The sequence below is a fragment of the Pelodiscus sinensis genome, chromosome 6 (assembly GCF_052426305.1).
Source record: "Pelodiscus sinensis isolate ZL-2025 chromosome 6, ASM5242630v1, whole genome shotgun sequence".
NCBI lineage: Eukaryota > Metazoa > Chordata > Testudines > Trionychidae > Pelodiscus > Pelodiscus sinensis.
The window spans coordinates 24909334-24981422 of NC_143057.1; the positions used below are offsets into that span (position 1 = coordinate 24909334).

Sequence of the window (72089 nt, forward strand, 5' to 3'; positions counted from 1 at the left end):
GTGTAGACGAGCCCAGTATGTATCAGAAGAGCTAATTCAGTCCTCTATATTCCTCAAAGAGTTACTGATAGTCATTCTGGAAATAAATCAGTGAAACCAGTGGCATTTATAGCACAAGACTCTCATTCAAATAGATATTTGTGGGCAACTTCAGATGCCTATTAATTCCAGCATGACTTTTGTGGATTACAATGCACTGGCAGCATTACATTTTATGGCAGGAAATATCCATTGCCATTTTATTATGCAGTCACGGGCTGATAAAGAGGAAGGTTTCTCATTCTGGTACACTTAGTGATATCTCTTTGCTGTAAATTAAAACACCAATATTGAAAACCCTTATGCATATGTTTAGCTTTACTCATGTAAGAAACCCTGTTGTTCTGTAAGGAGATGACGCCTCCTAATGTCCCACTACAGTATTTATGGACTCAGGTCTCACAAATACCTAGAGAAACAACTTTTTTTTGAGGGAAACCCCCTCTGCCTTTGTTTGGGGCATCTTGATTAGTTTACAGGTTGACGATTTAAATAATCGCCGCTTCATTTAAATTTACATGGCTGCCGCGCTGAGCCGATCGGCTGTTTGTTGGCTCAGCACGGTAGTCTGGACGCGTGGGTGTCAACATCAAAGGTATTTGTCGACCACCCAGGTATGCCTCATCCCAGGAGTTACAACTGAAAATGATCTCACACAACTTAGTGCTGGACTCTTAAGCCTCATGCCACTCCCATTCCTTATGCTGGACATTTGGATACCCATCTTCCTGGAATTCCCTGACAAATGAGAAGCTTCTCATTCCAAGTTTAAATTCATACCAAACAATTATACTCTCAATTAAACACATTGACTTTCATTTTCTCCAGGACTTTCTGGCAACAATTTCTAGCCATTCCTGCTTAAGCCTCTACTCCTGGCATTTCTGCCTCTCAGACCCTAAGGAGAACCTGCAAAGAGCCTCTTTCTTGTCCTGCACTCCTCTTCATGCAAAATGCCTCTAACCACAACCCAATTGGGATTGATTGCTCCAAGTGAATTAGTCCCAGGTATACTCAACTGAGCTAAACTGGCCCCTTTCGGAGGAAGCTACTATGTCAGGGGACTAGTCCCTGTTCTTATCCGATGGAACATATTGAAATGTGTACATGAGTCAAGTTAATGGACTCTTTCTCTCCACTCATCTGAGGAAGTGGGTTTTGCCCATGAAAGCTCATAATTTTTTCTCTCTCTCTCTAAATGTTTATTAGTTTCTATGCTGCTACAGGGCTACTTTTTTTTTTTAAGTTACAGACTAACACAGCTCCCCCCTCTGAGACTTCTCTTGCATAGGTGTTAGCAGAATCTATGCCAAAGACTGGGAACCAGAAAGTGCAAACTCCTTCAGTTAAGATTATGCTTTCTGGCAATCAAGCCAGTTGCTCAAGAACATTAACTACAAACCATGGGTATCAGAATATGTTTTATTGTCAAACATAAAAATTGGTACTTTCAATCCCTGATGTCTGGTTTTGAAGATAAAAGCTCATTTCTTTCCCCTTTTTTAAAACTGTAAATATAGGATTATAAAACAAAACCCAAACCCACAGAAATAAATTAAGATAAAGAAAAGGAAAAAGCAAACACACCACCCAAAACGAGAAAATTTGGAAGCAAAAGCAAAATTCTAAAGTGAATTCAAAGTATGTTTTCCTTTTAAAAAGGATTTTTTTTCTTTTGCACACAAAATGAAATAAAATAGCAGCAAAGGAGGAAGATGAATACAAGTGCACACACGTCCCTCTGAACGTCCTTTATATTAACCAAAACAGTAGTATTCATCAGACTCCATTTGTGGATGCTTGAGCAGGGGTTGAGAGTCCTCTAGCACAGAAGTATCAGTGAACTGTTCTAAATCTGAAGGTGTATGGTGACCTGGTATGTCATCCACCAAAGTGTCCAGGTAACTCCCCACTGATATTCCATCCAGTCCATCACTACAGTCTTGTAAACTGTTACAGCTGCCCTGCAGGGAGGTCTCTTGACTTTCCAGCAAGCTGCAAAGGCTGCCACTCAAACTACTGCCTCTGCTGGTAATGGCTCCCTTCTCTTCAATCATCCATTTTATTGATTCAATGCTTTCGTTGATGATGAGCAGCTGGCGCATGAGCTTGACGTCAGTGGCTCGGAGATTAACCTACATGGTAAAACAATAACAAAAAAAATCAATGTTATTGTATTTTTAGACAAATGGGAGTGAAATCAATGTAAACAGTATCAGGCCGTGAAAAAGTAAATGCTAAGCAGATTTCATGCTTGAGAGCTGGATTTGATATGTTTAATAAAGCAGTAGAGAATGCTAACTTTTGAGAGATATTATTCCATGTCAGTATGCCACTATAACATACTAACTATCAGTACCTTGGCTATACAATAGAATATACCTTGGCTCCAGTCTGGTGGGGCCCCCGGTTAACTGGTAACTGGTAAGCAGTCACCCAGTGATGTTCCTACCATGTACATCCCTGAAGTTCATTATCTTTGCACATAGCCAGGCTAATCCCTATGATACTGGGTCTCTTCTGCACTTCCCTCTCTGCTCTTTTCTTGTTCACTCTGTACATGGAGGTGGCTTCCATTGTGTTGCTTATCCGTATGGCTGACACAGAAAAAGATGAATGGATATCCTTTGACCTGAAATCTGTTTGTCAACTCTGCCTTGGACACAGACTTATTTACCCAGCACATTAAATACAATCCATACATACATCTCACAACAATTATGAGGTCCAGTATGATCTAAGATTTTATTCAGAGACCTTACATGACACAATTAATGGATAAATACCACGGGATTGGAATCTTCAGTATAATGAATTTTCCAAGCCAACAAAGATTTGCAGTTTATAGAATACTGAACCATTGCCAGATGGAACCTATAGTCCTTTGATAGTGGACTCTTACAATTAAGGCTAAGTTAGACTCAGGATCTGTGGTCAGTCCTTGATTGTGCCACAAACTTCATCTGTCACCTCATAATTTAAGTAACTTGGCTATATATAAAATGCAGATGATTGAAAATTGTTTTACATGCTGTGGAGATATATTCCTTAATATCCACAAGGTGCTCAGATCTTACAGTGAATAGAACCATATAAGTAAATAGATAAATTAAAAGTTATTCATATATTATAAGGCCAGAAGTCCAACTTCTTGTATAAAGTCCTATAAACTTCCCCAAAATAATTCATGGAGCACAACTTTTGGAAAACTATCCAATCCTGAATTTAAAATTGCCAGTGGAGAATTTACACCAACTTTTGGTAAACAGTACAAATAGTTAGTTACTTTCATGGTTAAAAATGTATATCTTGTTTCTACTCTGAATTTGTCTAGCTTCAACTTCCCACCACTGAATCATGTTACACTTTTCACTGCTAGACTGAAAAAGTCATTATTAAATATTTGTTCTCAATGTAGGTACTTACAGACTATAATCAAGTTGCCCCTTACATTTCTCCTTGTTAAACTAAATACACTGAGCTCCTTGAATCTACTGATTCATGGTTTTGTATTCCTTTCTCATAGCTCTCCTCTGAACCCTCTTTAGTTCATCAACATCCTTCTTGAACTATGGATACCTGAACTGGAGAAAATATTCCAGAAGCAATTGTGCCACAGCCAAGTATATGCGTAAAATAACTCGTGTACTCCTACTCAAGACTCCCCTGTCCTATGCATCCAAAGACTGTATTAGCCCTTTTGGCTACTGCATTGCATTAGGAGCTCCTGTTCAGCTGATTATCCATCATAATTCCTAAAATCTTTTTCCGAGTCACTGTTTCCCAGGATAGAGTCACCCGTTGTGTAAGTATGGCCTACATTCTTTGTTTCTAGAAGCCACCTTGAATATTTTAAATAGAAAGGCCGGGTAAAAATATTTAAATAAATAAATAAATAAATAAATAAATTTTGCCATACTAAAATATATATTGTTTGGTACATGAATGCAAAGTGGGGTTTTCAGAAGCACTTCAGCACTGGCCTTACTCTGACATTTAGCCTTCAGCCTTTGGGACCAACTTCTGCAGGAGCAGAGTTAAGCTGAGGTGAATCCCAACCACTGGGTTTCTGTAGATATAGGTTTTGTATGTTAACAGCCATACGGGTCCTGAATTTTGGAAACATGCATATACAATGTGAATAATCCCACTGATTTCACATGAACTATTCATGTGGGAACCAGATCCATATTTGATAAAATATATTAGACACAGGAAACATGTGCAACTGATAAAATATTGTCTCAGGTGGGTAACCGAGTTAGTCTGTAACTATAAAAATAACTTTTAAAAACAATGAGTAGCCCTGTGGCACCTGAGGATACGTCTACACAGCAGGGCTACAGTTGAATTAAGCAACACATCTTCAGCTACATCAATTGCGTAGCTTAAGTCAAAATATCTTAATTCAACTATCGGCACTGTGTACACTCTTTCTTCGACTTCCCTTGCTCCTTGTGAAATGAGGTTTATCATGAGTCAGAGTAAGAAGTCCTCCAACTCAACATTATTTTGAAATAAAGGCGTGTAGTGTAGACGTGCAATATGTTATTTCGGAATAAAGTAGGTTAATTCTGAAATAACGCTGCTTGCAGACGTACCCTTAGAGATGAACAAATATATATTTCTATAGTATCATGAACTTTCATGGACAAAACCCTTTTCAGATGCAATGATCAAGATCATCTCATCTGAAAAAGTGGGTTTTGCCCATGAAAGCTCATGATACTATAGCTATATATATTTGTTAGTCTCTAAGGGTATGTCTACACTACAATGTTAGTTCGAACTAACGGACGTTAGTTCGAACTAACATTCATAGCCGCTACACTAGCGCTCCGCTAGTTCGAATTTGAATCGTACAAGCGGAGCGCTTAGTTCGAACTAGGAAAACCTCATTTTACGAGGATTAAGCCTACTTCGAACTTACTAGTTCGAATTAAGGGGTGTGTAGCCCCTTAATTCGAACTAGTGGGAGGCTAGCCCTCCCCAGGTTTCCCTGGTGGCCACTCTGGCCAACACCAGGGAAACTCTATGCCCCCCTCCCGGCCCCGGACCCCTGAAAGGGGCACAGGCTGGCTACGGTGCCCGTGCCAGGTGCAAGCCTGCCAGCACCCAGCCAGCAGACCCTGCACCTGGCACGGCACAGAGCCACCCACCCGATGTCCCCCAGCCCACCCCCTCTTCCCGGGACCAGGCTGGCGGCTCCCGGGAGCTTGCCCTGGACCGCAAGAGGCGGGCACCTTCCTGGGCTAGTGCGGAGATCATGGACCTCGTCCACGATCTCCGCACTAGGCACAGGAAAGTGGCCGTCTAGGGCAGGAGAGCTGCCAGCCTGGCCACCCAGGAGCAGGTGTGCATGAAAATCAAGGGGTTCCACTGAGACCCCCGACCCTGAGCCCTGAGCTTACAATGGCCGTCCTGGGTCAGACCAAAGGTCCATTTAGCCCAGTAGCCTGTCTGCCGACAGCGGCCAACCCTAGGGACCCTGGAGGGGATGGACCGAAGACAGTGACCAAGCCATTTGTCTCATGCCATCTCTCTCCAGCCTTCCACAAACTTTGGGCAGGGACACCACTCCTACCCCCTGGCTAAGACTACTCCATGGACCCAACCTCCATGACTTGATCTCACTTCCCTTTAAACTCTGTTCTAGTTGTAGCCTTCACCGCCTTCTGCAGCAAGGAGTTCCACAGGTTAACTATTTGCTTTGTGAAGAACAACTTTCTGTTACTAGTTTGAAGCCTGCTACCCATTCCTTTCCTTTGGTGTCCTCTAGTCCTTCTTTAGGGAAACTCATGAAGAACTTTTCTGTGTGCACCCTCTCCACCCAACCCCTGCTTTTAGAGACCTCTATCCTGTCCCTGCTCCATCTCCTCTTTTCTAAGCTGAACAGTCCCAGTCTCTGTAGCCTCTCTTCATCTGGGACCTGTTCCCAACCCCTGATCATGTTAGTTGCCCTCCCCTCTCCCAGCCTTTCTCTTCCCCTCTCCCACCTCCTTTTCCCAGTCTCCCCCAGTTTTGTTCAATAAAGACAGAGTCAATGTTGGAAGAAACGTTATCTTTATTTTGTACATCAATAAGAAGGGGGGCTAGGGAAGGGTAAGTGGAAGGAGGTGAGGGAGGAATGGGGTACGAGCCCCCGATGGGGAGGACTGGGCTGGCTCTGCGGGCTTCTGGGGGTGGAAGCTCTCCTGCAGCCCCCCGATTGCCCGCTCTTCCCAGATCGCAGCCTGTGGCAAGTGCAGCCGGGCTGATGGCAGAGTGGTGTGATGTGCCCAGTGTGGGTACTCCGGGCAATCCAAGCCAGGACTGCTTTGCAAGCGGGGCACCCCTTAGAACTGTCTGTCTGGGATGGGGGTCGGGACCCTTTAAGCGCAGCCCTCGGCTAGCCTGAGACAGCATCTCCACGCTCTAAGTCCTCCTCTGATGCCCTGCCGGCACTGCTTCCGGCTATCCTTAAGCCCTGTTCATGGTCCACTCAATGTGGACTTGCTAGTTCGAATTAGCAAAATGCTAATTCGAACTAGTTTTTAGTTCTAGACGCGTTAGTTCGAATTAGCTTAGTTCGAATTAACTAATTCGAACTAAGTTAGTTCGAATTAACGTTGTAGTGTAGACGTACCCTAAGGTATGTCTAGACTACATGACTCTTCTGACAGAGGCATGTCAATTAGACATACTGACATAGTCAATGAAGCGGGGATTTAAATATCCCTCGCTTCATTAGAATAAAAATGGCTGCCACATTGTGCTGGCTCAGCTGTTTGTCAGCACAGAGCAGCAGTCAAGACGGGGATCGGTCACCAAGGAAAGCCTTTGTTGACCGATCTCTGTCTTGACTGCTGCTTTGTGCCGACAAACAGCTGAGCTGGCACAATGCGGCAGCCATTTTATTCTAATGAAGCGGGGGATATTTAAATCCCTGCTTCATTGACTATGTTGGTATGTCTAATTTACATGCCTCTGTTGGCAAGAGGCATGTAGTCTAGACATACCCTAAGGGTGTATATATTGTATGTTTAGTCTCTAGGGTGCCAATGATAAAATACTGGTATTCTAAATTCAAATAAAGTAAAATGTATGCATTATTAGTACATTGATAATATTTTCTAAATATATAAATTATGTTTGTTACATTGAGTCTAAAATGGTTTACAATCTACATGTCTATAAATCTATATGTTTACAATGTTAAGAAATATTTAACTAATGAAAATTTACATTTTTATAAAATGTAAAAGTGTATTCTCTGTATGAATTAGTCATTTTTTGTGATGGTTAATTCTGAAATTATATATACTACTGTAAATGTCCATATTTAAAATAGAATTTAATTCAACTAAGAAATAAAAAAGAAAATGAATAAAATCTGTCATGCCATGCAATGGGCATTTTATTTTGTATGTGCAAGTCCATAATTTCTGAACGGGAATATTGCATCACCATTGTTAATCCACAATGGCATGGAAAGGAATCTATATTCTGAGGAACTGAGTGCTTTATCTGGTTTTGGCAAGGCTACCTTCTGGACATGATTTTTCCATAGAAATGTTTAATTGCAAATCTTTCAAAACATACTCAATTACATTATCTTGATAGAACCCCTCTTTCAATAAATCCTTGTTCTGTTAGTTTGCTAGGTAGTACAGCAGACATTTCAGAAGCTTCTCTAGCTCTTATATCCCTGAATTTTAGAAAGCCTGCTTAAGTCTCTCATGCACTTCTCCCTTCCCTCCCTGCCTTAAAATGACTTTTGCATTATTTTCATGGCAGCATCACAAACATTACTAAGTTAAGGGATCTGGGACTGTGCAAAGCAATATTGCCAATCACAACTTTAATCATGTTTTTCATCCATCATTATTTTTATATGAGGTTTTGAAATCAGAGATTCATGATATCCCATCCCTCCTCCCTAAGCAGTTTCCTTCACTCCCACCAATAAATCACATCAAGACATTTGCCTGGTCTCCTGGGCTGCTATTGTGACAATAGTAAATCACCCCCCACATATAATGCAAGACTTCAGCAGCTTGCTGAAACTCAGCAAATTTAGGAAACAGGAATTTCCCAAAAGGCTAGTTAAATTCAGCACACAATAACATTACCATGAAAAAAGTTGTAATAAAGAATGTAATAGCTACTTCTTGAAGTCAGTTACTGCCATAATTACATCCCCAGCTTCAGCACTTATGTAGAACAGCCTACTTAGTAGCAATTCTTTGCATTTTTGCTGACTTGCACTCTCTCCCTACACATCACAACTTACTCCCAATGGGCAGGTTGTACTTTTTCTCAAAGAAAACACAAAAGGAGGCCCACACACTACAGGTTGAAGCTGCTCTGCCCTAGGCGTCCCGGATTCAGCCGCTGGTCAGTTTTAGCAGCGACTGAATCGGGGAAGCTGGGGGTAGAGCAGCTCCAATGGTCCAGCTGCCCGGAGCACTTCCGGGTTCCTGATGGTGCTGGACCATCAGGAGTGCTGGACCATCGGATTTTTACTGTATATAGTTAGTGTCTAAGGTGCTACAGACTACTCTTTTGTTGGTTTCACACTAACATGGCTATCACTCTAAGACTTTCCTCAATAGCGTATATTTCATCAGATAACAGAGTTCTACCTATACCATTTTTACCACTTATATCTACTTTAGTCCAGACCTAATCTCATTAGTTTGCAATCATGTGGTTTTAGCCAATGTAACTGTAGAGGTAAACAAATAAATTGCAAGAAGATTCAATTAATGTGACTAAAGGAAATATAATCACATCGTGTTTGACAGCTCCATTTATTACAGCACTTTAATGGATGTGTTTCACAGAGACAAACTGCAGAGATTAGATTCATATCTAAAACTATTTAAAAATACTAGTTTAGTTTTAGTAGTTCATATCTAAAACTACTTTAGAACTACTTTACACAACTGCTCTTATGACTTAGCAGTGCACAGCACAGGCTGGGAAACATTCAGATGAGTTCAATATTCTGGCAAATGATTGTTGTCTTGTCCTCCTCCATACCATGTAACCAGGGCTACTGGCTGCCCAGTTATGGCCTATCATTTAATTTGACATTGTTTGTTTCAGAATGTTGTGTGTCTTCCTCTAACTCATTTAGCTGTTTTCATGCTCGCTGATGTTCACAGTTAGCTAGGAGAGCCTTTGATGAGCCTTAGCTGTGAACAATCTGGAGATGCCCCTCCTTTTTCAGTTTAACCCCCTCACATATAAGATTGTTCTGCCAAGAAAGGATTTTCTACAAGGACAATCTTTACTTTTAAAGAGTTTATAGTAGAAAACTATCATTTCTGATGGAAAGTGAGCTACAGTGAGAGTGAGGGATTGATTCTGATTGCAGTGTTTTAAAATCTAGGTCATGATGTCTAGAATTACTAGAAAAGGCCTTTGGCAACCACTAGTTGAGGCTTTGCTTTCTGAATGTGGCATACAACAAATTCCCTTCTATAAGTGGTATTATTAAATTGTTAAAATAGCTCTTTGATCTTTTAAAATATTCCACCATTCCTTTATTTTAGTTGAAGTGATGTGACCCACTTTTCCAAGGGCAGAGCTGCAGCTGTGTTAATGTTAGCTATATATGTACTTCAGGTAAAAATAAGGTATGTAACTTTAAATTTCACAAGACTCCCATAAATGGTGGTGATGAGCAAGGAAGTGCATCAAGTATATTAAATGAGACGAGCAAGGAAGTGTGACACGATGTTGCCCAAGAGCCAAATCCTCTATCCAGAGTCCATCCCGAGTAAATAGGATGAGTGTTGGGAAAGTTAGTGGGGATATAGGAAAGGAAACCCACCATTGGCCTAGAGCTGAATAGTACCAGTCACGTACCTTAAAACCAGCATAATTGGGAGGAGACATCCTACATTATCTGGATAGGAAAGGAAAAATAAGCCAAACATGTTGGCTGCTTAAAAGCCACTCAGAGGTCTGGAGTGTGAGAATCAGTTCTCGGGAGAAATATTAATAGGACACAGAAGCAATTTTCTTCCAGTCTGAGAAATACTGCCAATTCCAGTGACATTTCCCATTTGTTGTACAGAGAATTTGAAACCAGTACAGGCTGAACTCTCCAATCTGGCACTCTCTTGTCCAACATCATCCATGGTCCAGCATGATTTTAGCTAGCTGGATGTCCACGTATCATGGGTGTGGCCAGGTTTCACACAGTCCCATAAAGTTTGTTTACAGACACCAGTCCTTGCTCTCAGTGTTCTTTGCTGTTATTTAGGTCTAATTTACCCTTAAATGTCTTCTAAGAGTCCACACTAAGGGCAGGTCTACAAAAGAAATAACAAGGCGAGCGTCCACACAACGCAGACTGTTATTTTGAAATAATGGGCTTGTTATTGCGAAGTAATAATTCCTGCTTGCGAGGAGGACTAATGCTTATTTCAAAGTTGTTATTTCAAAATGGCATTAGTGTGGATGCTCCACTGCTACTTTGAAATAATTGGCCTGCAGGGGCCTCTCACACCTGCCCTTCTGGCCATTCTGGCCATACCCCTGACAACTCCACTGATTACCTTCTCTTGCAGACTTTAAAGCATCTGGAAGAAGGGAAAGGACTTGTGGCACCACATCAGCTCTTCCAGCCTCATGCCACACAGTACTCTTCTCTGCAGCCATGGCAGACCCCAGCACTCCCAGCAAGTCCCCATGGCTGCCAGCATGCCCACAGCCACCTCTGAAGCCACTGGCCATGGCAAAAGAGGGCACTAGCCTGGACTGGTGCAGAGATCCTGGATCTCATTGAGGTGTGGAGTGAGGAGACCATCATCCAGGATCTCTACACCAAGAAGCTCAGCACAGAAGTCTATGGCCTGATGGCTGCCAACTAGGCACAGAAAGGGCCCAGCTGCACCAGGTAGAGCTCTGGCAGGCCTACACAAAAGCCAGCGAACAAATTTCCCATTCTGGGGCGGCACCATGCACCTGCAGCTACTACTAGCAGTTTGATGCCATATTGGGAGGGGGACTGGTCACCTTCCGCTTCCCTTGTCTTCGACTCTTGCCAGGACATGCCTGTCGTCAGCTATTAGTTACTGTAGTATTTCTTTCATGTTTCCTTTCATGAAGTGTATAAAATATGTGAATCTCAACTTTCTTGCCCTAATTGTTCTATTTCCTCTCTTATCCATATTGAACAATTTTTTGGCACCAACTATGGATACCACTCCCTTTATTTTTTCTACAGGTTTAGTCTTGCTTTCCTTGGGATTTAATCTCAATATATCTGCCAAGCCTTAAAAAAAATGTTTTAACAATAAATCCACATAAAAAGTTACCTTCTTATGAGTTTTATGAGTCTTTCCCATTTCCTAGCAAAGCAATTAAGCATATTCTTTTTTTGTATTAATTTTCTCATTACAAAAATTCTCACATGGTATTAACTGAGTGTAGTTCAGTGAATTCATTAATTTGTTTTCTCTTCTGGGGAATGGAAGAAATCACCTATATATAAGCAATATGTAGACAGTGCCACGCTATTCAAAAGCATGTAGACTAACCAGCTGAAAGCAATCAAGTCCATCAATTGCAGTCTTTGGCAGACTATGTACATCACAAATCAAACTCTAAAGAAATGAATAAACTCATACTCGGACCCAATGTACATGACCATAATTCTTTTGCAGTCACTAGAGTTACGTGTATTTATAACAGTGATGAATTTAGCCAGGAAACCAGCATTCTTCATTTACAAAGTGACAATCACAAGCAGGGTACCAGATCCTGTACTTGTAGATGAATGGACTCTTATGAGCTATAGCTTAATATTTATTCTACAATACTTCAGATGCTTTTATCAGGAGAGGTTTCCCACAATGGTAAGTGCTTTATAAACACAGCCACCACATCCTGTAAAGCTTATGGCTTAGGACCTTTAAACTATTGTGATACAACCATTATTCTAAACTAATATCTCACAATGTAGTATAAGTAGTAGAGTCTGTTTTGCCCAACAGAACACAAGAGTGCTGCTGTTAATATCGCCTTGCATTTATATTCTACATTACATCTGATGACCTGAAACTATGTCAATAACTTAAAATAATTTAGCCTTACAACACCTGTGTGTGGCAGAGAAATTTTATTACACCTTTTATTACTTATAAAAAGGAGACATGGAGATGTTTAAGCATGGAAATTTGAAAGTTAGTCCCTTATGTTAGGGTCCCAAGTATATGAGCAACTTGATTTTCATAGGAGCCCCTGGAATTCCAGACCACTTGAGCACATCAGTGGTCTCATTAACCTGAATGAGATCTTGCTGAATTGAGGTCTCAGTCTTAATTTATGTGCCTAAATTCATACTCATGCACCAAAATCAGGGGTCTAGATTTTCAGGAGCACATTCCTTTTTAAAAGTATCAGCCCATTTATTTAGGTTCCAATATACAAATTTAGGTGCCTAACTTCTTACCCTTAAGTTTGAAAATCTCCCATGTGTGATCTTCCTAAGACCACACAGGAATTCTCTGCCAGAGCTACAAACAGAATGCTTCCTGACTCCTATCCCTGTGAAAATCACTCTTATCCCCATAAACTTAAATTAGTAGTGCTTTAGATAACTAATTTCTATACCATTTTGCATTTCTTTCTTCTTGGCTTCTGACCTGATCTATGCTATGTTGCGTGGTTAATAGTATTTTTATTTCCCATTCACCTTGAAGGGTTTTTAGATTTACAATGAATGCACTTTAGCACATTATCTGAAGGCTGTAGTTCATGTGAATTACATTTTAGTGAAAGACAGGTAGGAGTGGGAACTGCCAGTCTCTTGGTCATTCTATATTTAAGTCACATTTATAATGACTCATATTTAAACTATTCTGGCAAATAAGAGAAGTGCATAATCCTTGCATTTTTATTACTTTCTTTTCACTTAGCAAGAGTGATTGTGGTGAAAAAATAACTTAAGAAAACACTGAGAGAAAAAAAGTGAGTTAGCAGCTTCCATTTCTTGCCTTTTAATACCACTTTTCTTTCAATCCTCCAAAATACCCAAAATATTTTTAGTTGATTTTCCCAACATATATTGTTATCAGTACTAAGTTGATGTTACCCAACATATATTGTTGTCAGCTCTTTTAAAATGAGCAGTTAGTAAGCCTTCACAGTTGCTGTCTGAGCCCTTGACCTTGCTGGTTTAAACAGCCTTGCCATGATCTCTTTTCAGCGTGCTGCAGTGCTAGAGAAACTATGCATTCAAACCTCACAACAGATGTTTCCTTAGGACTTTTGTTACATTTTGTAGCAACATAATGAGAGTGGCCTTTAAACAGGAGAGAGGGACAGCTTCAGTTTGAGAAAGTTCTTTTTTTAACTGTAAGCACAAATCCACTGAAAGGCAGAGTAGGAAAACAGAGCACCTGAAAATGGCACAGAATCAACCACCTGTCATTTTTAATGAGGAAGTGTGCATGGTAAGTCAGAGTGACTACTTATACACTAAGCAGGCAGAGCAACTTCTCAATGAAATGCTCTTAAGTGTCCAAATCATCCCACAAAACAGTTCCCAAACCATTTTTGGATGTCTGCAAAATTGTTTTAAGCATGAATATTTTACTAGCTTAATTACTCATGTTTTTGGTACAAAGGTGAGATTAATAGTTTAAAGTTATCCTATTAAACTACAGAAACACAAACAAATGTAAAATTTTGTTCACTAAATGATCCATTTCAGATTCATTAGATCAGAACCACCCACAGTCAAGTTGTGCTGGAATCATGCTAGTTTCTCAAGGTCTCTTCTCCCTTACACTGAACTTTATTTGGGTTATTTTACTACCATCTGCTGTTCTTTTTGCCAAATGTTTAGCAATATTTGTGCTCCTCACAACATGAGCCTGTTATAGTACTAAGAAAAATAATTCTATGCCATTCCTCTCAAACAGTGTTCTCTATCTTGAAGTTACATGTGACAACCAAAACATTCACACACACCCAAAAATTCTGACAATATTTTATTGTGCAAAAGGAAGAAAGAACAGAGAAAAAACCCTCTTTATATCTCTGGTAGTTATAATGTATCAGACTGGCATATTCATCTTCGGTTCAAGAGCTTAACAGTGAGCAATGTAAGCCACTATGGGTACATCAACACGGCAGGGCTTAAGAAAAATTAAGCTACACAATTTCAACTACGTCAATAGCGTAGCTTAAGTCGAAATAGCTTACTTCAGCATTGGCGCTGTCTACACAGCCTAAGAGTCGGGTACTTGGAGCTATTTTTCATGGATTCTTCAATAGTGAAAATTAAGTCCTGTGTAAAAGGTTGAACACACACAGAAATTACCATACACTGAAGGCAAATTGATCATTTGAAATACTGCAAGACCACAGAATTAGGTGTGAGAAAGGCAGATGCCTAGCATATGGCACTAGAAGGACCACTGCATTAGATGAGATTCAAATGTTTCTTTAAAAAAAATTGTTCTAGGGCAACAGTAGTATATGGAGGTGACAGAAGTGGAAAGCTTCAGAGCTGTCCTGACTTATGGTAGCCTAGATTTTTCAAAATCCCTTTAAGTAAGCATATGCTGCTGTTTATAAATAACAACTTTTGATGTTACAAATATGTCTCAACACATGGAGGTGAAATAAAATATTCAGAAAGCCCATGATGTGGCCCAAATATGTTGGCAGATATGATTATACAAGTGCAAACAATAAGGTCAACAGCCAGTGGCAAGAAATGGCTGCTAGAGTCAGCAAGTGTTACAGCAGATGGTACAGGATAGAGTCATTATAATATGTTCCAGACATCTGGCTCAGCAGCAACACACAGTTTCACTTCTCCCGCATCCCTGCCCATCAGATGGCATCAAGGCTCAATAATATAAGCTTTTGTCACTGAAATGCCAGGAGTATTAGTATACTTGGGTCCTTCCAGACACAATGGGGAAGTGAATTTTCTGATCTGAAGGCTTTCCATTGAGAATGTCCTGTCAGTAGCTTTCAGGTGTTTAAATCTGCAGATAGCAAGCTCAAGCACTTCAGCTGATTTAGCTGAACACCAACCACTAAACAGCCAGCAGTCAAATCACATATGAGTACTTAGGTCTATGTCCTCACTTTGAATTGCATTCAGAAGCAAACAGAAAGCTAGTGTAATTTTGCTGATGTTGGTCCTTCTTTGAAAAGGGGATTGGACTCAATGATCTCCTGAGGTCTCTGCCAACCCTATGATTCTATGATCTGCTGTTGCAAAATGCTGCCTTTGACCACATACCACTAACCAGGTAAGCTGCTGCACTCTACCCAAGCTGTAGTTTTTGGGTGCTCTTCATGCATAATCTCACAAAGCTCAGTAAAGTAATCCATTCTAGAGGACACCAAAGCATAACTTTCTAGGCAAACTCTACATCTGTGAAACTCCATCACAATCATTGTTCCAAGCACAAATTAAAAAAACAAACACACATAGCCAATGACATCTCCTAGGAGACTAGCAGCAAAGATCCAGATATAGTTTGCTATAGTTTGCGGCACGGACTAGGTAGTTCGGACTAGGCTTCCTATTCCGAACTACTGTTACTCCTCGTTTGGTGAGGATAAAAGTATCAACTTTTCTATAGTCTCTGATTGCTTCCACTAACCAAGCAGCATGACACTTTATCTGGAATACACCACGGCCAGCTTGCCCAAACCATTCCCTTACTCCAAGTAGCATACCCTGCTTTATTAAAGGCCACAAAGCAAGCATGGCGTGGTTCTGGTTCAGCACGGAACATCGAAATCGTGGAGATATAGTGCTGTGAAGGATGTTCTGAAATCACAAGCTGGGCTGCAAAACATAATGGAATTGGAAGTAGTATATATGAGGGAACATTTCGTCAGATCGGAGGGAGGGCAGATGCTTGACAGGGAAACTGAAGGACTCAGACCTGATCAAGGCAGGTAGGAAAGCACTCAGCCAAGGAAAGCCATGGAGAAAACTCGTCAGTACACAGAGACCTGGGAAGGGATGAAACAAAAGGGAAAAGATCTGGAGCAATACAGTATAGTTTTGGAGGTTGGGGGCCCAATGGATGCCATATTTAAAGAAACCAGGCTGAGGCTTTTCAATAGGCAACTAGAAACCTGTCCATCAACCCAGTCACCAGGGTGGAAATCAGGGCAGATTTCAGTGGGGGAAAGACTGTGACAAAGCATGGAGGAATGGATGATTTCTGTTTGGATTTTTAGTTTTGCTCTAAGACTCTTGCTGCATTCAGTTGAAGAGCTGAATCTCCAAACACTGTACTAGTCAGTAAAGGTCACTGTTGACAGGGATGGCTGAGGAGTGGGAGGGATACTGAGGTAGCAGCTGTGTCTGTTCCAGGGACTAATAAACTGCTTTTATAGCTAAGCACTGAGAAAACATGGACGACTCCTTCAAGATTTGATTAAAAAAAGGGTGTGAAGTTGTGCATTATTTACATGCACACATTATTCTCTTTTCTTGCCAATAAACAAACAAACAAAAGCCTTCCCTTTTCATTCTAGATTCCTTACAATTTCTCTTTTGCTTAAGATGGGCTATATCTATGCTACCAGGTTATTTCGAAAGAGGTTATTTCAAAATAACAACTCCCGAAATAACTATTTCGAGATAAGCTTATTCCTCTTCACAAACAGGAGTACCGATAATTATTTTTAAATAGCAAGCCTCTTATTTCGAAATAACAGGCTTAGTAGTGTGGATGTGCGCCTTGTTATTTTGCAAGAAGTGGAGTGTCACTAGTCCCCGGTGTAGACATATCCATAGTGCCAATTCTGGATATTCATACCAAATACAATGTTGTGTGCTAAATATTTCCACTGAAAGCTTGAATTCTGCTCACAAACAAGGAGGAACTAATAGGGGATGTAGAGGTGGGTGACAACCTCGGAAGCAGTGATCATGTGATGGTAGATTTCAGGATCCTGACCAAAGGAAGAAAAGAGAGCAGTAAAATACACACCTTGAACGTCAGAAAAGCAGATTTTGACTCCCTCAGAGACCTGATGAGCAGAATCCCCTGGGATGATAACATGAAGGGGAAAGGAGTCCAGGACAGCTGGCAGTATTTTAAAGAAGCCTTATTGAAGGCACAGAAAGAAACCATCCCGATGCGTAGCAAGAGAGGCAAACATAGTAGGAGGCCGGATTGGCTTACAGGGGAAATCCTTGGTGAACTTAAGCACAAAAAGGAAGCTTACAAAAAGTGGAAACTTGGACAAATGACCAGGGAGGGGTTTAAATGTATAGCTCAAGAATGCCAGGGGGTTATCAGGAAAGCAAAAGAGCAATTGGAATTGTGACTGGCAAAGGATGTGAAGGATACCAAGAAATGTTTCTACAGGCATGTTTTAAGAAGAAGGTGATCAGAGAGAGTGTGGGGCCCTTAATGGATGAAGGAGGTAACCTAGTGACAGATGATATGTGGAGAGCTGAAGCACTCAGGGTATGTCTACACTACCACCCTAGTCCGAACTAGGGTGGTAATGTAGGCAACTGGAGTTGCAAATGAAGCCCGGGATTTGAATTTCCCAGGCTTCATTTGCATCTTGCCGGGCGCCGCCATTTTTAAATGTCCGCTAGTGCGGACTCCGTGCTGCGCGGCTACACGCGGCACGGACTAGGTAGTTCGGACTAGGCTTCCTTTTCCGAACTACCATTACTCCTCACCAAACAAGGAGTAACAGTAGTTCGGAATAGGAAGCCTAGTCTGAACTACCTAGTCCGTGCCGCGTGTAGCCGCGCGGCACGGAGTCCGCACTAACGGACATTTAAAAATGGCGGAGCATGGCAAGATGCAAATGAAGCCCGGGAAATTCAAATCCCGGGCTTCATTTGCAACTCCGGTTGCCTACATTACCACCCTAGTTCGAACTAGGGTGGTAGTGTAGACATACCCTCAGTGCTTTCTTTGCCTGTGTATTCATGGACAAGGTCGATTCCAGGACTAATGCTCTAAGTGAAGCAAGATGGGATGAAGATGGACAGCCCTTGGTGGGTAAAGAAAAGGTTAGGAACTATTTAGAAAAGCTAAATGTACACAAATCCATGGATCTGGACTTAATGCATCCGAGGGTACTGAGGGAGTTGGCAAATGTCATTGAGGAACCTTTCGCCATTATCTTTGAAAAGTTGTGGAGATCAGGAGAGATCCCGGATGACTGGAAAAAGGCAAATGTAGTGCTCATCTTCAAAAAAGGGAAGAAGGATGATCCAGGGAACTATAGGCCGGTCAGTCTTACCTCGGTTCCTGGAAAAATCATGGAAGGGATCCTTAAGGAATCCATTTTGAGGCACTTGGAAGAGAGGAAAGTGATTAGGAATAGTCAGCATGGATTCACAAAGGGCAAGTCGTGCCTGACCAATCTGATTAGCTTCTAAGATGAGGTAACTGGCTCTGTGGACGTGAGAAAGTCAGTGGATGTGATATACCTTGACTTTAGCAAGGCTTTTGATACGGGCTCCCACAATATTCTTACCAGCAAGTTAAGGGAATGTGGATTGGATAAATGGACGGTAAGATGGATACAAAGATGGCTAGAAGGCCGGGCCCAGCGGGTAGTGATCAATGGCTCGGTGTCAGGATGGCAGTCAGTTTCTAGAGGAGTGCCCCAAGGTTCGGTTCTAGGATCGGTTTTTTTCAATATCTTTATTAATGATCTGGATGAGGGGATGGATTGCACCCTCAGCAAGTTTGCGGATGACACTAAGCTAGGGGGAGAGGTAGATATGCTTGAGGGCAGAGATAGGGTCCAGAGTGACTTAGACAAATTGGAGGATTGGGCCACAAGAAATCTGATGAGGTTCAACAAGGACAAGTGCAGAATCCTGCACTTGGGACAGAAGAATCCCAAGCATTGTTACAGTCTGGGGACCAACCATTTAAGTAGTAGTTTTGCAGAAAAGGACCAGGGGGGTTACAGTGGATGAGAAGCTGGATATGAGTCAGCAGTGTGCCCTTGGAGCCAAGAAGGCTAATGGCATATTAGGGTGCATTAGGAGGAGCATTGGCAGCAGATCCAGAGAAGTGATTATTCGGCTCTGGTGAGGCCACATCTGGAGTATTGTGTCCAATTCTGGGGCCCCCACTACAAAAAGGATGTGGATGCATTGGAGAGGGTCCAGCGGAGGGCAACCAAAATGATTAGGGGGCTGGAGCATATGACTTATGAGGAGATGCCGAGGGAGTCGGGTCTGTTTAGTCTGCACAAGCGAAGAGTGAGGGGGGATTTGATAGCAGCCTTCAACTTCCTGAAGGGAGGTTCCAAAGAGGCTGGAGAAAGGCTTTTCTCAGTAGTGACAGATGGCAGAACAAGGAGCAATGGTCTCAAGCTGTGGTGGGAGAGGTCCAGGTTGGATATTAGGAAAAACTATTTCACTAGGAGAGTGGTGAAGAACTGGAATGGGTTACCTAGGGAAGTAGTGGAGACCCCATCCCAAGAGGTGTTTAAGTTTCGGCTTGACAAAGCCCTGGCTGGGTTGATTTAGTTGGAATTTGTCCTGCCTAGAGCAGTGGGCTGGACTTGAAGACCTTCTGAGGTCTCTTCCAGCTCTATGGTTCTATGATTCTATGATTCTAGGTCAAGGAGCAAGCTCCACAGTCACTATATGGAGGCTGCTTCATTCCAGTGGCTCTGCATGTGCAATTCACCCCTTGCCAAGAATTAGGAAGACTGGAGGATTCTTGCAGCAATACTTCTGGTCTCACTCCAGCGTCAATTCCACGTGCCCATTTTGCGCTACTATCCAGGGAGAGCCTGTGGACTGTGCACCCTCTTCCTTTGTAGCTGAACCATACAGATGTGGTTATTAGGAAGACCTCTGACACCATAGAGAGAGTCGCTGGATTTGTTCCTTCCATAATCCCAAACTGTAAAAAAGCACCTGTCATCATTCCTCAGTCATCACTCACACATTGCTGTAAACACACACATCGTTTTGCTTCATTTTATGGAGATGGTGGACTTCATTAGTAACAGTAATTACAAGAGAGAAACAATCACGCTAGATACAGAAATTCAGATGGGGGTTGTAAATAGGCCTCCACTAGGCTATCTTACAAATGTATTTGTTAATTTGCTATTCTCTTCCCAGAGTGCACTTTACTATTCACTTTTGTTTGTTTTCCGAGCAGCTAGCAAACTGATGCAGATTCTAATGCTGTTTACATAAAAATGCATGACTTTCTCCCCTCTTCTTACATTGCTGGTTTTTCCAGTCATGATACACTACTGATGAAGTCTCATCCCAGCAATCAAAATGCAGGAATGGATTTTTTTTATCATACAACTGTGTTATGTTTTTTATCATACAAAACAACAACAACAACAACAAACTCTCCAGAACTTTTTAGCAAGCTACTGCTAATAAAAATTGTTTCCAGGCTTGTGCACTTTAAAAAAATATATGTAAACATAATAATGACAGATCAAATTATTTTGTCCTTATTCAGGCAAAATATTCACTTACAACAACAGGGCTCCATCTAGACTGGCAAGTTCTTCCGCAAAAGCGACTGCTTTTGTGGAAGAACTTGCCAGCTGTCTACACTGGCCGCTTGATTTTGCGCAAAAGCACTGACACTCTATTGTCCAAAATCAGTGCTTCTTGCGCAAATGCTTTGACGTTCCCGTTCGGGCAAAAACCCTTTTCCAGAAATGCTTTTGCGCAAAAGGGCCAGTGTAGACAGCTGAAAACTGTTTTGCGCAAAAAGCCCCGATGGTGAAAATGGCGATCGGGGCTTTCTTGTGCAAAAGCACGTCTAGATTGGCACAGATGCTTTTCTGCAAAAAGTGCTTTTGCGGAAAAGCGTCCGTGCAAATCTAGACGCTCTTTTCCGCAAATGCTTTTAATGGAAAAACGTTTCCGTTAAAAGCATTTGCGGAAAATCATGCCAGTCTAGACGCAGTCCAGGAGTTTTGTTGGAGTAAGGACTCAGAAAGACATCAGAGTTAGCCCACTGATAACAGTAACTAGATTTAAATGAAAAGCATTCACAATTTCTCTTTCCATTTGTGATTTCCTTCTCCCATTTTGGGGCCAAAATTTAATTTTTTTTGAAAATGTCCATTCATTACTATTAATAAAGAAGACTAGAGCATTCATTATCTATTCATTATATTGGAATTTTTGGGTGTGAGTATATATACACTGATGCAGATTGGTACTAGAGACTATGCAGGATTAAGTTAAAAATGACTCACCCTCAATACTCAATTTTTTAGTTTAGTCATGAATTCAGTTAGAGAAGGTAGTGAGGAAATACCTTTTATTGGACCAACTTTTATCAGTGAGACAGAACAATTGGTATGAAGTTGATATTTAATATCCCTGTTAATGGAACTATAAATTAATTTGATATAGTTACACTATCTGATTCTTGTGTACTTTCTAAATCAATGGGACGAATCCTACCATCAGCATAGGAAGTGTTTGCACCACTTCCTATGTGCAAGTGTCTGTAAGCAATGCTCCAAACCAGCTGGACCCTGAGAAATCCAGTCTCCTGCATACTGATCCTGACTAAAGTAAGTGACTCCTGGTGAGAGCCTGCCTCTAGCACCTCAGCCCCTGCCTCTTGCCATCCAGCCCCTCCCACTTCCTAACTCCCTACCCCAGGTCACCACTCAAATCCTCTGCATACTGCCCCAGATCACAATTCCTCCCAAACTCTGCACCCACCCCCGCTATGCCCCCTCTGTCAAAATCCATTCCTGCACCCCTACTCCCTCCTGCACCCCAATCCTCTGCCCCAAGTAACAATTCCCTACTTCACCTAAACTTCCTCTCAGACCCCACACCCTCTTCTGCACCCCAATCCCCTACTCCAATCCCTCTTCTGGATCCAAACAGTCCCAAACCCACACCCCTTCCAGAGGGAAATGTGGCCCTTGGCCACTTTCCAAAATTTTGGAGTGCTCCCCCCCATCAAAAATTATTTCCCACCCCTGCCTTGAGCTTCAGGGGAAAAACAAAGATCTCAACAATTTTCCTATATGTTCTAAGCAAAAACTTTTTACTCATAAAACTCAAAAATAGGCAGGGTAGAAGATTCTAGCATAGCCTATTTTTTAAATTTCATGCAAGACTTAAATATTAAACAACAACAAAAATAACACTTAAACTCTGCTGGACAGAGAGCTGCTGAGCTGGGGTGCCTTTAGTCTACTTACATTGTAATAACCAAAAGACTCTAGAGGTCTTAATAAAAAAGCCATTAAATATAAAGTTACTATTAATTCAAACTGAGGCATGATTCAGAGCATAGGATCCACATATTTAAGTCCACAGGTATGTGGGGAGTTGAAACATAAGTGGAGTTTTGGCTTCACCCACCAATATGCAGCTGAGCTAGCTTGAAGCTGGAAATGATGTACCTAAATACATGTTACCATCTCTGCCTCAGCCCTTCTGCCTTCTTTACTCTTGGAATACCACATTCCTTCTATTATACCACTTGCCACAGAACAGATGGATATTCTTGTCTCCTTCCTTTAGGTGATAGGGAGCTACTTATGTGACTAATGATCACTCCCATAATGATTAAGGGAGTGCTCTAACCCTAACCAGGTAAAAGCTGAAGAGTCTAGAAACTAACTAATTGAGTAAGGGTTGGAAAAACACTTCCTCATTTCCTATCTTTCTAAATTACTTTATTTTCAAATAAATTAGAGACGTAGCTCAGGCCTTCAGCCCATCATATTTATTATATATTTTTTAGTTTCAGGATCACTGCAAGGAATCCTTTTTAACCCAGCTGTGTCAGTCATAGCTATCCTGATCAATTTCTGCATTTACACTGTAGGCAAATTTGCTCAACAAACTGAAAGTCTATTTCTTGTATGACCTCGTATGGGATTTGCTAAAAGCCTTTGGGATTCATGCATAAGCTTTGGAGATCTGAGGATAATACATTTTGTGCACAGCATAACATTCCTTTGAATCACCATGGGACTGATAGTAATTAGGGTTTACAACAGCTCTGATGCCAAAATATTTCCTCCACACAGTCAAAAGTTATCATGGAAAAGTCACATCTTAATATATGTAGATTGTTTCAAACATTAAATGTTTTGGGAATCTCCAATCCAGTTCATAAGCTACTTTCTTCGGAAGTACAACCAGAATTCAAAGCATGTTGAAGTGTTTGATGTACTTATTTAAATATCAATATTGAGAAGCATTTCTACCTCATCTTTTTTCATATTGATGCTATTGGCTAAGGCAGAGGTTCTGAGAACAATTGGTCTAAGGGCTGGAAGAAGGCTGAGAGGTTTAGGTACACAAGTGGATTTAAGGAATACTTGAGAGCATCTTGTTCTTTAAAAGAATATTGGAGGGAACAATAGTCTTACAAAGGGCAGGGGGTAAGGAACTTGACTGTGGTACAACCAGCAGGATGTGCATGTGTGTATGGGTACATATGAAATAATATTTTCCCCATGGAGTATTCTGTGCATCCTTGTGAGATATGAGAATGTCTTTACCTGTTCCCCCAACCTACATACTTCCACCTCAAGACTACAAGCCCTTCATCACAGCTACATTCCTGTGGGCAAAGAAGAGCCAGAAACAAGGGAGGCATTATGAGCTAGTATATAAGGTGCTGTTCTGGGAATCCAGAGTCCAACAGACTCTGTCAGTGACCTACTGTGTGACTTTGGGCAAGTTACCTCACTTCTATTTCATCTCCCTGTAATACAAATAATTACTGAGTGAGGTAGTATTATTTATTGGATTGACTTCTGTTGGTGAGAGAGTCTCGTTCACCTAAAGAAGTTGGCCCATTAAAAGATATTGACTCATACACCTTACCTCTGAACTAATATTCTCCAACCAACTAAACTACAACACTGCAGACCTGAAGAAGAGTGTTGTGTAAGCTCAAAAGCTTCTCTCTCTCTCCCAGCAACACAAGCTGTCCCAAAAACAACATATTACCTCATATTGTCTCTCTAGTATCCTGTGATCAACCTGGCTACAATAACACTGCATAAAAATAATTAGTAATAACGCACTGATGTCACTCACTGGTGGAATTAATGAACAGGCTTTAGATTTTAGAATTTAGGCTTTAGTCTGCTACAGCTGGCTATTTTATCTACTGGCAAATTTAATCCGAAAAATTCTAATAACCAATTTAATAGACAATCAGCACTTCATACACTAGACTAGCTTTGTGCTGCTGTGTAGTATGTACACATGCTGGGCCATATCTCAATTGAAGACAGTGGAACTTATAATTAGCAAACACAATAGTAAAGGTGTTAAACTTGCTATATTAGGTGCTAATGGGGTGTTTAAATTCATATTACCGTAGCTCAATTTTCAAAAGCTCCTCTTCTTTTTTCTTTAACTCATTAGATAGATCCTAATTTTGTTCCACTTAGTATAAGACTAAGGCATGCTAAATTTAGTGTAATTAATATACTAGTGGCCAAGACAGGAAGAGTTAAGTAACTAATATGAGGATCTTAGGGGAATAGCTGTGTAAGTAAAACAATAATGGTCCTATAGCACCTTAGAGTCTAACCAAAATATATAAATAGTATCATGAGCTTTCATGGGCACAACCCACTTCTTCAGATGACAAATGACAGGAATTGCATATAACCCAAATAGTTTATTGGGCAACAACCTTCTCTCCACTTCTATATCTTTTCCTTTCAAAAAGCACTGCATATTAGGTATTCATGGACTGGCTGGGCTAAACTTATAAATGCCATCTTTAAATAAGCCAGGAGAGATGATATACAATCAAAACATCACTAGCCTGCCTTATCTTCTCCAAAAAAGGATGAGTCTACTGTAGTGTTACCTTGAAAAATTAAAAAGGGATGCCATTCTTTTACTGATAACTACTGCTCATATTGTAGATACAGCCAAAGCAAAATACTCTTCATCAGTCTGGTCTGTTTTGTTTTGTTTCTAAGATACAAGAAAGTTGATTTTCACAGGCTCTCTACTAAAACTCTTTGCTTATTTTACTCTTCTCACATTAAGATAATGTTTTTCTTGTTAGGTGTGATTATTGTGGGGGGAGAAACAAGGCTTTTGAGGAAAGCATTAATTTATAATTGCTTACAATAGCAGTTAAGGCCGGGAAAGGAATCCAGGCTGTGATTTACTGCAGTATACTGCTACTGAGGCTGGCTCTGACCTTCATTTTCATCTCTTAAATACAGATCCTCCTATTTACCTCCCAGATCATATGTATATGGGTGTTCTCTAAATACTTTTTCTTTTAGTGAACGTTGTAAACAGAAAACGCTTCACAGTCAAATTGCTTTGACCTCTAATTACTAGATCAGTGACTCAGGGACAACAGTAATGCAAGCTTCCTCACACTCTCACAAATGTGCCTCAACTCTGATCAGCACAGGCATCCTCTGTCAACAGTGGCCAAGTTGCAAAGATTACACAGGTAAGACAAGGATGGAGAATACAGAAACCATTGTTCATCTATTCGGTTATAATAAATGTGGTTACTACTGACTTGGGATGGATGTGTACCAGGAACAATGAACCATGAGAGAATAAACTTAGTGTTCGATATGCTTTATACAAAACTACAGAGAGCCTTTAAAGAACACGTTATACAGGGGCCTAAATGGTCTGGTACATGTTAGTATGCCCCAATACTGAAGGAATACAGTAAAACTCCATTAGTCCGGCATCCAATGCTCCGGGACTCCTGATGGTCCGGCACCATCAGGAACCCGGAAGTGCTGGGGCAGCCGGACAGGCTTCCCCCATTCAGCTGCTGCTGAAACTGACCAGCAGCTGAATCGGGAAGCCGGGAGCAGAGCAGCTGGGGTGCTGCCGGGTTGGTCCTGTAGCGCTGCCCCTCGCGGCTGGGGTACCAACCCGGCAGGACCCCAGCTGCTCTGCCCCAGGGGTCCCCGATTCAGCTGCTGATCTGTTTCAGCAGCGGCTGACTTGGGGACCCCGGGGCAGAGCAGCTGGGGTCCTGCTGGGTTGGTCCCGCAGCGCCGTCCTTTGGCGATACGGGACCAACCCGGCAGCACCCCAGCTGCTTTGCCCCAGGCGTCGGGATTCAGCCGCTTCTGAAACTGACCAGCAGCGTCAGTTTCACCAGCAGGCTGAATCGGGGACCCCTGGGGCAGAGCAGCTGGGGTCCCGCCGGGTTGGTCCCGTAGCGCCAAAGGACGGTGCTGCGGGACCAACCCGGCAGGACCCCAGCTGCTCTGCCCCAGGGGTCCCCAAGTCAGCCGCTGCTGAAACAGATCAGCGGCTGAATCGGGGACCCCTGGGGCAGAGCAGCTGGGGTCCTGCCGGGTTGGTACCCTAGCCCCGAGGGGCAGCGCTACGGGACCAACCCGGCAATACCCCAGCTGCTCTGCCCCAGGCGTCCCCAAGAGCAGCTGGGGTGCTGCCGGGTTGGTCCCGCAGCCCCGAGGGGCAGCACTATGGGACCAACCGAGCAGTACCCCAGCTGCTCTGTCCCAAGCGTCCCCAAGAGCAGCTGGAGTGCTGCTGGATTGGGGCCGCAGCGCCGCCGCTCGGCGCTGCGGGACCAACCCGGCAGCACCCCAGCTGCTCTATTGCAGGCATCCCCGATTCAGCTGCTGCTGAAACTGACCAGCAGCAGCTGAATCAGGGACGCCTGGGGCAGAGCTGGACTATCGTTAGGGGGGGCTATGAGGGGTCTGGGGTGGCATCCCCTCCCACCCCACTCCGGATCCCTCATAGCCCCCCCCCTTCTGATAGTCTGGCATATCTGATAATCCGGCACCCCCTGGGTCCTAAAGTTGCCGGATTATCGGAAGTTTAATGTAATTAGAGATGTTGGAGGAGAAGAAAGGACTGTCATGGAAAGCCAACATTTCAAGAAGAGGAAAATGGCCTATGCTGTCAAAGGCAGCTGACATGTCAAGGAGGATGAGGATGGTAAATTGGTTCTGACTTTGGCTAGAAAATGGTCATTACAGACTTCGGTGAAAGTGTTTTCAGTTGAGTTCCTTCGCCCTGGATTGGAGAGAGTAGAATGGAACTGGAAGAGAAGAACCCCAGGTAATAACTATAGACAAGGTATGGAGTGTATATATGTTCAAAGAATTAAGGATACATCTACACTAGCTCCCTAGTTTGAACTAGCGAGGCTAATGAGGGTGACCGAAATTGCTAATGAAGTGCGGGATTTAAATATCCAGCACTTGATTAGCATAATCCCGGCCGATTGCCATTTTGGAAACTGACTAGCCTGAAGTAACTGCCCACATCTACACGTGGCAGAGAAGCAAGATTCTGAGATAAATCCCTTAGTTCGAATTAACTATTACTCCTTGTGGAATGAGGTTTGAATGAAGTATCTTTTCCTGCTTTTCTTTCGAAAGAGGCTTTTCCAAAATTTAGCATGTCTATGCAGCACCAAACTTTGGAGAAACCCTCCTCTTTTGACACATCCTTTCTTCCTTGTAAAACAAGGTTTACAGGGATGACAAAAGAGCACGTCCACTTTTCCGATTTTTTTTTTAAGTGGACACGTTTCTTGAATCATAGAACTGGAAGAGACCTCAAAAGGTCATCAAGTCCAGCCCCATGCTCTATGCAGGACCAATTCCAACTAAATCAACCCGGCCAGGGCTTTGTCAAGCCGAGACTTAAACGCCTCTAGGGATGGAGACTCCACTACTTCCCTAGGTAACCTATTCCAGTGCTTCACCACCCTCCTAGTGAAATAGTTTTTCCTAATATCCAACCTGGACCTCTCCCACCACAGCTTGAGACCATTGCTCCTTGTTCTGCCATCTGTCACTACTGAGAACAGCCTCTCTCCATCCTCCTTGGAACCTCCCTTCAGGAAGTTGAAGGCTGCTATCAAATCCCCCCTCATTCTTCGCTTCTGCAGACTAAACAGACCCAAGTCCCTCAGCCTCTCCTCATAAGTCATATGCTCCAGCCCCCTAATCATTTTGGTTGCCCTCCGCTGGACCCTCTCCAATGCGTCCACATCCTTTTTGTAGTGGGGGGCCCAGAACTGGACACAATACTCCAGATGCGGCCTCACCAAAGCCGAATAAAGGGGAATGATGACATCTCTGGATCTGCTGGCAATGCTCCTCTTAATGCAACCTAATATGCCATTAGCCTTCTTGGCTACAAGGGCACACTGTTGACTCATATCTAGCTTCTCATCCGCTGTAACCCCCAGGTCCTTTTCTGCAGAACTACTAAACCGGTTGGTCCCCAGCTGGTAACTATGCTTGGGATTCTTCTGTCCCAAGTGCAGGACTCTACACTTGTCCTTGTTGAACCTCATCATATTTCTTGTGGCCCAATCCTCCAATTTGTCTAAGTCATTCTGTACCCTATCTCTGCCCTTAAGGGTATCTACCTCTCCCCCCAGCTTAGTGTCATCTGCAAACTTGCTGAGGGTGCAATCCATCCCCTCATCCAGATCATTAATAAAGATATTGAACAAAACCGGTCCTAGAACCGAACCGTGGGGCACTCCGCTAGAAACCAACCGCCATCCTGACATCGAGCCATTGATCACTACCCACTGGGCCCGGCCTTCTAGCCATCTTTCTGTCCATCTTACCGTCCATTTATCCAATCCACAACCCCTTAACTTGCTGGCAAGAATATTGTGGGAGACCGTATCAAAAGTCTTGCAAAAGCTGACTTCCCCATGTCCACAGAGCCAGTTACCTCATCATAGAAGCTAATCAGATTGGTCAGGCACGACTTGCCCTTTGTGAATCCATGCTGACTATTCCTAATCACTTTCCTCTCATCCAAGTGCCTCAATATGGATTCCTTAAGGATCCCTTCCATGATTTTTCCAGGAACCGAGGTAAGACTGACCGGCCTATAGTTCCCTGGATCATCCTTCTTCCCTTTTTTGAAGATGGGCACTACATTTGCCTTTTACCAGTCATCCGGGATTTCTCCCGATCTCCACGACTTTTCAAAGATAATAGCCAAAGGCTCCACAATGACATTTGCCAACTCCCTCAGCACTCTCGGATGCACTAAGTCCGGACCCATGGATTTATGTACGTTTAGCTTTTCTAAATAGTTCCTAACCTGTTCTTTACCCACTATGGGCTGTCCATCTTCATCCCATCTTGCGTCACTTGGCGCAGAAGTCCAGGAGCCGACCTTGTCCGTGAATACAGAGGCAAAGAAAGCATTGAGTACTTCAGCTTTCCCCACATCATCTGTCACTAGGTTACCTCCTTCATCCATTAGGGGCCGCACACCCTCTCTGATCACCTTCTTCTTGTTAACATGCCTGTAGAACCCTTTCTTGTTATCCTTCACATCCTTAGCCAGTCGCAATTCCATTTGCGCTTTCACCTTCCTGATAACCCCCCGGCATTCTCAAGTTATACCTTTAAACTCCTCCCTGGTCATGTGTTCAAGTTTCCACTCTTTGTATGCTTCTAATCAGCTAACTGGTTAAATTTATGGGAGGGCTCCTGCCTGCAGTTTGTTGGGCCAGGGAGTTGCCATGGGTGGGGACTGCTCTGGCAAGGCTGGAGTGCCCCTGCCCACAGTGTGCTGCTCCGGCCAGGCTGGGCCCGCCACAGACGGAGGGGCTGACTCCCGTTCCCAGCCACCGAGGCTCTCAGTGGCCCAGACCAGAGAGGTTCAGCTATACTACTATTTTAATAAGCCTGTAAAACAGGGATGGGCCGCATGAGTGGCTGTCTTTCACCTCAATAGACTGCAGCACTCTGCAAGCCTGCAGCCTATTGGGATTCCACTTGAGGCCCCCTGTCTGCCCCTCCATGTACCTTTTGTGCACTGAGGCTACAGAGTCACACACATACTTGATCCTCCCCCTCTCTCCCAGAACTTTTGGCGTGCGCAAATCACCTGATTTGCACTCCATTCCCACTCCTCCTCCTCCCTCCCAGAGCTGGAAGATGGAGACAGAGCACAATTCAGGCAATTCACAGCTCCTCCAAAAGTGCTAGTGGGGAGAGGAGAGGCATAGGAAGTCCAGGGCTCAGGTGTCCCAGTGCACAAAAGGTGTATGGGAGAGGGGGCAGCAGGAGGGGATCTGTGGGCTGTAAGTGGAGCTCCAGTGCGATTCGACAGCCACAGGTTGTCCACCACTGCTGTAAAGCTAGGTTCCCTTAATGTCAGCTAACACATCTGAATTACTCTTCCCTTACACTGATGTAACAGATCAGAATCTGACTACTCGTGATAATGCATGCTGCTAATTGTGAATTTCATGGTGGGACAGTCTATTTTAAGTGAAACCTGCATTTAAAAAAAATCAGTTGCTTAACAGAGTTGGTCTTCTAATGAAAAACAAACACCAGTACATAACACCTAGCATAACATAGCTGGTCCATTTGAATAGAGTTTAATTAAAATATGCATAAATATAGCATGGTCCAATGGCACATCACAGATAAACAGCCACGCTGCCAAATTATAAATGGTGTGTTTTATGGAAGCACACTGATATTCCAGTACACTTAGTTTAGAAACAAACAGACCTCCGAAGTTTAGTCTTATGAATTGAATGACTGAAGGCAGGGCAATTTTTAGGAGTAAAGATCTTACATTCTTCTAGAAATGTATTACTCAGATTAAAATTGAGTACTTGTATAGATTTACAATAAACAGAATTCAGGGCATTCTCTTAAATGTTTACCAATATGCTAACATAACTTCTGATGTCTGAAGTATCACTGGTTCAGAGGAGTGAAACCTACGTAAATATCACTGGATGTCAATTTTCTTCATTCTGTCTGCTAACAGTAGGAAATACTTATATCCTGAGAGTCATGCAGCTGCAAAACTTCTTTAGCAGGTGAACAATCTTCCCTCTGCCACTTTGGTGACATTATGCAATTGTGATTGCAGCTTGGAGGTAAGAGTTACAGTACTTTGAATGCATTATAGAAACTTTTGCTCTTTTCCTAAAATCTAAAACCAAAGCGACCTTTATAATCATCTAATCCACGGGTGGGCAATAAGGGGCCTGTGGGCTGCATGCAGTACACCAGGGTTAGCGACGCATCTGGCAGGTTGCCAGGAGCTTTATTTACCTGATCATCTGCAGTTACAGCAGTTTGCAGGTTTCATGGCCCACAGTTTGGGGTTCAGGGCCAATGGGAGCTGCAAGAAGCTGTGGCCCAGCTAGCACCACTTCCCACCGCTGATCTATTCTCACCTTCTGTATGGCATAAGCCATTGAACTTCCTCAAAATAATTCCTAGAGCATATCCTTGAGAAAAAATCCTTGCTTGAGCCAGCAATCATCAACGTTGGAGAATCCACACCACTAGGTACATTGTTCCATTGATTAATTACTCCAAACTTATTAAAATATATGCCTTTTTGCCACTCTGAATATGACTAGCTCCAACTTCCAGTCACTGGTTTGTTATACCTTCTGCTGGACTGAAGAGTCTGTTCTGCACAAAGGTGCTTACAGGTTGCAATCAAGTCATCCTTTGTTACACTAATAGTGCCGAGCACTTTTAATCTATCATGATGGTTTTTTAAGGGGCCATGTTCACATGGGATTAGGAAACCAGCAATAGTGTGTATGGGGAGTGGCTGGACCTTGCCAAAGACTTCAACTGATAGATGGCAGTGCTTCTAGAAAGGAAGTGGGGGAGGTATGTAGCTGCTTTCCTTTGGCCTAGCCAGAACAGGATTGTTTTCAGAATCGGTTTTGTGTGGGCGAGCCAGTGATGGGAATTAATTGCATAGGGGCCTAGAGATCAGCAGCACTTCACCCTACCCGGAAATACTGTTGGAAGGGAGGGAGAGGGGAGAAAAGTTCAGCAAAGTATGGGGAGTAGATCATACCAGATTCGATTTGTTTACAAGAATTCAAGAACCACCAGGGCAGGGATATTAGCTGTAAGTTGGTCACTGCATCTTATTTGTAACGTATGCCACGTGGCCACAGAAGCAACGCTCATTATGGAGCCCAGTAGCTGATCCCCTCAAAGAGCCCCCCTCTGAACAGATTCCGCACGGCTCTGCCCTCTAGTCAGGAGAGGTGCGTGGGTGAGGAGCAGGCAGCCAAGCGGCCTCCTCTCGCAGCGCGCACTCTGACAGGCAGGGGGCTGCCGAAAAGGGAATGGTGGCCGGGCAAAGTCCAGGCTGAGCGGCACGGGGGGGAGCAGCGCTGCCCCTGCCGCGCCAGACAGACGCCCTAGGCTGCGACAGCGGGGCGGAGGGCTCGCTCTGCGCTCCCAGTCGGGAAGCCCCCTCTCCCCACGGCGCGGGGGGCAGCAAGAATTCCCGCGCACGGTGCGGCCGGCCAGACTCACCATCTCCTGCTTGAGGAGGTGAAGTTTGGTTTCCAGTCTCTCCAGGGCACTGGCGCTGCTGCTCAGCCGGGAGGCCCCAGGGGCTGAAGCAGGGCAAAAGCCGCCGCCGCTCCGGTCCCGGGCAGCGGGCTCCTCCCCGCGCAGCGAGCGCACCAGGCTCTCGGGAACTTTGCGCCCCAATTTCAGCTCGATGTCGCGCAGGTCTGGGAGGGAGCCGTCTTCCATCGCTGGTGCGCAGCAGGGTTTTCCGAGCGAGGCGCAGCGGAGGAGCCGGCGCTAGCCGCAGTGGCCCGGGCTCACCGACCTCTCCATGTGAGCAGAGTCTGTGCGAGCCCGGCGGCAGCCCCGAGAGGGGCGGACAAGCCGGGCAGGTGACCCGCAGGAGACATGAGGCGCAGCTCGCCAGCCGCACTGTCGGATTTGCGAACCGCTTCGGCCGCTTCCTCCCCTTTTCTGTCACCAGCTGCAAAGCAAGCAACTGTCTCGGACGAAATACAGCAAGAAAAAAATCCGCCCAGGGAGGCTGCCCCGCGCCCTCCTTGTGCTTGCGCCTCGTGTTGCTCTAACGGGTGGATTGCGCCGGGCTGCTCATTGCATAAGGGTCTGGCCTTTGGAAGGAGTCAAGGCAAGATGCAGCAGGCGCCTAACCCCCCTCCCCCATGTAGCCCTGCGTCTGCTGCGTCCTCACTGCCCTGGGCTTCCAGGATGCAGGCTGAGCTGCTTACAGCCTGTCATGTGCGCGCCGACGGGCTCTCTCCGTCTTCTCCCAAGATAGCTACAGTTTATCCACTTCCCTGGTATAATCAGGCTTCCCCTCCAGGCCGTTTGATCCAAGTCATTGTATTTCCCGATCGGCTGAAACTTTAAACCCTGTGGCAGGTGGACCAGAGGAGGGCCAACCCTTGTACCGTAATACGCAGAGAAGAGACTCCCTCTGATTGCCCAACCCAGTTTATTAACCATGCATGCTTGCTGTCGTCTTTGGACCAAAGGAGGGAGGGGGCACAAATTAGATTTTCGTGCATTCATTTCATATCTCCGCTGTTAAAATACTTAGCAAATATTATATTCAGAGGACAAAAGTCCTTAAGGTACTGACAGGAGCTACTACAATGAAGGGACATTAAAGAACTCTTGATTGTTCATTAAATATGACTGAAATCTGCTTTTGGATATGTGCAGGTGTAGGTGCATATAAACATAATAAATGGTTACTCATGTTTATATACACTATATTTTTTTTAATCATGCAGTTGCTTATATGTGTAAGGTTACAGGTACTTGCATTTTTTTAAAGACACTAATAGGAGTTGTGTGCATTAATTTGAGTGCAGACATAATATGTATCTAATGAATATCTAGTCTCAAAATCCTTTCAGCTTGGAAATGGTTTTTAGTGACAATATCTCTCATGTCTGCCATAAATGTGTATATAGCTCCCATGAGGAAGGCTTTGGGTCTGCAGAGAAGACATTTTTAAATTTAAAAAATTACCAAGGCAAGTAGCCTGCAAGTTATCAATAACAATAAAATCACTTTTACTTTTATGGGAATATAAATGTAAAATTAAAGCTACCGACTGGTCTATATTAATTATCCTCTGCAGCTTTGTAGAATAGATCCGTTATATAGTAAGTGTCAGGTTGGAGTATATTTTCTGGAAGTTATCAATTTCAGCAAGTAGCCATTAATAAGGGTGTGACACAACTTTAAGTTTAGCACTGCTGGTACAATATCTTTGTAGTTGAGTTTGGTGCACATAGGGTAATTTCATTATGCTGTCATCAGCATCACATTCAACCTGTCATCATATAATAGAAGAACAATCATATCTTAAAACTTGACCATTGAATTTCTCTAAATCTATATCCATATTTATGTTCAGAAGAAGTAAGTTTTTAAGTCAATATAGGTTCAGTATAAATATGCATAAACATTTATAATTTCCAAATTAAGCACAGAAACAAATAAATATGCATGTACAAGGTTGTCTTTCAAACACTGCTACCAACTATAAATGTGAAATCATCTTTTTCCTTTGTCCAAATTGAGTGAAATGCAGAAAGTAAACAAGCCACATAAATAAAAGTAAATTAGTTAATAAATAATTCCAGTTATAATAATTGAAAGTGTTATGCATGCTTACATAAAGTGGGCCTTATTCTATTTTCCCACAGATTTTTACACTAGTGTAACTTCATGGAAGTTAATGGAGTTACTCTTGAACTCTACTGATGTAAGTTTTATCAGAATTAGGCCCATTACTCTAATATGGATGTTATCCAAATCTGTATGATAATCTGATCTGCTAAAAGAAGAAAAAAAGTCTCACAGGAAAATATTGCTTAAATAAAGAATGATAATATATATAGAGTAGGGATGCAATTTTAATACATTTTAAAATGTACTTGTATTATATTTTCCCCTCAATACCAGTTTCAGAGAGTAGTGTACTGGTCCATTTTGCCTGCCCTGTTTTCTTCCCTTAGCTTTGAACCATCCATACTTGAGGCCTAATCCTAAACCCAGTGAACAAACTGAAGAGATTCCCATCAACTTCAATGGGATCGGGATCTGGCCCCTTGGGGCCTCACTTTGCTGTCACAGCTTTTCTGCTACTCACAGAACTAGCAAGACTTTTTCCAGAGTCTGTCAGGGCCTCACCTTGTTTGGCAAAGGGGTTGTTGTTGAATGACAGAGTGCTATTCCCCACTCCAAAGTCTCAATACTCCAAAGACACAACAATCCTGCAAAGTGCCACATCTTTTCAACCCCTATTGAAGAAAGTGGGAATTGAGGGCAGTAAATACCTCACTGGAATGTCCAACAACTTGCAGGAATGAACACTGCATGAGCATCATTTTGGGGCCTCTGTTTGTACTGGGCTGAGGAGTGGAAATGGAAGCTGGAAGTTTCCTTTCATTACCATACAAAGTGGTGCCACTAGGCCACCTTCAACAGAACCAACCACTCTAATATATGAATGCTTTTCTAGTTATTTCAAGTGTATTGGATTATAAACTGTTCTACTCCACAGTTTTCCACTGTGCCCTAGCAACCAACCCAGAACTAGAATATGATACTGCCTTTGTCACAGAGGATAGTATAGTTGTAAACAAAGACATCATGAGGCTGCTAGCCCCTTTACGTAACAAAGATGTGGATATTCAGAGATCACATTTTCAAAGTGAATTAAAATATTTCAAGGCATATATTTTAGCAAACTCACAACTCTTTATCCCTTAAGAGAACTACCAACAAACTGAAAGGGTTATCTTAAACTTTGGCTCTGAAAGGATTGCTCAAGCTGATCTTGCAAGAGTTTTATGGGCACAAATTGATAAACTAAGAGGAGGACAATTACACACTCCCAGCAGTCTTTGCACAGAAGAAAGAAAATAGGTTGTTAAGTAAGACGGGACTGAAATAGGATTACAGCAAATGAATAGCAAAAAGAAAAAGAAAATATAGCACAATGGCAATGAAATGAAATTTTCTGTTAAAGACTTTAATTTGTATAATAAGTAACATACTATCATATTTAATGTTTGCAAGATTGAACTCCTACACACATAGTACCTGATACTACAAATCCCTCTGTATCGTAATCTTGTTGAAGTCAGGTATTGTTCCATGCAAAGAGTGTCTGTAATATCAGGCTCTTCTTTAGTCCAGTCAGTCAGTATTCCTATTGAGGTCAATGGGAGTTTTCTCCATATAATGATGACTAAGGGACAGGTCTAACTGGACTACAATGTCAATTTAAAAAAGGCTGTCTGGTTTCATTGGGCTTTGAATCAGGACCTAAAGACTATAAGATTTGGCCCTTAGTATGTATTTTCATAATCATATTGAGCCAAGTGTTCCTATCTTAATTTTTTTTTTTGATGTACTGATGTGGCTGGAAGACTATCCTGACAGGTACACAAGACCCCAGAAGTTATTCTGTTTCCTTAATCTGGTTTTCAGTTCCATATTGTTTTCAATGGCATTTCAATCAAAGATTCTTTAGAAGAAAGATTGTAGTTGATATTTAACCTGGCATTACATTATGCTAAATTGTGTATGAGTTAGGGGTGTCATATCCCAGTTAAGCAGTTAACTGCTTAAAAATGACATTTAATGGTTAATCGTTTACCTGAGAGCCCGCAGGAGGAAGGCCGCTTCAGCCTCCTCCTGGAGTGCGGTGGGCTCAATTGGGTTGGAGTGCTCACAGTGCAGCACAGTGCGCCTGCCCAGGGCGGCTGTTCCAGTCCAGCTGGGTCCCTGGTTAACCAGTGACATCTCTACTATGATTAGGGATTTTTAAAAAGGGTTGTTGACTTCTGGAAGGCACACTGTGTTTTTTCAGAGATTAAGTTTCATGATGTAACAGAATAGTTTTTCTCTTTATGATGAAGGTATTCCTGCTTACATAAGTGTACTTTTCTTGAAATTCAAGTTAGAGACACTGAATGGGGAGGAATATATTTCCATTGTTTATACTCAGTGAGTAGCCATAGACACATGGAGGCTGAGTGCTGAATAACTTGTAATATCTGAAGTTTCAGTAACCTAGGTCCTGACGGATACTGCAATCTCTATTTAAGGAAATAATCCTCACACAAATAATACATTTTAAGTAAGAGGGTCTGGCTGTGACAGTAAAGGCACCAGGACTTGACCTTTAATCTTCTCTTTAACATTGTAAGAAGTTTCAGGTAAGTTAAAGCATAGGGTGGAGCAGAAAGGAGCCTCACCAATAATTACTCCCTAAAAGAGTCTGGCAGAGGATGTCAACATTATGCTGTTTACCCAAACCAGCTACCCGTAATGTCCAGAGAAGTGTGAGGCAGTTTAAATTATGGTAGCTACTTGGGCAACTAATTTTTGGGGACAGATTTTCATCCTGATTCACCATGAATGGTGTCTAATTTCCACAGCCTCAGTCAATGAATGAAGACACTCTGGGAATTAAATATTATTGACCCTGAGTGAGGGGGGTTGAGTAGAATCAAGCCCTTTGAAATCACGTGATCAAGAAAACCACATTACTCTCTCAAGCTCTTTGATATTACAAAAATCCTGTTTCCCAAGGGCTTTTGTTGTTCTGTCTTGATTGTTCTTTATTTTGGGTCCTATAAGGACAGAAACACTTGCATTAAGGTCAGGCAGAGATAATTCACCAAACAGTGGGCTCCCTTTCATCCATACAATAAAGAGATCGGTGAAGTTTTGCACAACTCAGTCCTAAAATGCACCTAGAACTCAAGCATAACTGCTGTCATCATAGGAGTTGAAATACTGGTCCACTGTATTTTTCCATGCCCATAGCCCTGTATTCTGTGAAGCATGCTTAGGCAGAGAGAGTATCATATTTCTGTCACTCGTGACACAGAAGATTAGAGGAGTGCTTTCTCAAAGTGCTTGTTTACATCATTTCCCTAGCTCACTGCCACAGGCTAGATGGATAGAGGAACATATTCAAACAAAGTTTTGTTTTGTTAGCTTAGTCTGTGAAGGGAGAAGGTGGGAATAGCAGAGTAGGTGCTAGCAATATTTTACAGCAACCAAAAAAAATACACTTACGCAGAAGAGGCCCAGAGGTGGAGAGTGCTCATAGTGAATAATACCAATTCACATCAGTAGTACCTCTAGCTTCAGGGAGACTGCATGTTTGATTAAGGGCAGCCTGAGTCAGTCAGTGAAGGTGTACAGCAGGATCTCAAACTCTCTGCCCATGCACCATCCCTTGCCAGAGCAATTGTGCAATCTGTCCTGGGACTTCCAACAGGTCCGGGGTCCTGTCTGTTTCCGGCCCTGACCCTTTCTGCCACCACCTTGCCTTCTTCCCATGTCATGCACTAACCCAGTGTGTTCTACTTCCCCCGTGGCTGGGATCTAGCAACTTCAGTATAAAAACTAAGGCATTCCTGAGGGAGGTTAAGTGATAAAAGAGTAGGATAATCATGAATCATATTCATGCATTGGTGGTCTAATACATTCTCAGAGGAAGGGTGAGATTTACTTGGGAAGTTGCCAACTCTGTCAGATTTTCTCCCAAACAAGAAGGCGTTCCTCCAGATTCCCGCTCCCTATGAGGCCACTGCTTTTCTCACACCCCTTCCCACCCCCTTCCTGTTTATAAATATTTTCGGTGATGCCACTCATGCTGTAGCTCCCAAGGAGATTCCATTTTATTCACTCTTTTCTAGGACTAGTTGTATGATCAGGAGTCACTCATCATCACTGTTTTAGTGTCCATAAGCAACCTCAGAGGTCTGAATATTACTCAGTGTTGTTCTCCCAATGAGAGCACCATTCTGCTAGTTTTTCCACAGCAGTAGAAGAAAATCCATACAATGGCAGTTTGCAGTGGGTGCCACACAAATATCAGGCTGAAACTGGAGAGATGCCTGGGGACTGTCCTCCTTAAGTGAAACAAGAAAGGAAGAAATAATAATAAAGTAAGGGCACCAGTAGAAAGTTGTGGGATGATTTTCTTCATGAGTGAATTTCTGCCTAACTTTCTTACATGTATTCTGTGCAATCTCAATTTTGACCTTCCCATGCATAAACAGTATGAGGTGATCTAATTTAATTATCACATATTTTTCCATCCAAATTTGATCCCTTCTGCCCCATCATGTTACAGTCCTGCCTCTTCCACAACCTTGGTTCTATATCCCAGTCCCTTTCTCTTTGAGGAGTGGAGACTAAAAATAGAGTTAGGGTATGTCTACACAGCGAAGTTATTTTGAAATAACAGCCGTTATTTCAAACTAACTTTACTAGCATCTACACAGCCAAACTGCTATTTCGAAATTAATTTGAAATAGCGGCGCACTTATTCTGAATTTGGTAAACTTCATTCCACAAGGAATAACACCAAATTCGAAATAGCTATTTCGAAATAAGTGCTGTGTAGACACTTATATCAAAATAGGGGGCCTCCAGCCTTCCCAGGGTGCCCTGGTGGCCACTCCAGCCTCAACCAAGAACACTCCTCTCCCTCCCCCCCTCTCCGGAGCCCTTAAAGGGGTTGACTCTGGCCACAATGCCTGTGCCAGCTCCAAGCCTGCCAGCCCAGAGCCAGCAGTCACCACCCTGACCCAGTGGCCCCAAAACATGAGCCAGCAAGCCACTGGCAGCCAGCCCTCCACCACTCCCCAGGAGCAGTCTGCCAGCTCCTAGGAGCCTACCAGGGCCCAGAGAAGGCGGGCACCTTCTTGGTCCAGGGTAGAGATCATGAACCTTATTCAGGTTTGGGGGAGATGCCCCAACATCCATGATTTCCATACTAGACAAAGGAACATGGCCGTCTATGGCAGAATAGCTGCCAGCCTGGCCACCAAAGGCCACATGTGAACCCAGGAGCAGGTTTGCATGAAAATCAAGTTGGTCTGGCAAGACCCCTAACCCTGAGCCCTGAGCTTCCCCTCCGCCTTCTTCCCCCTTTCAGCTCCCTCCTCCTAGGTTTCCTCCTCCCCTCTCCACCCTCTCTTCTCCCCTGTCCTGTCTCCTTTCTCCAGTCTCACCAGAGTTTTATGCCCCTCCTCCAGTTTTGTTAAATAAAGAGAGTTTGTGTTCATGAAAATACATGTATTTCATTTGACATCAGGAAGGAGTAAGTGGAAGGATGTGAGGGAGGAATGAGGCACAAGCCCCCCGTGGGTCACACTAGGGAGACTGTTAGTGCTCTGCAGGGCCTCCTGGATACTGACAGCCCCCCGATGGACCTCCTGGATGGTAGCCTGTGGAAAGTACAGCCAGGCTCGCAGAAACGCGTCCATGAGAAGCACCAGAGTGCCCAGGGGCAGCTCTGGTTCCATGTTGCAGAGTGCTGTGGTGTCGCAAGTGAGGGCAACCAGAGCACGCAGAGACAAAATGCTTTGCTGTCCCTCATCGAGGTAGGCAAGCAAGCAGGGAAAGCTGAGAACTGGCTGTCCAGGGGGCGTGCCTTTAAGCACAGGCCTCAGATAGCCTCAGGCAGCAGCCACACAATGTAACTCCTGACCTGATGCCCTGGCGGACCTGTTTCCAGCTGGCCTTAAATACAATTCAGCATCCATTCAGTGTGGACGCACTATTTCGAAATAGCAAAATGCTATTTCAAAATGCATTTTGTGTGTAGACATGTTATTTCAAAATAACTTATTTTGAATTAACTATTTAAAAATAAGATATTTCAAAATAATGCTGCAGTGTAGACATACCCTTACAGAGGATTCTCATCCCAGTCCCAGTCTCAGCTCCTGGTTCCTCATCTGATCTGTCTCTTCCTTCCCATTGGCTCACAGTTCTAATCTTCCTCTCAAGGCATCAGAAGATAAATCAGCAACTATAGCAGCAACTGCAACATCCTCTGGGTAATACATTACTCCTATATATTAAGAAGCTTTCTCTATGGGAAAGAATTAATGGACACAAACCAGATATCCGAAAAGGCAATACACAAAAACCTGTTGGAGAACACTTTAATCTTCCTGGACCCTCATTAATGGGTCTCCAAGTCTCCGTTTTGTTTCAGACCAATTCCATAAGCCAAATACACAGAGAAGGATTGGAACTTAACTTCATTCACAAGTTTAATTCTTATGCTAATAGTCTGACAACAGGGGGAAAGGGGTGTGGAGATATAGGATGGCTTGCACACTATCTTCTACCTTTTAATGACCTAAACAAGGAACCAAACAATGGAGGTGCTATTGGTTCTTAACAGCCTTGTAATTACTTGAACTATTTACTCACTGTCTCTCTTTTTCTTCCTCCCCTTCCCCTTTTCTTTCTTCTCTCCCTTCCCCGTCCTTCCATTATTTATTCTTGGTTCTGGAATTACTATACTCGGGTCATCTGAAGAAGTGGGTTTTGCCCATGAAAGCTTATGATACCATCTACATGTTTTGTTAGTCTTTAAGATGCTACTAGACTCTTTGTTGGTTTTTAAGTTTTTCCTGTTATAGATTAACTCGGCTACCCTTCTGAAGATTCTGAAGATTCTAAGTCATAGAACTTGGGCAAATTTAGGTGGATTGTCATGGGGATGGCAAAAAGCACACTTCTAACACAAAAGCCAATCTTTGCCACATTTTGAGTCCGTCCTCAAACCATAGGAGCACTAGAGAATTTCAAAGAAAATATCTTCAACTTTATTTTTTAAACACAGGCAAAACAATGTACAGTAAACTTCCGATAATCCGGCACCTTTAGGACCCAGGGGGTGACGGATTATCAGATATGCCAGACTATCAGAAAGGGGGGCAATGAGGGGTCTGGAGTGGGGTGGGAGGGGATGCCACCTCAGACCCCTCATAGCCCCCCCTTACGATAGTCCGGCTCTGCCCCAGACGTCCCTGATTCAGCCGCTGCTGGTCAGTTTCAGCACCCCAGCTGCTCTGCTCCCGGCTTCCCCAATTCAGCTGCTGGTCAGTTTCAGCAGAAGCTGAATGGGGGTGTCCGAGACAGAACATCAGAAATGGCTGCCCGTCGCAGGGAGCCATAGCCTGTAATACCTCTGAGGCTGGTATAGGGGGCTCTGTCTGTGAGGTGGAGTGTTTTCCAAATAAGGGCATGTAAATTAATAATCTTCCCCTGCTCGCTCCACCCATTGCAGTAAAAGATCAGCCAATGGGCTGACTGGTGCTCAGGCCTGCTAGTCCACCCACTGCAGCAAAAACCAACCTATGGGGTGATAAGTTCACAGGCAATAAAACAGGCAGGCAGCCCCTCTCTCACTGGGGATTCGCATCGAGTGAACGCCTGGCCTGAACACCCAGACGCCTTGCACCCCCCGCTCTTGAGTCTTACTGAGCGTACTCCGAGTTGGTCGACCCGAGTGGAGACAGTTTATGAGCATGCGACCGGTACTTGTGTTCCTGCTGTCTCCAGAACTGGTATAACCTCCCCCCCCCCCGCCATCATCCCTATCCTAATTGATTTTTTAGTTGTCCTTATTGCTTGTCAAGTGACAGTGGCTAAAAAGTTACTAAGTTAGTTTATAAATAGTTGTGGTTTAGGTTTTTTACTCTTTCCTTGTATAAAGTTGTGTAAATAATCAGCCCTATGGACAATACCAGTGTTAATTCAACTGTTCCTAACCCCTGGGCAGTTATTGGGAATCATTGTGATTTAGAAAAGCCTCAGGGAATTGTTTTGTGTTATCTGGCAATCTGTTTAATTTTTGTTCTGATGATTGTCTGGCGTCATCAAAATAAAATCAGTTTGTGCTTTCTGAAACCCCCAGTTGTGGTCTCATCCTTTCCGGCATCCCTTCGAACCTCATGTATTACAGGGACTGATGGGGGAAGCCTGTCCGGCTGCCCCAGCACTTCCGGGTTCCTGATGGTGCCGGACACTCAGGAGTCCCAGAGCATTGGATGCCGGACTAATGGAGTTTTACTGTATTTTCTTCTATCCTCTCTTGGAAATAGCTGAACCATTTTGGCTGAAATTTTCCAGAAAAATTCAGCCTGAGGCAGACAGACACCCAATCTGGAAAATTTCAGTTCAAAGGATTGAAGTATCACAAAGTTATAAACACAATAATAGCATATACAACTGTGCTAATCCAGAGTAAGTGTATGATTCCACTTATTAGACTGATTCATAATGAACACATGACTTACTTGTAAAATCATTCAAATTTTTTTCTTGCTAAGCTTGGCTGGACAGTGGAGTTTTTGTGGATTTGTAAGCCAATTGTGATGTTTCACAACTCACTGACACCATAAAAGGTATTCAGCATTCCTGAAACTCTTGTATCACATGAAAGTGATTAATGTGAAAGGGTATATTTTTAGCTACAGTTACAGCACAGGAATTAAAAGTCAAATTCTTATTTTTTTTACTATCCCTGTGGTGTCAGTATGAGTGTGATATTTATTTCATATTATCACATTTAAAAAAAATTCAAAGGAAAAGCGTACATTTTGCTGAAAAATAGCCCTTGCTCCACAAATACACTGACGTTCTTGTAATCAGCAACACGAAGAATATTAATATCAATCTACTTTACATTTAAAAAAAACCAGTTTGACTACACTGCTATTTGTAGTTACCCTCAAGGCATGTTGTTTGCAGATTTTTCAAAAAGATATCCCCTGGTTCCCTTTACATGAATGGTTATTGAGGGCCAAGTGCATGGATGACCATAGAAAGCTCTGAGTACAGCAGGTCTATCATGACTTCTCTTTCCATGGGAAGTCAGGGTGCAGAGAAGTTGCACACAGGGCCTCTGTACCAAGTGCCAAAGGCCAAGCTTTGGAGCTAGGGTGGCAAAGGGGATCAATGATTTCATCAAACAACTGGTGGTGATAGGGACATGTGGGAGTGATAATGAGTGAGGCACAAAGACCAAAAAGACACTCAGTAAAGTCTCTTTTCTACTACTCTGCAGCCCGGTATGGGTGGGAACTTTTGCCTCTGCCATCATGACAAAGCACCTCTATTGCAAAATGCACTTTTACTTGGTCTTTGTTGCAGGACAATATTTGTCGCTTAATAATACAAAGGTATTTAGACTTTCCAAACACTTCATGTTTGTGTGTTGAGTCAATTATATCTTCCTATAGTATGGTGACATAATTTATACAGTTGTTTTTGTTTCTTTTAGATTTAATTTCGGGAAGCTGAGCACAACTACACAGGCAAGAAACAGCTATGAAGCTCTGACCTGAAGAAGAGTAACATTTATCTCCTTACATATCTCTGTTACACCATAATCCCACAGGGCAAAGCTTAAAGAATGTAGTCTAACAGCAGAGTTTAAGATACTTCAGAAGGTATTTTTACATACTCTTTCAAATATTTTCCTAAAGCTAACATTTTATTTGCTTGCATTATAAATGCACATGAATGCAGGGAGCTGCTATTCCCCGCCCCCCCCTTATGACAGTGGATCAAGTCTATCCTTGGTTAACGCCAGTGAATCCAGCCACCAGAGGGCAACATAGCCATATACACTAGAGCAGTGTTTGCTGCTCTGTCCAGTCAAGGGCAGTGGCCACTACGTTGCAATAATCTTTTGAGAAGCAGGATTTCACTCAAAGATTTGTGTAATGGGATTTTCCTACATTAACAATAGCATGTTATATGCACAATGCAGCCAAATATTTTCAATTTGTAAGCAGGAAAAGGGTTCTGTATTCTGAGAGGGGAAAGCAATGCTCATATCTAACATAGGCTACCAGCTCTTAAACCAGCCCTGAAGAGAGTGCTGTGAATAAGCTTGTATGAAAGACAAGGACCTCCTGGGAATCATTGGTAGTGGGTGCAGGATAAATGCTATTGACTCCAGCAAAGCAAAACTTCTCTACACTCTTGAACGGGGAAAGCACATTCACGGTTACAACTCTAAAGAGGGTATAATGCTTCTCTCCATGGATTTCCATTTCTGCTGCCTGGAAGAGGAAAGAGAAATGTCTGTGTATGTGCTGGGAGCTTATGGACACTGTTGTGCTTTTTGTCCTGCTGTTAAAATGTTTGACAGTTCTTACAAAACGTGGTGCCTTGCAGCCTCTCATCCCTTTCCCCTTGCCCATCAGCTAAGTCTTCAACAGCTTCTGTTCATTCAGCAAAAGGAGCCATGTAGAATGTTTAGTCATGACAGTAGCAGAACTGCAGAGACAGGCTTAACCACATCACAATTGAAGTAGGATGTGTGTATACCCTTTTCCTGATATAAAATGTTGACATCTATCATGTGGTATTGTGAGAGTGATGTTGGAAGCTGTTCCTATTCATTATGAAAGGCGGATTGTGTTATCAGAGGTGCCAGGCGTGGAAGGCTCATTTATTGCAGACAGCTTTGATATTTTTGAAAGGAACACAAAAAGAAAAGTTAAATTATTACTCGCAATGCCATCCTTCCTCGGCATAATTATTTGTAGTGCTTCTCATTTTAAATAGCTCACCATCCTTCCACGCATAAAATGAATGAGTGTAGACTCTATCAAAGCTGTTATTTTGCTCAAGTGAACATAACTATATGTAGTGTTTCACGATAAATTTATTCAGAACACTAAAATACTGGGGAAAAGCCTCTACTCAGAAGCTGACAGTGGTGACATTTTAAAAAAAATCATGCACCCTTGTCTATTTTATTATGTTTTGTGTCTCTTAAAAAAGTGCCACTGTATTTGAAAACATGCTCACCTCAGAAGTACAAATATCTTCCTCTCATAGGGTATGTCTGCACTAGCCTCCTAGTTCGAACTAGGGTGGCTAATGCAGGCATTCGAACTTGCAAATGAAGCCCAGGATTTAAATATCCCGGGCTTCATTTGCATGTTCCCAGGTGGGCGCCATGTTTAAATCCCTTTAGTTCCAACTGACTGCCCGCGGCTACACGTGGCAGTCAGAAGTTAATCCAAACTAAATCCTTAGTTCGTATTAACTGTTACCCCTCATTGCAGGAGGAGTAACAGTTAATCTGAACTAAGGACTTAGTTTGGGTTAATTTCTGACTGCTGCGTGTAGCTGCGGGCAGCCAGTTCAAACTAAGGGGATTTAAAAATGGCGCCTGCCCAGGAACATGCAAATGAAGCCCGGGATATTTAAATTCCGGGCTTCGTTTGCAAGTTCAAATGCCTACATTAGCCACCTTAGTTCGAACTAGGGGGCTAGTGTAGACATACCGTAAAAGAGGTGCAGGGTCAGAAGCAGATTTAATGTGGATTCAAAATGTATTAACTTAAGCATAAATACTCATTCAAATACCTGTATCTGTGGAAGGAAAGATGCTTTGTAGAATAGGCTTTTCCTCTCCAACTTCTTGTCCCTCTCCCCAAAAATGTATCCCTATAGTAAACCCATAAAGGAACTTCTCGGGGGGGAGAGGGGGAGCAGAAGGACCTTGAGAAGGGGAATATACCTTCTTTAAAACCACTGTTAGTTGATGATTGCTAAGATCATTTATTTTGTTTTCTTGGCTATGCTATTTGTCTCTGAGAAATTAAAATAGCAACAAAACAATAGCATATCTCCATTTAGTACCTGACATATTTGTTCTCTGCTTCTGTGGAGGCAGAACAGGTTAGTTAAAAACACACACCTGTTACTTCTGGTGCACAAGCAATTAAAAGGGACAGGTAAGGAGACAAAGTTCCATTGTTTGCCAAAAGTAGCCAGGAAAATGTGGCTGCAGAAGTAATTTTTTGTAAGTCTTAGAGGGGATTTCAACCACTAACATTTACAAAATGCAATAATACATACAATTAATACACACAAGAAGTGCTATGAAAGTATTGGGAGGCTGTTCAAGTATAGCAGTAATGCTCTGAAATACTGCCATCCTGTGGCTGTTGGGGTTATGACTCCTATCTCTACAGCAAGGGCAGGGAACCTTTTTTGGACCAGGGGCCACTGACCCACAGATAAATCAGTAAGAGGCTGCACACAAGTGAGAAACAAACAAACAAAAAAACCCCCAAACGAACCCTCACTGATGTGGCCCCAACTGAGAAGCAGAAAGACACTCTCTATATTCCTCTTGCATACCAGAGTCTCAGCTAGTAGATTTTGAGAGCTCTAGATCTGCGGGGGGCGGGGGAGAATGCCACCGCAGGCTCACCAATGCTGGCGGGAAGGACCCCAAGCCTCAGGGGCCAGATCTAGGCAAGCCGGGGTGGCGGGGGGGGGGGACTACATCTGGGTTGCCAGGTGTCTGGTATTGGCCCAGACAGTCCAGTATTTGTGACTTCTATCCAGTAAAAAACACAACAGAAAATACTGGATATGTAAAAAAAAAATTTCCGCTATGTATTTTTTGTGAAACTGACAACCCTACCTCTGGCCCCTGGACCTTAGGTTCCCCACCCCTGGTCAGGCATTCTCAGTATAAAAGACTTGAATTCACATGGTGCTGAGTGCATTCAAACCCCATTGATATCACTAAGCCCAGATCTACACTACGGATGTTAAGGACTAAGCGACTGGTATGTGGTATCCCGAAATAGCATTGCAGTGTATATATACCCTAGCAGAGAGTAAAAGCTTCAGTGAACATTTATTCCTATAGATTTACTTTTTACCTTCCGTAGTGGTTCTCAGTCAGTGGCATTTCTTTCTGAAGGACATCTTAGTGCCTATGAAAATGTGAATGAATAAAGCTAAGAAAGCATATAAAGAGATACCTCAGTAACAGCCATTGGACTGATGATAGGACACATTTATAAAAATCTTTATTTATAAAATATGAATGAATTAAACATAGGTAAGTCTGTTTTCTGAATTTCTTTTTGTAATTTTAGCCTGCAGCAATATCTCCTGATGTTCCAGTTAAAAAACATCTATGGCATAGTTATGATTTGCTTGGTTCAATCCTTTTCTTAATTTCCTCTCCAGGCCTCACAGACTGTGAATGTTAGAACAGTTCCTGGGGTTCCTGTAAAGCTGACTGTCTTTAGAGTCTAGGAAGCTCAAATGAATCTGCCCACAGCAAACCTTAGTAAGAGCTTCAAATCTGGACCTGGATCCCCAAATTCTGACAGAGTGAAATAGAATGCCTTGGATGTCCTGCCATTTCATCCTACTTGTCTTTAATGTCAGGCTTCTTAATATATAGGAGCAATGTATTACCCAGAGGATGTTGCAGTTGCTGCTATAGTTGATGATTTATCTTCTGATGCTTCTAAATGGAAGTATTAGGAGCTATAACCATTATAAGATAATTTCAGATAATAAACCTGCAACATCAGGACACTGTGTCTCCTTCTGACTACTAGATGCTTGAATAAAAAGAAAATGATTACACTGATTTACTGCCTCTTACTATTTACTAAGTTTAATTGGAAGAGCAAAAATAAAATGTTTAATCTTGAGTTTAAAAAAGTTTATTTACATTGATGTACTAGTCATTACAGATGAAATGGGGACTAAAATAAATATTTACTGAACATTTTAAAATATTTATTACTCTTTTAAAGAATTCTAATGTTTAATAAACAAGAACGTGTGAATCAGAATACACAATTTATCATACAAACAGTGACCCCAGAAAGAAAAAAAAAATAACTCACTGTACAATAGGATTTGGAAATCCATCAATGCAGATTAAAAAAGACTTTTCCCCTTCTCAGAATGAAAAATTATATTCCCTCTATTTAAAAGTTGAAAAAAATCACTAGATAATTAAAGAGGAAATAAACTTTACACCATCTGAACATCTTCAATGACTTATTGTGTTAGAGGAAAATAAGTTAAAATGTGCTCATAAATGCCATCTTGTGGTAATATTAAGTTAAATATGTATATTGAAGAGCCTTGATTATATAATGGAAGTTGAAATCTGAAAATTAAAGAAACAGTTATTTGAGAATAATGCCTTACTGTAAATGTGTATCAACCTGATTGTCAAGGAGGTCAGTTCAGTAGCAAAATGAAATTGGGATTATACAGTTTCAAAGATGATACTTCTCTGCTTTATGTTCACTCAAGTTATAGAATTGATTTTTTTTAAAACAGGACTGCTCTGTGTTTATTCTGGCAGAGAAGGGGATCTTTGAATAATAGAGTATTAATAAAAATATTGATGAAATCTACTAGGTTTTTGTGCTCCATTTGAAATTAGCAACTCCACTATAAGTTCATGAAACTGGGACCAACTGTCATTAATCATGTGATCTTATTGTTATCCTCTTTTTTTTTTCAGTTGTTTGTTGCATTCTCTTTTGTGCCTAGTCTTAAATTATACTGCAAACTCTTGGTGGCAATTAATCAGATCTACTACTTGTATAACCTCTTGAAATATGGAAGTTTTCTCTGGAAACTTGTGTGACAGTGTAAATAATATTTTCTCCTGATATAGGCCTCTAAAAATAAAACGTAAATTGTATTTGTGTTGGTTCAATTCAAGCTAAACAGTTGTCATTAAAGCTTTTTTATTTTATGAAGTTTTCCTCTGCAATGCCTGCTGCTACGATCTGAACAGAGAGATGTATATTTCATCCCCACAACGTCATTCTGCTTTTCAATTGTCAATTAAAAGCAACCAAAAAATCATACTTACAAAAAACAGTGTTATAACAGTAGATGCAAAATATTTATAGTGGGAGTTACAGCCATAGTATGATTGGTACATGAAGCAATATAATTAGAGGATGAGGCTTTTCACTCAGATACTTGAATACTCCACAGAAAATATGATTGATATATCATTATTATGTATACAATAAAGATGAATGAACTAATTCAGATGAAGAAAGTATAGTTCTTTACAAAGTAAAGTTTCTATAACATAACAACATAATGTCTATTATTAACCATTCAGAATCAAGGACCAGTGAATATTTCATTAATAATATCTAAAAAATGGCATCAAGAAATTAAAACTATAGTTGGAAATCTTATAACCAGTTCCATCTCTTATATTAGTGGTAATTCATTCACTATGTTGCAGTTATGTAAATATGAAGTTTCCTAGCTCATCAGGAATGGCCACCGAAGTCAATGGACACTCTCCTGATGACTTTCAAAGGTCCCAAAAGATCAGGACCCCTGGTTCTGTTACTACGTGATATTTAACTAGCTATAATAAACATGCCTGGCCTTTCCCGTACCCTTTTTTATTTTCTCCCCCTAAGATTATATACATCATAATAAAATGTCATTAATTAGAAGCCAGGGAACTCCCCCAACCCTCCTTGGAAAAATCCACCAAAGGTGAAAAATTACTCTTTGTTCCGTCACTTAGGTAGGTCAAAGGCCTTGTCCCACAAAACCAGTGATCTGCAGACCTACATATGGGGCACACAAAATGACCCACAACAGACTGGATACCTCAGGTTTTGCAGGGAATTCTTCACAGACTGTGATTTATGTTAGCTTGAGTTCTGCTACATTAATCCCCTCCATTCTGCACAGTGAAGGTGATTTCATTTTTTATTTTCCCACTGATTCCTTCCAACATTTTCAGAAGAAATGTCAAAAGGAACTGTGCACATGAACCCCAAGTTTTTGTTTTACTTAAAAACAGCATTATAATAAGATTTTAAATCGAAGTGGTAGTTTGAAAAAAAAAATCCAACCATTAGTTTCAACCTGGCATCCTGAAGCTAAACATTTGAGTTTAATGACAATATTTTATTTCGAAATGTCACTTAGGAAAAACCATAAATGTGCAAAAGTATGCCATGTGCTCACAAATTTTAACAATGCCATATTTTCAGATGAAATCAATGTTGAAAAACTTTGACCAGTTCGAATTAAAGCTCAGAAATTAATTATCTAGATAGTCCGGAGATGTAAGCCAACTGAAACCTCTGATTATCATCCCTTCCATAAATTTGGCAAGTGAGAATTTAAGTGTTAAAATACATTAGCACATATATGAATTAGCTATTAAGATAACAAACATGATTTGAATGCCTAAAGTTAAAAGGAAGTTTCAAAAGCACAGATTGGACTTAGGCAACTAACCTCTCATTTGTTGTTTGATATTTTTCGCTTAATGACTAAGGCACTTCTATTTTTAAGACTTGATTCTGTTACCTTTCCACCTCCTTCTAATAATATAAAACTCTGGTAGATTTCTTTTTATTCATAGAACCCAAAGCAGTTTACACAGGTAGAATCATTATCTCCATTTTTAGAGTGGAGAAAAAGAGGTGAGGTATCGTGCCTAAGTAATGTCAACTAGTTGACTAGTTGAGTAGTCGATGGAATTTCCATTGACTACTTAACTAATCAATACGCACTTCCGCATTCCTCCTTTGAAATGTACAAAAGCTGCTGCTGGGCCTGTTGTTCATTTCAAAGGAGGAATGTGAAGCTCTGTGTGCAGCCTGGGGACAGTGGCAAGGCAGCATGGAGCCCAGGATCAGCTGGGGAGCCCCCACTAACCCCGAGCTCCATGCTGCGCTGCCACTTTGAAATGCCATGCAGAGCCGGGGTCAGCGGGGGACTCCCCAGCTGATCCTGGGCTCCATGTGGCATTTCAGCAGAACCTGGGATGAGCGTGGGCTCTGCACAGCATTTCCCCAGAATCCGGGGCCAGCTGGGAACTCCCCAGCTGATCCCAGGTTCTGCAGGAATGCTGCACTGGAGCCCAGGATCAACTGGGGAGTCTGCAGCTGACCCTGGACTCCATGCGCGCAGTGCCACACAGCTGATCCTGGGCTCAGCTGTGCAACGCTGCCGCTTTCAAGTATCTCCTCTCCCTCCCCCTTTGCTGTCTTTATCTGATAGAGGGGGGACAAAATAGGGGGAGGGGGAGGAGTTGACTAATTGACTGACTATCCAATAAGCAAACTGTCCAATAAGCAATAGTTGACTAGTCGTCTAGTCTTTAACATCCCTAGTTGGGAAGAAGTCCCAGGTCTCCTAAGGCCTAGTTCGGAGCCAGAGCTATAGGACCATACTGCCTTACTCCAGTAAAACAAGAGGAATGATCTGTGGAAAAAGTTACTATTCAATATGAGTAATATGGTAGAATCAGGCCCTTAGTTCATTCAGGTTTGTCTACAAAAAGCTTCTACACAGAAGACAGGAAAGGCAAGATTTTAGTCCCTGTTACTGGTACCAGACAATTTATAAAATCACTATATATACTCAGGAATATGGAAGTGAGGGTTGGGATATTAGTGAAAATCTATCAAGAAAGCACACCGTTGTTTTTTCTGAGGTGGTACACTGGTACTTGAGTATGACAAAAGAGAGAATGTAGATGAAGCAAATATGTCAAGACAGTTGACACTTTTTGTCCTTTATTTTAAGGCAGATGAGTTATTGGCATTTGTAAAATACAGCAGAAGGAACAGATTCTATTGGATGCAGGTAAAAAAAAAATCTCTTCAAACCACAGACTGGCTTGGGGTTGGTATGCTATCATAATCATCTGAATACCGCTCATACTGGTCAGTGAGAAGGGGCTGATGCAATTCATCCTTGTTTTTCCTGGCGTGCACAATACACGTAGCACCAGCAAAAATAATAGCAACCAGAATCAGTGCAGTCACTATTGCAATTGTTATGATCTCTGTGACCTGCAGAGCTCGGCCTAGTGGAAAGGAAGCAGGGAGAAAGGGAAAAAAGTTAAGTCTCAAGAGACACATCTTATTTAACAAAATGTTAAAGGCTAGGTCTTTTGTTAGTGACTAAAGATGGGCCAGAGCCAGAAAGACCTTCCTCTTGCAATCTGATTTACATAGTCAGACCCAGGAGCCCATTCAGAATAAGCTGACCTTTCTGGAATTCCACATGGGCATAAAGATGGGCTTGTGTGGATCAGGGCTAATCTTTCGATCCCACCTTTGATTATGTTGAGTTGCATGCACAGTCTATAATGGTATGGTACAAATATGCATCCTTTAAAAGCCAACACTGGACAGGTCAATTTAAGATTTCTGAAATTTGAAACCAGCTTTGCTAAATGACCCACAGACACACAAACAAAACGAAGAAAGGACGACACAAAGAGAGTACACATGATGCTTTTAACTACTTACTTGGCCATTGAACGTCATAACTGTACCCCAGATTTTCTGGTGCAGGAACAAACATCTCATTATTGGTCACTGGGGGCCAGAATGGCACCATGTTATACTGCCGATTATGGCCAATAGGGGCATTCTCCAGTGGGTATATTGAAATATCTAAATTGGAAAACAAGGTTATATTTTAATAAATAAAATGAAAGTGTTTCAAAATTGTATACAGGGCATTCTGAGAACATATGTCTAGAAAACAGACAGAGGGGACAGAATATTTAAAGGGCCCTTCCTTTATTTCACAGTTGCACCAAAGATCAAAAAGTCACATTTAGAGAGACTGAAGAACTCCAGGAAACAAAATCTTGATCAAATGTGCATTTTCAGAAGTGACTAGTGGTTTTGGGTCACAGCTTTACACACAGTCTGATTTTTAGCTGGTGGCTGCTCAGCTCTGGCCAAAAATCAGACCCTTTAAAAATGTCTCAAGTTGATATCCACATATGACTGAACTGTTCCTGTGTATGGGTATGTCTAGACTACACTGGTTTTTTGGAAAAAGCTACGCAAAATGCTTTTTCTGATTCTTTTGTTGGAAGAGGCTAGACTGGGCCAAATGACAGAAATCCCCCTCTTTCGGAAGCCCCCTTATTCCTTGTGGAGCCAGGAATACAGGGGCTTCTGGAAGAGCACGTATGCTCTTCCATAAGAAAGTGGAAGAGCAAATGTTTTCCCTGGATGCAGAACGGGTCTTCTGGGATACCTGAGGTACCCTGGAAAAACCGGTGTTGTCTAGCTGTACCTCAAGAGAGGAGAGATGTGCATATGGAGCCATGATCTGGTCCTTTTATTACAATAATGAACAGTTCAGTTATGCCATTTGATGTTAGAGAGAACTCTGAATGTTACTCTAAAGGTATGTCTACACTGCAAGGGTATTTCAAAATAAGTTATTTTGGAATAATAATTCCTGATATAACTATTTTTATTAGCAAATCCACACTACAGGGAAGCCTTAAAATTAGTCAAAGGCATGCTCCCCTAATGTGGATGTGCCACCTTGATTTGGAGCCCCAGGAAGCAATAGGGAGCAATTACTTGGAATGACCCTGGAGAGGAGCTATTTCAAAATAGCAACAGTGGAGCATCCACACTAGTGCTATTTTGAAATGGCAATTTCAAAATAAGTGTTATTCCTCATGAAATGAGGGTTCATTATTTCAAAATAAGGAGCCCGTTATTTTGAAATAATTTCAAAATAACGGGCTTTCTGTGTGGATGCTTGGCTTGTTATTTAGAAATAAAATGATTTATTTCAAAATAACACTGAAGTACAGACATGCCATTAGACTTTAAAATGCTAAATGCTATAGCACTTTAATCTCATGATCTTGTGCCCCGTTTAAATGGTTCAGGTCTTGTATTTGTCACTTTCTATATTAGGATATCAGAGCATGATCTTCCTAGAGAAGCTTTAAAAAGGGTCAGTTGGAGCCAATTTTTATTGTTGGAGCAGTTTTTATTTTTCTCGTTAGAGATGTTATGGGAAATGCCACAAGAGCTTGAGGTGAATTGTGGAACAACTCTGCACCATGAGGATGTAGAATAGCTTCCCTTAAAACATGTATGGACAATTCTTTCTCTGTGATAATCCTTGGGAAGAAACACAACAGGGCTCTGTTGTGTGGTTCGAACAAAACCCTGTGCAAGGGATAGTGGAGGACTGCATTGCCGCAAATGGAATACAGGCTCCTGTTTTGTATAGATGGGGGTGTATGCACTCAGAGTTAGGATTGCATAGATTTGTCCCTTGGTGCATTGGCCCTCATCTGGCCTACTAATTTACTCCCTTGCATGAGTCATGAAGGGTGAGTGGGATGTCTTTCTTGAACATCCACGGAACAGCAGATCAGAATGTAAGGCAAAATGAATAGTGGGGGGGAGAGGGCACTAAGCTATTCTTTGCACAGACAAGAAGAAATTCTCTCACACATACCACAGAGTGAGTGTGGAATCCTGAGGCTGCAGTAGATTTCAAGATTCCTCTGCCTGCCTTCTCTGAGAGAATGTATTTGCAAAGGATTCTTTCCTGCCCTGTGCCTGTCCTACATTATCCAAGTTCCTCTACACTCAGAATGCGTGGTGGCTCAGTGTGGAATAGGATTCTTTCCTTTATGAGCAGCTTTTTAAAAAAAAATCCCAATGTTGTTGAAAGCGATAGCCATTTATTCCACCTTCACATCCTCATCCCAGAAGATGCTGTTCACCAAGGGCCAGCCAAACTATTCTGAACAAGTGGCAAATTTGCTAAGCTCAGAATAAAACAAACAAACGCATCTCACCAGCATTATGTCTCCGCAGCCATTCATCAAAAACAGCATCAGTAAACGTATGCAAAAAGACAAAAATAGGGTCGTTTGGAGATAAATGAGTTTGTCCCCCTGTTCCATTCAAAAACAGATGAGCCAAATTATGAAGGCTCCGGACTGCTGGATCATACTTCCCTGAAGGATCGCTGTATCCTGGGTATACAAATAAAGAGGAACACAGTGAAAATCCTAGTGAAAAGCTTGTTCAGAAGCAGCAGTCTAGGCTGAAGGCTATTTTCTCAGATGCCTTATTTAATATAATTAGAATCATAGAATCATTGAATAATAGGACTGGAAGGGACCTCGAGAGGTCATCGAGTCCAGCCCCCCGCCCTCAAGGCAGGACCAAGCTCCATCTACACCATCCTTGACAGATGTCTATCTAACCTGTTCTTAAATATCTCCAGAGAGGGAGATTCCACCACCTCCCTTGGCAATTTATTCCAATATTTGACCACCCTGACAGTTAGGAATTTTTTCCTAATGTCCAATCTAAACCATCCCCTGCTGCACTTTAAGCCCATTACTCCTCGTCCTGTCCTCAGAAATCAAGAGGAACAAATTTTCTCCTTCCTCCTTGTGACACCCTTTTAGATATTTGAAAACCGCTATCATGTCCCCCCTTAATCTTCTTTTTTCCAAACTAAACAAGCCCAGTTCATGAAGCCTGGCTTCATAGGTCATGTTCTCTAAACCTTTAATCATTCTTGTCGTTCTTCACTGTACCCTTTCCAATTTCTCCACATCTTTCTTGAAATGTGGCGCCCAGAACTGGACACAGTACTCCAGCTGAGGCCTAACTAGTGCAGAGTAGAGCGGCAGAATGACTGCACGAGTTTTGCTTACAACACACCTGTTGATACAACCTAGAATCATATTTGCTTTTTTTGCAACAGCATCACACTGTTGACTCATATTCAACTTGTGGTCCACTATGACCCCTAGATCCCTTTTCGCCATGCTCCTTCCTAGACAGTCACTTCCCATCTTGTATGTATGGAACTGATTGTTCCTTCCTAAATGGAGCACTTTGCATTTCTCTTTATTAAACCTCATCCTGTTTACCTCTGACCATTTCTCTAACTTGCTAAGGTCATTTTGAATTATGTCCCTATCCTCCAAAGAAGTTGCAATCCCACCCAGTTTGGTATCATCTGCAAACTTAATAAGCGTACTCTCTATCCCAATATCTACATCATTGATGAAGATATTGAACAGTACGGGTCCCAAAACAGACCCTTGCGGAACTCCACTTGTTATCCCTTTCCAGCAGGATTTAGCACCGTTAACAACAACTCTCTGACTATGGTTATCCAGCCAATTATGCACCCACCTTATCGTGGCCCTATCTAAGTTATATTTGCCTAGTTTATCAATAAGAATATCATGCGAGACCGTATCAAATGCCTTACTAAAGTCTAGGTATATGACATCCACCGCTTCTCCCTTATCCACAAGGCTCGTTATCCTATCAAAGAAAGCTATCAGATTAGTTTGGCATGACTTGTTCTTCACAAACCCATGCTGGCTATTCCCTATCACTTTATTACCTTCCAAGTGTTTGCATATGATTTCCTTAATTACCTGCTCCATTATCTTCCCTGGGACAGACGTTAAACTGACCGGTCTGTAGTTTCCTGGGTTGTTCTTATTCCCCTTTTTATAGATGGGCACAATATTTGCCCTTTTCCAGTCTTCTGGAATCTCCCCTGTCTGCCATGATTTTTCAAAGATCATAGCTAAAGGCTCAGATACCTCCTCTATCAGCTCCTTGAGTATCCTGGGATGCATTTCATCAGGACCTGGTGACTTGCTGACATCTAACTTTCCTAAGTGATTTTTAACTTGTTCTTTGTGTATCCTATCTTCTAAACTTACCCTCTCTCTGCTTGTATTCACTACGTTAGGCACACCTCCAGACTTCTCGGTGAAGACCGAAACAAAGAAGTCATTGAGCATCTCCGCCATTTCCAAGTTTCCTGTTACTGCTTCTCCCTCCTCACTAACCAGTGGGCCTACCCTGTCCTTGGTCTTCCTCTTGCTTTTAATGTATTTATAAAAGGTCTTCTTGTTTCCCTTTATGCCTGTAGCTAGTTTGATCTCATTTTGTGCCTTTGCCTTTCTAATCTTGCCCCTGCATTCCCGTGTTGCTTGCCTATATTCATCCTTTGTTATTTGTCCTAGTTTCCATTTTTTATATGACTCCTTTTTTATTTTGAGATCATGCAAGATCTCCTTGTTAAGCCAAGCTGGTCTTTTGCCATATTTTCTATCTTTCCTACACAGCGGAATTGTTTGCTTTTGGGCCCTTAACAACGTCCCTTTGAAATACTTCCAACTCTCCTCAGTTGTTTTTCCCTTCATTCTTGCTTCCCATGGGACCTTACCTACAAGTTCTCTGAGCTTATCAAAATCTGCCTTCCTGAAATCCATTACCTCAATTGTGCTGGTCTCCTTTCTACCTTTCCTTAAGATCATGAACTCTATTATTTCATGATCACTGTCCCCTATACTGTCTTCCACTTTCAAGTTCTCATCTAGTTCCTCCCTATTTGTTAAAACCAAATCCAGAACAGCTTCTCCTCTGGTAGCTTTTTCAACCTTCTGAAACAGAAAGTTGTCTCCAATGCAGTCCAGAAACTTATTGGATAGCCTGTGCCCCGCTGTGTTAGTTTGACTTGCTCCTTCTCTGCCTATTAATATTTTAAATATGTGGATATCACGTGCCTAAAGTATGTCAATTTCAGATCAAAATAATCTTGGCAAGAAATGCTGTGAACATGGAATGAGCTTGCTTCTGGGTATCATAGAGCAAAGTGGGATCTAGTACAACGGTGGCAAAAATAAACCATTTTCTAGTTTGCAACTAAAGCTATAGATTTTTTGGTTCTAAATGGCTCTGAATATAATTAAAACCATCCTCACTGACATTATCTGTTGACACAAGTGTGACAATGCTACCCTGTATCCTAATGGGCCACCGGTTGCTTTATATCTGCAGAAATCCACATCCACAGATACAGATGTGCATGCAGATATCTGTGGACCAGATGTGGATACAAATTTTGCATCTGTGCAAGACTCTGATGATTGACCTGTTCACTTGTTTATCCTGTACATCAGCTTCCATTTTTATTCTAGAATCATTATATGTTTGTACAGCACCAAGCACTATGGAGTTCTGGTCTATCACTGAAGGCTTGATGTTCTACAATAATAAATACTACTACTAGTAGTAATAGTATTACTACTACTACTACTACTGCTAGTAAGATCATTTAATTTTAATGGCTGTTTTTAGGAAAGATTTGTTCCATTGGTTTGATCTGACTCACCTACATCTTACCACCTAACCAGTGGTTGCCAGCACTGCCTCATTATTCCACAGATAAGAAGGGTTACTCTTTTAGATTTGCAAGCTGGTAGTAGAAGAGCTATTCTTAGAGCCAGGTGTTCTGCTATACCAAGTTTATACTCGTCACCGCAATGATAGTATGGGGAGGGAAATGAGGCTCTAAACTACTTTTCCAACTCCCTCCAATCCTGGCCAATTGGGGGCCAAAATGATTCGCAGCATAATTTAGAACTGCCTATAGATTCCTCACTTTTTGTCACCTGATACACATTCTAAAGAAAGGGGTGAAAAGTGAGAGTGGGGAATCTAGTGGGAAATCTTTGGCAGTTTTCCAATTCTGAGACAGTACAAGTGGCTGGAACCCAGGGCTAAGAAGCTAGCTCTCTGCATCTACCAACTTATCATTTAAGCAAGAAATTGTACAGGCCACATCCATCTGTTCAAGTCATGCAGATCATTTTCAACCAGAATCAAATCTTGAAGTCCTTACTCAGTTCTCACTCTACCATGATTTCCACCCAGGCCCTATGGGAACTCTGGGAGTTTTCTGGGGTATGTCCACACTGCCACCCTAGTTCGAACTAGGGTGGCTAATGTAGGTATTTGAACTTGCAAATGAAGCCCGGGGTTTAAATATCCCTTGCAGGAGGAATAACGATAGTTTGAATTAGGAGCTTTAATTCGAACTACCTAGTCTGTGTCACATGTAGCCGTGGGCAGGTAGTTCGAACTATGGGGCATTTAAAAATGGCAGCGCCCGGGAACATGCAAATAAAACCCAGGATAGTTAAATCCTGGGCTTCATTTGCAAGTTCAAATGCCTACATTAGCCACCCTAGTTCAAACTAGGGTGGCAGTGTAGACATACCCCTGGAAAAAAATGACTCCTGGATTTTCCAAGGGGTATAGTCAATCTTGATGAGGGAGTGGTGTGCATTTTCTTCTATGCTTGGCCATTTCTATTGGCTATTACAAATGGGCCTGCTTTCTCCCCACTGATACGAGATTATATCACACCAGCCAGATATGTGTGTGTGTGTGTGTGGTGGGCGGGGAGGGGAGGGGGAGCTCAAAGGAAAGCTGAGGTACCCTTTCACATACAGGTTCCTGACAGAGTCTGATATTCTTCAGGGATCTGCCACACGTTTATAAGAGTTATTCACTACACTAAGCTAACAAAAACGAAACAATTTAAATGTCCAGTGTCCCATCCCAAAGCCAATACTTCTATTCACCACTGCAGGGAAAACTGGTGAGTGTGACAGGCTAGTCTCTCACTCATTTTGTTTTGGTTCCCGGCACTTTTGGTTGTGGTACTTGCCTTCTACTGTATTACGGAAACTGTCGTTTGAATTGGAATAGAAAGGAGGAGTGTCAAATAAACCGACTTCTAAACAAAGAGCAACATCCTGGGGTTCTGGTAGACGCTGAACCATGGGCCGTGCAACATTTCCAGCAGGATTCCTTCGAATTGGACCACCCTCTGTGCCTGGGGATTGAGGGAAGAAGAAAGGCATGATAATAAATGAAGCAACATTCTGGAGGCCAAATCCTTGAGTTGGGTTAAACTGGACTTAATTCAGAATCCAATTTGGACAGAGGGCAAAGACTATTCAAAGACACTGATGTGCCCCCTCATAATGGAATAGCAAATGGCCAATGTATGATAGAGCATGCAGTGTTGCTCTTGCCTATACAAACTGCAATGGATCTTTATGGATGGGGAGAGTTGGAATATACCACATTACATTCATACCCCCTGCCTGCTCCTGAAATACCTCCTGTTTTCTCAGGTCTGAGAGCAAGTGGTTGGCAATCTTCAGCAGCCTAAATTAGTAGATTTCTCATTCCCGTGGACAATGCGGTGGGGCTAGGCATGAAGGAGCTTGGTCAGTGTGCTTGTAAAACCCTCAGTGAAGTGTTCTGTCCTCTACTGGTTACTGGCCACAGAGAGAAGTTGGTGAACAGGCTACAATCTTGGCTAAGCTTTTTTTAAAGCTCTGGCGGGAGAGGCTTGTGTATTAAGATCAGATATCTGAGTTTCATTCCTTGCCACTGGCTACCCACCTTGGGGCACAGCATTATGTGTCTTCCCTTTAAACATAGGTGTTATGAGTGTGGTTGTTGGAGTGAATTAAGAGAAATCCAAAAGCTACAGCTAAGGAATAACTAGGTGGGCACTACTACATTCAGGTGCCAATATATATATAACACTATTAATTGTTCTTCCAGGAATGATATACTTGAGGCTAACACATAAGAAAGGGAATAAGAGGACGAAGTTCAGAATGAATTATTCTGTTACCTCAGTTCTGAAGAAGCTTCCGGAACAACTGCTTAACTCCTCTGTGTCTCAGTTTGCTCATCTATGAAATTGGGACACAAAACCTTTCCTACCTTAGAGGGAGCTAGAGAGACTATTTATTAGTGTTTTCAAAACACAGATTCTGTGATCCTCTGATGGAAAATGTATTTGAAAAGCAAAGCATTGTGATTATTTATTATTATAGGACTGTTCTCTGAAAAATAAATGTCAGCAGACTAACTTACTGTTACAAATAGTTCCCAAGGTATCATAGTCTTCTAGGTATTCACACAGCACACGCCACTGGGAGAAGATGGAGTTCTGACTTATAAGAGAGACATCAAAATTGCTTCGAGCCCCCATCAAGTCATCTGTGCAAATATCGCAGGTGTTTCCACCAGTAGCAAAATTCCAATAGGGAAGTGCAAAAGAGGGATCCTGTAGCATCTCCTAACCACAAGAATACTATGTCAATATGGATCTTCACAAGAACAATGCAATTTTCATAATGAGTTATCTTCCAAAGCAACCAGAGCAAGTTAAGAACACTGGCATCACTGACACTTATGATCCTAACTGACATAGGTGCTTTGGGGAATCCCATTTTAAATGTCCCCACTAGAAAAATCAAAGTGTTGTGTTTGATCAACTTAACCCCTTCCCTCCACCCAACTCCACACTCCTGTCCAAAAAAATTATATTGGTTGTTGTTACAGGTAAAACCTAGGATTACCATAACTGAAAGAGACCAATGAAAAACATTTTTCCTTAATCTTCTCAGTGTATTTGCTTTGGGCCCTTGATAGTGCTTAGAGTGAAATTGCCTTAAGACACTGGATTTTCTCATTTATAGCACTGCATATATTATCTAATTTGATCAGTAACCTGATGCTTTCCTGAAGTATTTTAGAAAGCAGTCTGATCATCTGTACTAAGAACCATAAGATATTACTGTTCTTTTTTTCCAAATAATTTTATTTTAATATTAAATATTGTTAAGGATAATCAAACTTGGTAGCACTGGCTTATGACAAGCAAGGGTACGTATAGACTGCAACCCTATTTCAGGATACCAGAGATATCCCAAAATAACTACTCCGCATCCAAGGAATGCATCTGCTATTTAGAAATAATTTTCAAAATAACAGCCATGTTGTTTTGGCATCCCTGTAAACCTCATTCCATGAGGAATAAGGGATGTCTCAAAATAATGCTTTATTTCAAAATTCGGCACTGTGTAGATGCGCCAAATTTCGAAGTAGCCTAAATAAAATCAGTCTAGACGTATCCCAAATATATAAGCAAAGTGTCTTGATAGAATATAGGACTGAAGAGTAGTGGGATGGATGATAAGAAGTTTGCTCTTTAAATGTTTGTGATTCAGTTCCATTTCTGATTAGAGACAGATGTTTGTGAAATTCACTAGAACACAATCACTATCAGATTAACTTTATTAATGACCTACTTTTCTAACTTATACTAGATAAATTTATGGATTTTTTAAAAAGATGCCATATGCAGGAGTCTTACTGAATTCAGGAGAAGTTTATTATTGAATTCTTAGTGAAAGTGGTTTCAAAGTGGGATTAGCCCCTTTGGTCCTATTCCAATATCACTCGATTTATTTCTCTTCCCTTTTATCTTTATTTTTTTTAATAGGGGGTCTTTACTAATGAGATCGTCTATTCCATTTGAGGTAGGAATTGCCAGTAGACAGTCATTACCTTACCAGTAGTGACCTCCAAGTCAGGCATTAATGCTCAGTTTGTGGGCTGATAGTTAAAATACTTCAAACATTTTTTTGGCACCATTTCTCTCTCTCTCCTTAAAATAAGATATTTAATTTATCACATGTATATAAATCCGTCTTATTGATCCATAACACATAGGATTTGTGGATTGGAATGTATACAAAGAATGTAGAAGCTTTTAGTCTATTTCTTTTGCCCTTCCATTCCGATGAACTCACGAACGCTACATGAGGGTTTAAGAGATCTGAATCTAACTACACAAGGCAGAATTACTTAGAACTAATCAACTTAATATTTTGGTGGAGATCATGGACAAAATGTGAAGCACATGCTGCCATATGCCTTTCATTTAAACATCTGTGAACGGCACAGAAAACTCAGTGTGATTATCCCCCCCCCACACACACACACATTTTAATAAATTATGTTTTCTCCATATGTGATTTTTTTCATTAAGAAGCTTTAATAAAACTGGCAACCATAAATTAAAAATGTGAAGAGAACTGTTCATGAGACATCTAGATTCCTAATACGAATCTGTATGTTCATGGTGTTCACATTTTGTTCCATGGACCAACAGTGAAGCATAGATTTCATCCTCATTATGAAAAAAATTGAGAATTAAGTAGTGGGGAACTGAGGGTATGTCTAGACTACATGCCTCTGCCGACAGAGGCATGTAAAATAGGCTACCTGACATAGTCAATGAAGCAGGGATTTAAATATCCTCGGCTTCATTAAAATACAAATGGCCACCGCGCTGTGCCGGCTCAGCTGATTGTCGGCACAGCGCGCGAGTCAAGACATGGATCGGTCGATAGGGGAAGCCTTTGTTGACCGTTCCTGTAAACCTTGTTCCATGAGGCATAAGGGAGCGGTCGACAGAGCCTTCCTCTGTCGACCGATCCACGTCTTGACTCGCGCGCTGTGCCGACGATCAGCTGAGCCGGCACAGCGCGGTGGCCATTTTTATTTTAATGAAGCCAGGGATATTTAAATCCCCGCTTCTTTGACTATGTTGGGTAGTCTATTTTACATGCCTCTGTCGGCAGAGGCATGTAGTCTAGACATACCATGAGACACTAGATTGAGTGATTGACCAGAAGCAAATCTTTGATTTTATGAAGTGGTTTGCAGGATGAGCAAGATGGAGAACCACTGATTTATATACTAGGATCTCCTGATTTGCTCTTTTCTCTGGTTATTTGAAGTAATCATATGCCTTGGGTTTGATTCTGATTTCACATTTCTATTAATTTTGTTAGTTATGCTTGCTGTCAACTAGTGTGAATCAAGAATCAATTTAGGAGAACAACTTAGGAGCATCATTAACCCTTGCTTTTACTGCATACATTACAGAATTTACAAGGAAATCCATCCATCTAAAAACCATCAATTGATGTTAATATGTCTTATAATACTGGAATTGAAATGGAGTAATAGAAACCATCTAGAAAGATTTGCAATGTATCTCTTGGTGTTGGAATGTGGAGGAAGTCAAACTACTCTTTAACTGGACAGCATAGAACATGAACAAAAACAAACTTCACCTGCATGTCTTTCTCCAACTGCAGTAGATGATACCTATGCCAAGTGAGAAATGCTGGTCCTTCATGAGAGAAATCCACTCCGCCAAAACTTTGCTGCCCTGCACCAAGGAAAGTCTTTCTGACGGAGTAATAATGGGACCACACAAAGTAGTTATAAATGGACACATTTTCAAACTGTGGTGTATTGCCATCAGGTCCCAATATTTCCTCATGTCTCCTGGTGGCTATGACAATGTTGGGATGTACTGTAGTCTTGGCTTGGTGTAGGGCATTGACGAAATTATTCCTCTCCTCCGCACTCAGGTCCAGAAGGTTCCTCCTGACTTTAAGGATTAAACAGATGTCCATTATGAAGGTAGTGAGAACCCACATCACATTTCACAAAGTCAGATTCTACTGTCCTTACTTATTATAAGTGCTACCTTTTTTTTCAAGCAGCCTAGTTGCTTTCATTGGGGCCAATATAAAGGTAGAGGGCAGGAGAATTTGACCTATGACTGTGATGAATCAACATGGTGGAAAAATGATTGAGTTAGTGTTTTCGGAAGAGTTATCACATACACCTACTACTACAAGCAAAAGTACTACTACTACTTATTATTGTTGTTGTTTGTTTTTAGAGTTTAGAATTTAGATAGCTAGATATTTAAGGGTGAGTTTTTTTGTCAGACACACTTCAAAGGTAAGTCCACTACACAACATTTTTCATGGTATCATTTTTACATAAAAAGGCAGTGCTATAAGACAGCCTTTACATTGTAAAGTTTTGCCTCCTCATGTTGTATTACAACATTTTTAAAAGCCCATCACTTTGGTCAAAACTTTGCCACAGAACTCATGAGCTTGAGAAGCAAAAGCACAGACTATATTTCTGCTAAGAAGAATTTCACCATCTACTTAAGAGTTCAAGTTATCTCTTGAGTTACCAAAAAGTTACTCTATTTTCCAGCAAGCAGGCACCCATTTTAGTTATCTCGGTGATCCTGAATTCTAAAACAACTATATTTCTATACACAGTTGTGTACAGTATGTAAAATCCTGCCCCCACTGAAGTCAATGAGAGTTTTCATTTAGTATTCACTAGACTTCTCCCAGTAACTTCATATCCTGAAAGCATGATTATGATTCTTGTGAGTTAACCAAAACCTTAAATATATGCATGCATGCATGTGCATGCGCTCCCCCACTCCTAACACAAAGAGTACTAGAAATATACTTAGAAATGCTTAGACATGGATACTGTATTTAATTATATCCACTACATTATTGATGTTTCAAAATGTGTGATCCAAGCAATTATAATACATATACAAATTATAATACATATTTTGAATACAATAAAATATATAATTCAAAATATATGATTGTATAAATCCATAATTTAAAATGATATATGCTATCAATTATGGATATGTAAACTATAATACAATAAGTCTACATCCACACTGCATACTGGAGGCATCCGAAAATAGATATTCCACATCTTTTGAGCACGCTCGTTATTTTGAAATATAACTGGCTCGCTATTCTGACATCCCTGTAAACCTCATTCCACAAGGAGTAAGGGACATTTTGGAATAGCGATTTATTTCAAAATAAGTGCTGTGTAGACAGTGCCAAATTTCAAAATAAGCTATTTCGAAATTGAGTCAAAATAAGATATGCAATTTGTGTTGCTCAAATTGCATAGCTTATTTCGAGCTCTGTGTGCAGCGTAGATGCACCCCAAATGTTTTTAAACAGATCATACGACAGTTAATTCCATAAACAAATGTTAATTTCATTAGGTCTATGTGGGCCTCTGAAAAGTTTCTTTTTCAGTTACTTGTCACTTCAGGAGTTTTGCTTTCAGGTTGCCTGTTCAAGAACAGAGTTTGAATACAATTTTTGGATCTCTTGTCCTTTAGTTAAACCTGCTTTCAATAAATGAATTGTAAAGATTTCAATTTGTAATGCTTATTTTTAACCATTGTTTTGGAGTGTACAGAGCACTTAAGATGACTTTTCTGATGAAAATATTGGCAGGATTAATTTTTTAAAAATCATCTTACTTACAGCATTATACTTATATTACAGACTTATCACATCTCATTTACTCTAGATAGAGTCCTTCATGAAGTCTAGGTATAAATTCTTATTTATGGTCTCACACACATATTTTTACAGAATCTACCAAGTTAAGCATTAAAAAAGTCCAAACATTAATGATTTTAAATCCCTAAAAGAACTTACATAGTTTAGAAAGCTAAATAAGAGAAAATGTTACTAAATTCTCTCTCCATTCTAACTTACCTATGCATTTCACAGTGACTGTTACTGCCAATATATTTAGGGTCTGATTTTCAGAAGTGCTAATTCTTTCATTGGGATTTAAGGTGTTTCAGAGCTTCTGAAAATCAAGGCATCATTGGCTCAATTGACAGCCCAGCTTAACAGTCCTGTTGCAATATAGATTTTCTAACTTAGGTATCAGAATAGTTTACTTTTTAAAAGCCATAGGAAGACAAATCCACTTTACACTTATCTCTGGTGACCAGTGAAGTCTTCTCTATTTTCTATGCCCTTACCTGTGCGGATCTGCTGGTTACAGGCAGCTCCACTCAAGCCAGGTCGGCAGGACCCGCAGTTGTAACCAGAGAAATTACCATTGCAGCTGCAGGTGCGGTTGAAGAAGCGTAAGGGCCACTGCTCCCGGTCATCTTGGCCATCATGCATATACTGTGGGCCATGGGGCCGTGAGTCTGCTATTACGGCTACACATTGACCCCTTCCTGAAGATGAACCACAGCGATCAGTACCAGGCCCAAACACTGGAGACAAATCCGGACAACACTCGCCACTTCTCAAGGCATCAACGGTAGCACATTGGCGCGGGAACTGAGCTCTAGCTTCTCTGAGCAGTGTAAGGAGCAGTGTGGAGAAGAGCAGCAACATGAAATGCTCCATAATAATAATAATAATAATCCAGGAGAGGTGGCAACAAGAAACAAGCACCCAACACACTCTGTTTTCTTTTGTCTCGTGAAGCTTAAGCTAAATTGAAGGAAAGAGAGAGAAGGAGAGATAAAGTGACTTCCAAACATCACACTGTTCCCTTAGTCTCAGATCCTTCATTCATGAAAGTGCTTCCCAAACCCTAATTCTCCCTATACTCCTTCCGGACAATTATTCTTTCATTATCACTAAGTAATGGTAGGCACTAGCAACTTCAGTCCAAGTATTTCTAGTGGTCTAGGACTTACCTCCACCTTTTCTGAATTAAACTGACCCACCTCTCTTGTTCTGAATTAGTAGTTCTCCGTTCCTATTGCCTGCTACATTTAAAAGTCTGCAATAAGTAAGCCACCAAACCCATTGTCTCTGCCTTGTACCTTTTTTTGCTGTCTCTCTGAGCGCCTCTTTGCTGAGCTTCTGTTTTGTCTCAATGTGTTCTACAGCGGCTCCTGCCCTAAACTAAACAGTGGTAACTTCTTTCCTGCTTCCCTCTGCTTGTTAATCCTGGCTCTGCCAACAGAGTTTGGCTTGGTCTGTCCCCCTCTCTCCTTCTAATCTGTTTCTACTTCAGTGAGTTTCCTCAGGCTTTAACGCATTTCAACAGCACATGATTTCTTTCGTGCTGATCTCCTTGTGATTTTACATATTTTAGCAAAGGTCAGAGGCAAGTAATTGAAATCAAAACAGAGCGATGGTGGAGGCTTTTATTTTTAAAGGAAGGTTCGTTGAAAACAGACTATTCTTTAGACAAAGAAAACTAAGGAACTGGAAGCTTATGTTTAAATACCAAGAATGACATTTTAAAAAACATGTCAGAGCAAAAGACACAGGAATGTTATTTTTACAGAGCAAAAGACTGTAATTTCACACAATATAGAGCAAGCAAATAGTCCATGTTCAACCTGTCATTAACCTGCTGAGCCACTATGGTCTCACTATAGGGAAGACATAGCCACTTTCTCTAGGGAAATACTACCCCTCCCTGTAAAACCCAGTCGTTGACACTCAGTGCAGCACTATGGTCTCATCCTCAGGTTAGGTTAGCAGGAAGTGGCCCATGACTCAACCTAGAGTTTTCTTATTGTTGGTAGGTAAAGAAACTCTCATAGCTCAATTTTATGCAGTTTTGAGCAACCAGTTATGCATATCTCATCTGTTGAAAAGGAGCTTTATGCTAAGGTTGCTCCCAGCATGGGACATATCCTGAGATCCTTCCATAATATTTCCTTGGTCCTTCTCAAGTAAATTCCCCATTGACCAAAACTGACTTTCCTCTCTTACCCCATCTCTTCTTAATCTCCCCTCCCCTGCCCCTGTTGTCTAGAACTGGGCAGCCTGCAGCAAGACGGGAAAAGAGGCAAATGGCATCAAGATAAAATGCAACATTTTCTGGAAAACATTTCAAAGGTGGCATACCTGATATGTATCAGAAATTGCTTCCCCATCCCTCTTTCCCACCTGTGGATATGAAAGCCTAAAGATGAGCACTTATTTACTAAACCCGTTGTTCCTGTTACTTCCAGGTAAGTGTGAATAATCCCAATGAGCCTTATGACCTATCAGTCATATAACACAATCAAGACCTGTGAACTCTGACTCAATTAACTGTGACTGTCAAGTGCTCTTCTGCAGTCTACTATTTGCAGTAGACAAGGGCCAATTATTTGTTGGGTGCTAACATTAGAAGGACTTCCATTATGTTCTCTCATTTTTCATGTTGCCTAATCCCTATCTTCTCCTTTTTGCAGTCTATCCTACTGTTGATATCCTATATTTCCCTCTCACAAAAAGTATGCATAGAAGTACTGCTTTAGATATTTTGGCTGAGGATGTTTCCCTTCTATGCTGGCAGGGACTGAACAGACCTTTGTTACAGCCCCTCCCCAGTTGGATTTTGGTCAATGGATTTATGTCAATTTCATGCTCCCAAATATCCTTTTTTGTGGTCTCTATACAGAAACTGTAGCAGAGATGCATTCTGTGGAGCCCAAACACATCCAGTTACCTTTCATAAACTTTCTTCTTGTGCTGTTGCTCTTGGATCCTCCTACTGCCCTTCTGAGTTTGGAGGATTTGGCCCTAGAGATTATACTAGTGAAATACATTAGAATGTCACAAGTAATTTTACTTCTTCTATTTTATAGTAATCAAGATCAGAAACAGCCCTTGAGGCAACAGCACATGATTTATCAATTTCCTTTTGCCTGGCCTCCTGACGGATGTTTTGAAAATATAGCGAGTCCTATTTGTGTTTGGATTATAATTAAAGTTGATGTTCCAGATACTGTGTATCAATTGTCAGTTATCTAGGACCTTGTCATATGTTATTTGCTAAGTGCCTAAGTCACTTTTGAACCTAAATTGTAAAAGTGCTTTTGACAATGTTACCCTTTGACAATTACCCTAATTTATTGAGAATTTTGTTTTTAAACCCTGAGAAGCATAGAACCACGCTAAATAAGATTGCAGGTCCAAACTTCATAAGGAGTTGTCTATCAGTCTTATTGATACAGTGCCTAGAATTCTGAGTTTATGGAATACCAGCAGACATACATGGCGCAGCCCAGGTCCAGCCTAGGGGGAGCAGGGAAGGATCACTTAGGCCTCCAGCTGGCACACCCTGAGCTGGTCTGAGGTTAGGGTGGGGTAGGGTTCATCTCAAGACTTGTCAGGGACCTGGCTCAGGGATGCTGGGGGAGCCTGGCCCAAGGTTTGGGGATGGTGGTGGCCCAAGGTTTGAGGTGGGGAGCCAGCTAGGGGTTGGGCTTGGGGTTGTGGGAGGGGGTCCAGGGCTCGGGTTTGGAGATGCACCAGGCCTCCCCTGGGCATTTTCCATGGCGGGGTGGAGGGCAGGAAAGAAGGACGGTCACACAGCCCTTCCATGCTGGTATTTCTTAGGGTGGAGTGGTGGAGGGAATGAGGGCTAGCACTTCCCTGGCCTGACCCAGGAGGGCAGGGGAGGGGTGGCACATAGGACTCCCCCAGGCCAGCACTCCCTAGGCCTGGGGGAAGGAGAAAAGGGGAGGTCCACACAGGCATTCCCCACTGGCACTCCACAAGTCTGGCCAGGAGGGTAAGGGAAGACCACGCAGGGTGGGCCGCAGTGGTCATGCTGGGCAGCCCAGCTGTGCAAGCAGCAAGTGGTGGGCCACCAGTGAGTCCTATGGGAGACAGCCATTGTGGTGCTCCCAGGGGGATGACAGTGGGGCAGGGTGTGGGAGGAGTATTAGGAAAGGAGGTCACTCACTTGGTAGCACAGCTGCCTCCAGTGATCACTCTGCAGGATAGCTCTCCCCTGCACTTGCTGCCCCCAGTGATAAGTGTGAGGATTGCATCCCACCTCTCTCTTCCCCCGTCCCTTTCCAGGAAAGGAAAACTAACAAATTGTTATGGAAAACTATCAAATTCTGGGCACATTCTGTTTTTCTGACACAATCAAATCCTGAATGTGCTTTAAGTTAGGATAAGAAGAAGCTGCATATCAAATTTGGTGGGCATAGCTCTTACTGTTTTGGGGGAGTTCTTGAACAAATGGATCCGCAAACAGACACAGAGACAGACAGACACTGGCTCTGTTCATTACCTTCATAATGATTTAGATAATAGTGTAGAAAGTACACTCATAGGCTACGTCTACACTGCAGGCTTCTTGCGCAAGAACTGTTTTGCACAAGAGTTCTTGTGCAAAAGTTCTTGCGCAAGAGCACGTCTACACTGCCATCTGCTTTTGTGCAAGAGCATCCATGGCAGTATGGACACTCTCTTGCACAAGAAAGCTCTGATGGCCATTTTAGCCATAGGGGTTTCTTGCGCAAGAAATCCATGTTGCCTGTCCACACTGCCTTCTTGCACAAGAGCTTTTGTGCAAAAAGGCTTATTCCTCGTGGGGAGAGGAATAACTCTTCTGTAATAAGCCCTCTTTTCTGACGCTGTACTGTAAATTTACTTGTGCAAGAACGTGCGTGCAGTGTAGATGTTCTGCAAGTTTTTATGCAAGAACAGACATTCTTGCGCATAAAGCCTGCAGTGTAGACGTAGCCATAAAGTTTGCAAATTGATACCAAGTTGGCAGGGGTTGTGAGTGCTTCGAAGTATAGAATTACAATTCAAAATGATCCGTACAAATTGGAAACGGTCTGTGGTAAATAGGATGAAATTCAGTAAGGACAAACGCAATATATTCCACTTAGGAAGAAACAATGAGTTGCACTCATACAAAATGATGTATTACTGTATAGGGAGGAGTAATGCAAAAAGAGATCGGGCAGTCATAGTGGACCACAAGCTAAATAAGAGTTAACAGTGCAACTGTTGCAAAAAAAGCAACCATTATTCTGGGATGTTTTAGCAGGAATGTTGTAAATAAGACATAAGTAGTAATTCTTCTGCTCTATTCCATGCTGATTTGGCCTCAGCTGGAGTATTGTATCCAGCTCTGGGTGCCACATTTCAGGAAAAAGTGTGTACATATAAGAGAAAGTCCAGAGAAAAGCAACAAAAATGATTAAAGGTCTAGAAAACATCTATGAGACAAGATTGAAAAAAATGGGTTTGTTTAGTCTGGAAAAGAAAAGATTAAGAGAGGAGATGGTAACAATTTTCAAATACATAAAAGATTGTTACAAGGAGGAGGAGGGAGATTTTTTTTTTTTAACCTCTGAGGATAGGACAAGAAGAAATGGTCTTAAATTGCAGCAAATGTGGTGTTAGCTAGGAAAAATCTTCCTAACTGTCAGGGTGGTTAAGCAATGTCATAAACTACGTAAGGGAGTGGTGGAATCTCCACCATGGGAAATATTGAAGAGAAAATTAGACAAACATCTTTCTGAGATGATCTGGATAATTCTTAGTTCTGCTACAGGAGTGCAAGAGATGGGACTAGATGACCTCTCAAGATCACTTCTAGGTCTATGATTCTGGGATTCTATAAAATCTGCCCTCTTGGCCTACTGTTAGTGTGGATCATGCAGAATTTCATCTGAAGTCAGTGGAGGCTCTAGGTGTCAGCACTTTGGAAAAAAAATCCATCCCAATTCAT

The 72089-nt window shown here is 41.9% G+C and overlaps 2 protein-coding genes across 3 annotated transcripts; both read right to left on the reverse strand.

Moving 5' to 3' along the window:
• Positions 1–1447: 1447 nt before the first annotated feature.
• LURAP1L (leucine rich adaptor protein 1 like) lies at positions 1448–33254 on the reverse strand. The gene is made up of 2 exons (XM_006117845.5): positions 32326–33254; positions 1448–2174 (listed from the first exon to the last, which is right to left on the reverse strand). The coding sequence occupies exons 1-2, from the start codon at positions 32548–32550 to the stop codon at positions 1797–1799; spliced, it is 603 nt and encodes a 200-aa protein (XP_006117907.3). The 5' UTR covers positions 32551–33254; the 3' UTR covers positions 1448–1796.
• A 14864-nt stretch (positions 33255–48118) lies between these two features.
• Positions 48119–69152, reverse strand: TYRP1 (tyrosinase related protein 1). Of its 2 annotated transcripts, none has more exons than XM_014570844.4 (8): positions 69057–69152; positions 66625–67090; positions 64058–64380; positions 61002–61206; positions 59773–59940; positions 55070–55249; positions 52746–52892; positions 48119–52297 (listed from the first exon to the last, which is right to left on the reverse strand). In XM_014570844.4, exons 2-8 carry the CDS (start codon positions 67001–67003, stop codon positions 52092–52094), a joined length of 1608 nt encoding a protein of 535 aa, XP_014426330.3. In that variant the 5' UTR covers positions 67004–67090; positions 69057–69152; the 3' UTR covers positions 48119–52091. The 2 variants fall into 2 exon arrangements, with proteins under 2 accessions (XP_014426330.3, XP_006117908.3); XM_006117846.5 differs by lacking the exon at positions 69057–69152 and adding an exon at positions 67429–67672.
• Positions 69153–72089: the final 2937 nt, after the last annotated feature.

What these genes read in the sequence shown, in the direction of transcription:
- TYRP1 (XM_014570844.4), bottom strand. Translation starts at nt 67,003, where the DNA reads ATGGAGCATTTCATGTTGCTGCTCTTCTCCACACTGCTCCTTACACTG. An exon ending in TAACCAGCAGATCCGCACAG is followed by an intron (nt 64,381 to 66,624) that starts GTAAGGGCATAG and finishes TAATCCTTAAAG; the next exon opens with TCAGGAGGAACCTTCTGGAC. An exon ending in TTTCCGTAATACAGTAGAAG is followed by an intron (nt 55,250 to 59,772) that starts GCAAGTACCACA and finishes TTGTATACCCAG; the next exon opens with GATACAGCGATCCTTCAGGG.
- LURAP1L (XM_006117845.5), bottom strand. Translation starts at nt 32,550, where the DNA reads ATGGAAGACGGCTCCCTCCCAGACCTGCGCGACATCGAGCTGAAATTG. An exon ending in ACCTCCTCAAGCAGGAGATG is followed by an intron (nt 2,175 to 32,325) that starts GTGAGTCTGGCC and finishes TTTACCATGTAG; the next exon opens with GTTAATCTCCGAGCCACTGA.